The sequence below is a fragment of the Brienomyrus brachyistius genome, chromosome 18 (assembly GCF_023856365.1).
Source record: "Brienomyrus brachyistius isolate T26 chromosome 18, BBRACH_0.4, whole genome shotgun sequence".
Lineage (NCBI taxonomy): Eukaryota > Metazoa > Chordata > Actinopteri > Osteoglossiformes > Mormyridae > Brienomyrus > Brienomyrus brachyistius.
The window spans coordinates 8,377,962-8,438,909 of NC_064550.1; the positions used below are offsets into that span (position 1 = coordinate 8,377,962).

The 60,948-nt window shown below is 43.9% G+C and overlaps 2 protein-coding genes across 2 annotated transcripts; one reads left to right on the forward strand and one right to left on the reverse strand.

The window, feature by feature from the left end:
* Positions 1-2,083: 2,083 nt before the first annotated feature.
* LOC125713061 (V-set and immunoglobulin domain-containing protein 10-like 2) lies at positions 2,084-14,514 on the forward strand. The gene is made up of 12 exons (XM_048983843.1): positions 2,084-2,200; positions 3,426-3,779; positions 4,305-4,580; positions 4,773-5,048; positions 6,105-6,368; positions 8,002-8,262; positions 9,196-9,486; positions 10,191-10,502; positions 13,056-13,178; positions 13,536-13,560; positions 13,764-13,870; positions 14,266-14,514. Exons 1-12 carry the CDS (start codon positions 2,131-2,133, stop codon positions 14,370-14,372), a joined length of 2,466 nt encoding a protein of 821 aa, XP_048839800.1. The 5' UTR covers positions 2,084-2,130; the 3' UTR covers positions 14,373-14,514.
* A 3,268-nt stretch (positions 14,515-17,782) lies between these two features.
* Positions 17,783-55,115, reverse strand: LOC125713243 (cell adhesion molecule-related/down-regulated by oncogenes-like). Its single transcript, XM_048984224.1, has 20 exons — positions 54,842-55,115; positions 39,550-39,670; positions 38,714-38,989; positions 37,963-38,109; positions 37,584-37,727; positions 36,971-37,261; positions 36,605-36,874; positions 34,782-35,120; positions 33,027-33,304; positions 31,731-31,905; positions 30,948-31,064; positions 29,541-29,747; positions 29,163-29,344; positions 28,413-28,518; positions 27,491-27,613; positions 25,696-25,887; positions 21,426-21,721; positions 21,257-21,336; positions 19,865-20,127; positions 17,783-19,014 (listed from the first exon to the last, which is right to left on the reverse strand). Exons 2-20 carry the CDS (start codon positions 39,617-39,619, stop codon positions 18,878-18,880), a joined length of 3,693 nt encoding a protein of 1,230 aa, XP_048840181.1. The 5' UTR covers positions 39,620-39,670; positions 54,842-55,115; the 3' UTR covers positions 17,783-18,877.
* Positions 55,116-60,948: the final 5,833 nt, after the last annotated feature.

The following is a 60,948-nucleotide window of genomic DNA, read 5'->3' on the forward strand; positions in this document are numbered from 1 at the left end:
GTCAGGGGTCGGCAGGGATTCGCATTGGGAAGGGGGTGTGGCTTGGAGGCACTGTCAGGGCCAAGTGGGGGTTTGCATTGGGAAGGGGGTGTGGCTAGGAGGCACTGTCAGGGGCCAGCTGGGATTCACATTGGGAAGGGGGTGTAGCTTGGAGGCACTGTCAGGGGCCGGCGGGGGTTTGCATTGGGAAGGGGGTGTGGCTAGGAGGCACTGTCAGGGGACGGCTGGGATTCGCATTGGGAAGGGGGCGTGGCTTGGAGGCACTGCCAGGGGCCGGCGGGGATTCGCATTGGGAAGGGGGCGTGGCTTGGAGGCACTGTCAGGGGCCGGGAGGGATTCGCATTCGGAAGGGGGTGTGGCTTGGAGGCACTGTCAGGGGCCGGCGGGGGGTTGCATTGGGAAGGGGGTGTGGCTAGGAGGCACTGTCAGGGGCCGGCTGGGATTCGCATTTGGAAGGGGGTGTGGCTAGAAGGCACTATCAGGGGCCGGCGGGAATTCGGATTGGGAAGGGGCGTGGCTTGGAGGCACTATCAGGGGCCGGTGGGGATTCACATTGGGAAGGGGGCGCGGCTTGGAGGCACTGTGAGGGGCCGGCGGGGATTCGCATTAGGAAGGGGGCGTGGCTTGGAGGCACTGTGAGGGGCCGGCGGGGATTCGCATTGGGAAGGGGGTGTGGCTAGGAGGCACTGTAAGGGGCCGGCGGGGATTCGCATTGGGAAGGGGGTGTGGCTTGGAGGCACTGTGAGGGGCCGGCGGGGATTCGCATTGGGAAGGGGGCGTGGCTTGGAGGCACTGTGAGGGGCTGGCGGGGGTTTGCATTGGCTGGGTCTATGGAGCAATGTTCACTCTGAATCCAAAGGGAAAGGAAAAGCCTTGTCTGATTGGAAGTGAAAGGTACATGATTAGTCTCTTTCCTCATGGGTGAATTGGCCTCTTTTCCTCATTTCTTAACAAGGTCCTTATATTTTACCAGGTTAGACACTAGAGTTATTAAATTTGAATATGCTATTGGGCGTTGCCTGGACATACTAATTTGAGAATTTAGTGGTGAAATGGACACCTGCCCGATATGGTTGCAATCATTATCCAAAACACAGAATACGCCGTGCTCTATGTAGCTGTTACGAGGGCAGGACTAGACAGCTGACATACCAGGAAAATGGAAATAAATGCAGAAAGGAACACGTCACGATAGGTGGAATTTACGTGCCACAGTGAAAGAGCTAATGTGTACAGACCAGCTCCTGGGCTGTATAAGCAGGAAGTAAGCGATAGCATCACTGATTGTATTTCTCCAACCTGATATGACTCAGCGTGGCGGAAGGCAATGAAAGACAAAAACAGCATGTTGTGAGCTTGTCTGTTTTAGTTTATTGTCGTTTGCAGTCATTTCCTATTAGATTGACCAAGATATATACAATTGTATGAACATCAATTGCCTGGTAGAGTTTGATATGCCGCTGCTAGTGGACAGCCTTTTGGTTTTCGGGCTGGATTGGATCAACGGGCTATATTTTCCAGATCTTAGCATGTGTCCGAAGTATAATACAAAATGAATACATCGAAAAATATAAAAATTAACAAAATGTGGCAATTTTCCTCAAAAAAATACAAGCAAATATCAGCTATCAAAACACAGAGTTGAGATTTTCACATCCAATATGAACCACATACTAAGGAAATATTTAGCAATTGTTTTAGAAACAAAGCGTAATGGTCCGTGTTGTTTTTCATGTGCACCAGTGATGCTTATTGCGATAGTATACCTTCAATCGCCTAACTGTACGGCAACGCGGGATGCGACACCTATACCTCTCCGCTCAATAATGGACGAAGCTGAAATATCAGCCTGACACTCAATACTTCTCTATGGTTTACCGCCTCATGCCAGCACAGTGACTGAGAAGTGGCCATATCAATAATTCAGGGCAAATCAGTTTAGAGAATTTTCGCCCCCCTTACTCCGTTCATTTCTGTGCCTAAGAAGAACATGTGGACCTACGTCTGGGATCTGAGATGCTTTTGTGCCGTTAGGAAATGTTCTCGCTGGGTCCTGCACCTGTGACCCCTTAAAAGCATTTCTTTTCTATTTCTCTGGTATAGCCAAGCGCCTCAGAGAATCATGGCATCATGGGGTATGGACTAGCTGGCCTGACTTACGTTTGCCTGATATTTTCTCTACGCTCCAGCACCTCGCAAGGTAAGGGGTTCCAGACAGAGTTGCCAAGTTTGTTCAGCTGGCTGGAGTGAGATTTTCAATTCGAGACAAGTAACAGTTTTATTACCTTGTAAATAGTCCATAGGGTTTGCAAACTGCCCCAATGCTTTTGACGTAGCTAATTTTAGGTTTATAATGGAATAATACAGATTTGCATTTCTTGCATGGACATGAGAGTCTAAAAGCGTGAGTGTCATGCCAGATGCATGAGAGTCTACAACCCTGTCAAGAGAAGGAATAGTGTTTCATAACTGCAGTGTTTGAGAGTTTTCTGTACGCAATCTTATTGGATCCCCTGTTGAGAAAAAAACAGTTAAAAACCAGTTTATGCTAGTAGCTGGTTCTAGCTGGTTTTAGCTGGTCTGATATGTGGGTGGGTCAACAGTTGGTCATGCTGATACAACCAGCTAAACTAGGTAGAGCGACAAGCTAAACCATCAAACCATCAAGCAAAAACACACCTTTAGCTGGTCAACTATCTTAAATTGGTCAACCAGGTGAACCAGCTTAAGCCAATCAAGATGCTTTTTCAGTAGGATGGACATGATTTGTTTGAAAGGTAAGGTATGTCCTTACATGCAGAAGTCATCATAGCTTAGCTGGGATGGTCAGGAATATGGGGCTGTGAATTAACTACCAGCGGAGGACGAACTTGGGATCACTGCATCTATTTAAGAACCAAAGGAATTATTACCTCATAAAAGGCAACATGTTTGAGGGGTGAAGTAATTTTACTCGTCTGTGGTGCAGTGAGTCCAGATTTGATGTTCAGTATGGGAGAACGGTATCCTACGGCTGAGACTCAGTGTAATATCATCTTAGATATATTTTCATTACTGGAGGGCAGTGAAGTGACTGTGAGGTGCAGGTGTGTTTCCTGTATAAAAATCCAGCCTGTAAATGACCAAAATAACACATTGTTTGTTTTCGGTAAACCAGGGGCATTTTCACCTTCTCTTTTCATATTAAACATGATATTTTGACTAATTAACAACAGTAGTTAAAATTAATCAACACCAAAGAAACAAGGCAAAATTGAACTTGTCTTAGTATTTTATACCTGCTTCGTCGTTGCTAGTTTTTACAATGGCAAACACGTCAATGACTATGATCATTCCGCCTGGCTTTGCTGAGCTTTCTGACTGTGTCAGTGCAATTAAAAACGGAAAGTGTGTCGCCTAATGCCTACATCCACTCACACACGTAGGTCTGGATATCCTGGACCCTGGGGAGGTGGTCTACATACATATCCAGACCAAAGGTGTGGTGGGTCGCTCTGTGATCCTGGAGTGCGGCCCCACGCTGCCTGATGTGTATATCTGGGGTTTTACCGTGCCGGGCACTGAGAACATCCGCGCTGTGGTCTACAATTTCGGCCAGGGCCCAAGATTGCAGTCACTGGCCAGAAGTCTGGGTGACTTGAACGTGATCTCGAACACAGCCTCTCTGTTCATCGACAAGCTGCCCCTGGCTGCTCACGGCCTGTATACCTGCCAGGCCCTATATGACACTCCCCAGGGGGCCAAGCTCATCTACTATTACGTCCAGCTGGCTGTCCTCGGTGAGAGAAACCTGCATTATCTATTCTCTGTCACAAAGTACTTATTTTCTTTCATTCCTTCTTTTTATGGTCTAAACCCTAAAATAACTCAGAATTTCAGCATCTTTTGCATTGATATAGGCAGGGATCGATAAGACAGGTATGCAAGGATGAATTCGCTGGATCAAGGTTAAAATGTGCTTTGTTGTCATAACAGGGCAAATGTGCACAAAATAAATCCGTATTTGTTACGACACAAAATTACACTGCACTTTAACCTTTATAGTGCAAATATGTGTTTGTGTTCCAAATGTCGATCCCTTGATAGAGCTGAGAGAGAGTTGCAATATATATTCTTAGCAGTCAGGATATGGAAATTATTCCTTTTTTCATTCTTTATATTTTTGTACAGCTGGATATTTACTCAAGCTGCTGTAGCTGCACCTGTTGCCACGCTCACTGTTGCCACGCTCTCTGTTGCCATGGTCATGATTTGAATTCGTTGTTTCTTCTGTTATGCCGTCAACTCCTCCTTCTCTTCCCCAGTGCCAGTGTCCAAGCCATACGTTATAGTCAGTGACAGTTCTCCGGTAGAGGGTACTCCCGTGTGGATGCGGTGTGGCCTAGAGAACGGCACCAGCCCTATCCGCTACATATGGGAACGAGAGAATCGAGATGGCGCACTTGCAAATCTGGCTGAGGGCAGCGTCAACCTGCTCAACATCACCAGCGTCAGTCGCAACCACACGGGCTGGTACCGGTGTCTGGCTTCCAACGAGGTCAACCAGCAGCGCAGCGACCGCATCTGGCTCGACATCATCTGTCAGTGATGACCTTTTTTTTTTTTTATCACTGCTTTGAATCTTCAGTGTCTCTGATACCTTGAATCCTCTTGCTAACGTGTCAGGTTCTTGAGGCACCATGCCTTTGAGAACGTCTACACGCAGGCAGGCCTGAAACGCAGAAGCAGAGCTGCTCAAGCTGAGGAGTGTTTCTTTCTTTCCTCTGCTGCAGACGGCCCTGACCTGCCTCGTATAGACATCACGCCCTACTCCGTGACTGAGCGGGGCTATTCGGCCCTTGAGAGGGAAACCGTGTCCTTGATGTGCCAGGCTTCCTCCAACCCGCCCAGCCAATACGTCTGGTTTTACAACAACTCGCAGGTGTTCACTGGCCAGCAATTCACCATTACCAAGATTCTGAGGATGCACACTGGCCACTACTCCTGCCTGGCCCAGAACACGTACCTCAATACCCGATCCAAGACAACCATCACCCTCACCGTCTACTGTGAGTCCCTGACAGCTTTACTTACCATTTAGTCTCTGATCTGCTCGCCTCTAAATCCATGGCTGATCAGCCACAAATCTGTCATCCTTCACTTGCTATCGTCTCATTTCCCCGTTACGTTCCTTCTTCCCTATACCTATCAATATAACCTATTTCTTTCTAGAAACTAAGCTTTCCTGGGCCTACAATTTCCTTCACGCGTACCGTAACCCACAAGCACCCATACGTGCACAGAAACACACACACAGTCACCACAAAGGTCTCTTTCCGCTGTCGCCGGATATGGGATGAGCAGAAAAATGTCATCCTCTCACCCGGGGAGCCTCCAGGGACCAGGTGATGGAACTAAACGTCATTTCTGAGACTGAAAGGTATACAGCCGCTAAGACTATCCCTCCGTCATGTCAATCGTTGACAGGATGAGGGGCCTGCTCTTGTCGTGTTGCTAACTAACGATTGTCCACTTTATGCTTTTGCGGTTTCACTAATTTGACTTTTACTTCCTAGCGCTGGTTATGAGGACTCAATTTCGGCTGTTCCCTCCCTGTCAAAAGATTCTGGACCAATTCTTGACCATTGCGAACACAGATATATGTACATCTTTTCTGAAATATTGTTTTTTTTTTAGCTACATCTGTCTTTTCTTTGGAATGTGAAGATGCACATGTTCTATCAATTTCTTTATAAATTATTTATGAATTTATGTTTGTATATTTCCAGAAGATAGCAGAACGTTATGGGAAAACTATCAGTCCATTCCATAACTTTAGGTTTAAGGATACAAGTTGATTCACTTCGGAATGTGCTCAGAATGTAATATCATCTGGTCGTCAATAATTAACTGAGCTCTGGGCATCTCCTAGGCTGAAGTGTTCCCACTGGCATCTCATCTTCATTAATGGAAAGTGTTGTTCAGGTGGTTTGGAGTAAAAATTTCAAGAATCCCCTATATATTACAAAAAGCCTCAGTAAGACGTATTCATTCCACGCAGAAATGCAGATACTCGCGAGCCGAGACTGTGAACTCTCTGTTACACTATGATCCTGTCCCTACAGATCCACCAGATGGAAATCCCACTTGCACAATTCTTCCCACCAACAACTACACAGACCTGGCCCTCTGGTGCTCTTGGGAGGGGGGCTACCCACCAGCTTCCCTTTACTGGACCCCCACTCTTGTCAGTGACAGTGAGCAGGGATATTCCCTAAGCAATGCCTCGCTGATACAGCCTGGTCCCAGCACTACAAATAACTCCATCTTCACTTGTCATGGCTCCCACGTAGCGCTGGACGCCCCCTACAGGTGCAGCATATCTACATGTGAGTGAATGCTATTTCTTGGCAACAAAGAAAAAACACGTGAAAGGCACTTTGTGCCATGAAGTTTTCACTTACGATTTATTTTTTACACTTTTAAGTATTCCAGGATTTTTATCTGTCACATGCAAAGTATGCACATATCAGCCATAACATTAAAACCACTGATGGGCGACGTGAATGACATCAAGCATCTCGTTACAATGGCACATGTTAAGGGCGCCGTTATATATTAGGCAAGAGAACAGTCAGTTGTTGAAGTTGATGTGTCGTAAGCAGGGAAAATGGACAAGTGTAGGGATCTGAGTGACTTTGATGAGGGCCAAAATTGGGATGGTCAGATGAGTGGGTCAGAGCATCTCCACAACAGCAGGTCTTGCTGGGTGATCCTGGTATGCAGTGGTCAGTATCTACCAAAGTTGGTCCAAGGAAGGTCAACCGGTGAACCGATGATGAGGTCATGGGCGCCTAAGGCTCATTAATGCACGTGAAGAGCGAAGGCTAACTCATCTGGTTCAATTCCGTAGAAGAGCTACTGTAGCACAGATTGCTGAAAAGGTTAATGCTGGCTATGATGGAAAGGTATCAGAACACCCAGTGCATGGCAACCTGCTGTGTATGAGGCTGCATAGTCGCAGACCAGTCAGAGTGCCCATGCTGACCCCTGTCCACTGCCAAAGCACCTACAATGGGCAGGTGAGCATCAGAACTGGACCATGGAGCAATGGAAGAAGGTGGCCTGGTCTGATGAGTCACGTTTTCTGTCACATCATGTGAATGTGTATCTGGGGAAGAGATGGTACTAGGATGTACTTCGGGAAGAAGACAACGGGCAATGTTCTGCTGGGAGACCTTGGGTCCTCGTATCCATGTGGATGTTACTTTGACATGTGCCACCTACCGAACATGGCTGCAGTTCACCTCTTCGCGGTATTCTCTGATGGCAGTAACATCTTTCAGCAGGATAACACACTCTGCCATGCTACAAAAATGCTTCAGAAATGGTTTGGGGGAATATGAAAAAGAGTTCAAGGTGTTGACCTGTCCTCGGATCATCGAGCATCTGTGGGCTGTGCTGGACAAAGAGTTAGATCCATGGAGGCCCCACCTCACGTCTTACAGGACTAAAAGGATGCGCTGTTTGGGGTCAGACATCACAGGACACCTTCAGAGGTCTTGAGGAGTCCATGCCGCAATGGTTCAGAGCTGCTTTGGTGGCAGGAGGGAGACGCACACAATATTAGGCAGGAGGTTTTAATGTTATGGCTGACTGGTGTATTGTCAGACTATAACTTGCAGTGAAATGAAAGGTGATCGTAATAAAAAAAAAAATCATAATATCAATAACTGAATAAAACAGTGGGAAAGTAACATTATAATAAATATGAAAATAAGGAAAAAAATACAAACGAAATGGCTGAAATATAGCGCATAGTGCATATATAAGGAGCGAGCATTGAAATATAGCTGTCATTAAACTGTGTATTGCATTGGACTCAGTATCTCTGCTAATATATATTTCTTTTTTTAACTGTTATATCAGGATATAACTTTCGTTATTTATTGAAACACCCCAATATCCACTCCTATGTGGGAATATCCCTCATGCTCAGATTTACCCCCCCCTTGCTCTCAGATTTACCCCTCGGTAAGCCCCGCTGTTTTGCTTACGCCACACGAAACAACGAGTACCTGATGCTCTCCTGCTCCTGGGAAGGGGGCTTCCCCCGCCCGCTCATGTGGTGGGTCTCCAACAATGGCGACACGTACGGCAGCTCAGAGGAGGAAGCCAACATCCTGGTGCTGAGGTCCAGCTCTGCCCTCAGCGGCAAAGGCTTTACGTGTCACGCCGCGCACCCACTCTCCGCTGCCAGCGAACGGTGCGTCCTGAGGCTGGGTAAGCATGCAGAGGAACCTGCTGTACGGGGCTTCTGGGTGAAAGAACAGGGCCACTCTGGCTGGGGCCTCAAGGAGCATCTAAGAAGGTGGCATCTTCTGGTCCCATATTGGACCTGGAGGGAATCTCTTTTAGTTTATTTTTTTATTGATGTACCTAGATAATACATAGCCAAACATAATATCTTGAACGTAAATATTTTACCATACTCCTTAGAATTATTATTATTATTATTATTGTCATCAAATTTCCCAGCTGACTTCACTGCTAAACATATAAACTATTCATGATTTCAAAATCAATACGTTAAATCAACTCTGCAATTTGTCGCCTGTGACAATCGAGCAAAATCTGTGTTTAATGATGAGAAGTCCACTATGTTCTGTGCAGGATTAGTATAAAACGATATGTACTGTTTAAAGCCAAAATAATTACCAGCTCAGACTCAGTACATGCACGGTTGTGTGGATCCTGGTTTATTTCCAGTTCCTTCCCTTGATGTAATTATACATCTGAGGCCTTATACCACAAGGCAGAGGAACGCCCTAGACAGGATACGAGTGTGGCACACACACACGCGCACACGCACACAGACACATATCTTTGTGGGGACTGTCCATTCATTTATATGGGAAAAACCCTAATCGCAACTATGGCAACCTTAACCCCTACCCAGCCCTAACCTGAACCATAAGTAAGCAAACAAAATACAAGTGTTTTGGTGTTTTTAGTTTTTGCAGCACAGATTTTCCTAAAATTGAATTTCCCCTTGCAGGGAATGAAAAAATGTCCCCACTACGTCAAAATAACAGTTTTTAAAATCATATTTAATCAATCTCAGTTATGTAGAGAAAAACCCCACAGAACAATAGGCCTAAACATGACCAGTTTTGACCAGTGCTGACATGCTCGCGGCACCGTCGTTCCCCGCAGAGGCCCCTGTGCTGGTGACACATCGCAGCCTGGTGTCCGTCTACGAAGGCAGTGACGTCCAGCTGACCTGCGTCCTCAAGGCCACCTACCCGGCCACGGGGATCACATGGTACAACAACAGGAAGAAGCTGGTATTGGACACCCCCAGCAAGTACCTGTTATACCACGAGTCGGCGTGGTCCAACCTGACCGTGCGCGAGGCAGACAGCGAAGAAGACAGCGGGCAGTACTGGTGCTCAGCCACCAACGCAGTAGGGGGCGCCGAGGTTCCTATCACGCTCCTCGTGAAGCGTAAGTTCTGGCTACATATGAAACGCTAATGACGTAAAACGACCGGGGGCTACGATTTTAGTGCCAGGCCAGTTATATTGCCCTTCAAGGCTTTGACGGGGTGTGAAAAACAGAACAATTTAATCAGCGTCAGTGTTCACAGTTTTTAATCAGAGCTGCTGCACAGCATAGTATTTTTGTAGAATAGAATTATTTTTTCCTCCCATTTATTTGTCTCAGGTATTTGTGGTTAAATCGGTGAGTTTTATCTGAGGTCAAGGTAAGTGTTTTTCTTTTTTCAGTTGTTTTTTTTTATTATTCCTTTTCACTGTAATTAGCATCACTGGAGATTAAGCAGCTAAAACTACCTTGGACCCCTGAAACTATTTCGAATGATTTTCTAATGGAAAATTAGAGTTATTTGTTTAGCTAATTGTTAATTGTCATATTTGTGGGTATTTGCATTTTGCATGCAAACTTTCATTGAAACCCTGGGGCAAAGTAGACATTAAATTCTGAAAATCCTAAGTGACATTCCGTTTGGTGCACAAATAAAATCAATCCCTGCCTTCACTTCCTTGGAAATTGTTCTACAGTTTTTACAGTGGTAAATGCTATGTTATTCTCATAACAACTCCTCATGCAGCAATGCTATGCTGAAGTGCTTTACATCAGCCTGTCCTCAGTATCACACTCACTTGCTATTTCCTCATTATCTGGCTCAGGGTATCCCATCCCGCCTAACGTGACCATCAGCAAGATTATGTACAACAGCCGGAAACGCATGGAAGTAGATGTGGAGTGGGCCATTCGAGGAGCGGGTGACCTTACTGGGTTCATCGTGGAGCAGCAGCGACCCCAAATGCCGGCGCTCAAGACGAACAGCACCATGAGCTGGCTGCGGGTGGTCACGGGAATCGAGCCGGACGCTCGCCAGTACAAGCTGGTCGGGTTGGAACCCGCTGTCACGTACACATTCCGCATCATGGCCGTCAATCGTCGCACTCTGGGATACCCCTCAGAGGGCAGGACCCCAGGTGAGACAAAGGTGCTTGTATGGTCCTGGTGGGGTGAGAAAAAAGTATTGGTGTGGTGCGGGTGGAGTGAGACGAAGGTGCTGGAGTGGTACGGGTGGAGTGAGACGAAGGTGCTGGAGTGGTGCGGGTGGAGTGAGACGAAGATGATAATAATAGCAGTGTTTCTTAAACCGGTCCTGGGGAACCCCTGGACAGGGAGGAAAAACGTGGAGTCACTGGCAGGGAACTAGGGAGGAGCAAAAACGTGGACCACCTGGGGGCCCCCAAGGACCAGGTTGGGAAGCACTGTGTTATAGGACATAATGGCCTAGAGCTCTGATGGTAAAATATGAGTTTCTTTCATATGTGATGCTGTGACTGTAAAGAAAGGGGGTTACGATCTTCCACATATTCCACATATTCTAGTCAGAGTCACCAGGAGTCACAGGAAGCATTGGGCACAAGGCTGAACAACACACCCATCACCGAGCCATGGGTACAATGGGCAATCTGAGACATCAGGTAGCTTAACTACAGGAAACACTGCGCACAGAGCTGGGCAAAACACCCATTACTGAGCCATGGTACAATGGGCAATCTGAGACATCAGGTAGCTTAACTACAGGAAGCACAGGGCTGGGCAACACACCCATCACCGAGCCATGGTACAATGGGCAATCTGAGACATCAGGTAGCTTAACTACAGGAAGCACTGGGCACAGGGCAGGGCAACAAACCCATCACTGAGCCATGGATAGAATGGGCAATCTAAGACATCAGGTAACTTAACTACAGGAAGCTCTGGGCATAGGACTGGGCAACACACTCATCACCGTGTTATGGGTACAATGGGCAAACTGAGACGTCAGGTAGCTACACCCCTTAGACTGCAGAAGGAAACTGGAGTGCTTGGAGGACACCCACACGACACAGGGAGCACAAGCACACTCCGCCCACAGAGCAGAGGCAGCATTGAAATCTCCAACCCTGGAGGTATGAGGCAGCAGATCCCCCCCCCCCCCCCCCAAAAAAACAAAAAAAAACAAAAGCCACACCCTTTTTCCAACACTTCTTCAGGCGTGCAAAACCGCACATTAACAGGCCATCAGAATTTCTCTGCACATACGGACAGGCCCTAATCAAGTGTGATTAGATGGGGAGACTCAGTATAACTCAGCCTCTAGAATGAGGAATGTGTTGTCAAATGTAAAAAGGTCTTTGATGTGTTTTTGTTATAAAACGGACAGATGGTTTCATCCTTTTATAGTACCACTATGAACGCTTTGTGCTCTTTCTGCTTCAGGGTTTTTATAGATTGAGCAATAGTGCAAGTTTATTATATTGTAAAAAAAAATACAGATTTTTTTATCTATAGCCTTTACATACTTCTACAATGCAATACTGAGATGCAAAATACACATAATATATTCTAATAATATATATATCTATATATATTCTATGAAAATAATTTTATGAAGAATCACAAATAGAAAACACCCAAAAACTAGTGCTAAACTTGATCAGGACATTTCATATTTTTCTATCTAACATTGGGGTGGGCAATCTTATCCACAAAGGGCCGGTGCGGGTTTTTGCTGCAACTCACTAATTAGGTCACTAATTAGAGGACTGATTGGCTGAAGAGTCCTCCCACCTGGGTGTGAACAGCTAACCTAAACGTTATCCCAAAAACCTGCACACACACCAGCCCTTTGCGGATAAGACTGGCCACCCCTGATCTAACTTAACCTTCCCATCATTAAGGAAATGGGTTAGTTAATTCTCTTGGAAAATAGGTGAAAGAAATTAGGTTCTTATTTATCACCTGTGTGATTCATAGGACTTTCTGTGTGAGTGAATAAAAATCCCGGAATTGTCAATAACTGAACTTCTAACCAAAATTTCCTTTTGTTTTGCATTCCATTCAGGTGAAAGGGTTGGTGACGGTTTCACCGTCTCCTCCAACAGTCACACAACTCCACAACACCACATCTCAGTCGTCTTCTCTGTTTGGCCCCTTTGATGTGATCTCTCTGTCTTCTGGTGTCTTACTTGACCTTTCACCTCTTGTGTTAATAGCTTTGGAATAAGCCTTTGCCTTTGAAGGACAGTATATTCAGAATGACTCTTCAGCTTATGAGCAAACAAATTCATTGTGGTAACAAAGCATTGTTCTCTTCACACCAGAGAGAACTTGTGCGTGTGCCTGCAGAAATGCACATTGTTCACATGTCAATTACCAAAAATGACATATCACCAAAAGACAGCGTAGCTAAGACCTTTAAAATTATAGACCCCTTTGAATGGATTCATCGCCTGCAGAGAATCACCTTTAATGTAAAGACCAACAGCACAGTACCTTCGCATTCAAAGAACCAATAAATCATGCCTTTGACACTAGGACAAGGAAAGAATGAAAAACAGCATCGTGTCCTAATAATTACATAGCAGTACAAAGCCAGAAAACTTTATGGAATAACATGTTACATTTGGATAAGGTAACCATGAACCCAGAAAGCTGTCCTCACTGCCGTTTGATTGAAGCGATTGCTGAGCCGACTGTTCTTTTTCCAGCGGACCCTCCGTTCAATGCTTACCCAGCTGTCATCGGGGCTGCAGTTGGCGGGATGATCGTCGCCACCATAGGCACCATGCTGCTCTTCATGTTCATCGTAAGGAACCGCAACAGAAACCCGCGTAAGTGCTACAGGAGCATGTCTGAGCTCTGAATCACATACACATGAGATATTCATGTTTCTTTGTTATTAGTAAATTATCACTATGGTAAAATTAAAGCAGGCCTTTTATGTATTTCCTGTTCGACATTTCTGCCTGAGTGGTCGAACAGAGCTGCCGTTTACTTTTTATTTATAACTTAAAACTAGTTTCGCTTTGCCTGGGTCTTGAGTACACAATGTGTTCTTCTGCTCTGAGTAAATCACACTTAAACGTGGAGTAGTTGTATAGTACATCTTACATAACTAACTCAAGTGAAATATTAATTTGCTCACAAAAAAATTAAACACTAATACTGTGTTATGTGTGTCTATCCAGGACTTCATGATTTTTTCTTTGGAATGTAAGTATACTGTAACAAACTGACAGAAAATTAACATCTTGCATAAGTACATACAATCTCACGCCCCGCATTAAATTCTGCTTAAATATTGGGCTTCTTGTTCTTACTTCCATTTTGGCCGATAGACTAATTTATTTATGGAGACGGGCTTAAGACTGAAACGTAGAGAATTCATTCCTGCACGTAAATATGCCCGTCTGCAGGCAACGCAGTCAATCCCAGGAGAACATCAACTACCCAGAAGATGAAGTGGTCAGCAGGTCGCAAAGCGAGGGCCACATTGAGGAGGGAGCCCCCTCCCCTAGCCCAGGTGGGCCTCTGTCATCCTCCGAAAGGCCTCACGAGTTTTTTAGGATGTTCTCCACATCCCTTTTTTTATTCCTGTCTTTTCACTTCCTCTCATTATATGTAAATGATTCATTGGCTAAGCATGTTCTACCAAAATCAAGGGTCCCACTACTTTCTGTCCTATTACCTACATACTGAATCAGTTCTAGATTAAAAAACTAGATTAAATGTTATGCAAGAGTACTCCCTGTCCTTAGACATATAACATTGTCTCCAGTGTTATTATTATTACTTTGTTTGTTTATTTGTTTGTTTAAACTCAAGCTCAAGCTGTATGAGCCTGAAGATCATTAGTCTTTCAGCTCATTATCATGTTCCCGTTATGCTTCATTCGATACGTCCGATTCTTTTTCCAAGGGCCAGCTGTGGTGTCAGGAAGTCCTATGTCTGCAGAAGACCTTCCGCCCACAGGAGACAATGAGGACCCCGTCAATGTCACCATAACCGTAATGGCTTCTAGCTGAAGAAACAATACGTTTCTAACAAAGACACAGACATGGACAAAATAGTCATGGATTTTTTTTTCATATTTTGTTGTGCGTAGCTGTTGAGTCCTCCTACATTCCACACACCCATAAAATATATTGGTCAAAAATAGAAATATCCATCCATTTTCCAAACCGCTTATCCTACTGGGTCGTGGGGGATCCGGAGCCTATCCCAGAAGCAATGGGCACGAGGCAGGGAACAACCCAGGATGGGGGGCCAGCCCATCACAGGGCATACTCACACACCAATCACTCACACATGCACACCTCCGGGCAATTTAGTAAATCCAATCAGCCTCAGCATGTTTTTGGACTGTGGGGGGAAACCGGAGTACCCGGAGGAAACCCCACGACGACATGGGGAGAACATGCAAACTCCAAACACATGTGAACCAGGCGGAGACTCGAACCCGGGTCCCAGAGGTGTGAGGCAACAGTGCTAACCACTGCACCACCATGCCGCCCCATACAGTGCTAACCACTGCACCACCATGCCGCCCCATACAGTGCTAACCACTGCACCACCATGCCGCCCCAAAAACAGAAACATTTATATTGTAAATAAATCATGAACAGAATTTTGTCCAACATTTTTAAGTTGCTATGTAATTTTCTGTAAAATAATTTATCCAAAATGTGTACCTTGCAGTCTTTTATTAAAACTAAAAACAAAAAAAGATTATTTTGCATGGTTTTCACTGCTCAGAACTCAAAGACAGATGCACTTGTGTCTAGAAAAGTGGTTTTAGCGCATTGTTGCATGTGTGACACACAGCCTGCAAAAGAGCACTATCCCATTTAAGATTAGCCTTGCAAAATTAGCCCGTATCTCCTGTATTTTCTGGGATAAGTTTTAGATTACTGTAACCGTGCTCAGATAAATGGCTAATGAAAAAATTAGAAATGGATACTGGTAACAGAGAGCCTGAATAAAACAGGATGCCAGAATTGCATGAGAAGAGCTTTGTGAATTTCACCAGTTCTTATTTACTAGTTTATTCGTATATTGAACTACTTGCTTTCGGTTTATGATACATGATGTGTGCCTATTGCTTATGGGTTTATACTTTTGATATTCTCCTTTATCTTCAGCTAAGAAAATATGACTTCATGTTCTTATTCGCACTGGAGAAAGACGAGTCACACAGAGAGCCTGGTGTTAACAGGCCGCCTCAGGTATAGAGCAGAAGAATTCATGATGTACAATATCTGCCCTTGTTTCACGGGGCCACTTAATGACAGGGTGAGACAGGGGTGGAGGTATAAAGGCGGACTGGAACCAGTCCGGGATGATAGACAAGGCAGGGAAAGAATCACATCTTTTAGGGTCATTTCAGGATTTATCTTGCCGTGATATCAGCAGGGCTGACCTCTGTCAGCATCTCCACCCCTCCCTTAAAATGTGTTTTTTTTTTTTTCACTTCCTATTCGGCCGTCTGGTTTTCCCTTTCATTTGCTAATCCGAGGACACTGTCACCTGATCCATTTTAATACACAAAGGTCTTCTATGATTCAGGTAATCCCCCTCTCTCGCAGTGAGGGATGACGGCTGGACACGACACAGATGTATCTCTAGCCACGTATAACCACCTTCCCATGAAGCATCGGATGCTGCTTCATCACAAGACCTACGGACATTTCTGTGAGGAATCTCACATATCGGACAAGCCATGGGGGGGGGCAAGTGTCTTACTTACTGAGGACCTGAGTACCTTTATTTTGTAAAGGTACTTTTGTACAGCAGTGTTCTCTGGGTCCCACAGACAGTCCACGGTTTTGCTCCCTCCCAGCTCCCTACCACACAGTCCACGTTTTTGCTCCCTCCCAGCTCCCTACCACACAGTCCATGTTTTTTCTCCCTCCCAGCTCCCTACCACACAGTCCACGTTTTTGCTCCCTCCCAGCTCCCTACCACACAGTCCACGTTTTTGCTCCCTCCCAGCTCCCTACCACACAGTCCATGTTTTTTCTCCCTCCCAGCTCCCTACCACACAGTCCATGTTTTTTCTCCCTCCCAGCTCCCTACCACACAGTCCACGTTTTTGGTCCCTCCCAGCTCCCTACCACACAGTCCACGTTTTTGCTCCCTCCCAGCTCCCTACCACACAGTCCATGTTTTTTCTCCCTCCCAGCTCCCTACCACACAGTCCACGTTTTTGCTCCCTCCCAGCTCCCTACCACACAGTCCACGTTTTTGCTCCCTCCCAGCTCCCTACCACACAGTCCATGTTTTTTCTCCCTCCCAGCTCCCTACCACACAGTCCACGTTTTTGCTCCCTCCCAGCTCCCTACCACACAGTCCACGGTTTTGCTCCCTCCCAGCTCCCTGTCAGACAGTCCACATTTTTGCTCCCTCCCAGCTCCCTGCCAGACAGTCCACATTTTTGCTCCCTCCCAGCTCCTGGTTGCAAAAACATGAACTCTCTGTGGGTCCCCAAGGACTGGATCGGAGAAAGACGTTACAGGCAAATCAAACAGGTCAGGTGTAAGGAATGTGACTTTTTCCATGCTGAGGCAGGGCTAGTGAATAAAGCTTTCCAATAGAAGAACAGGTGATGATGTCGGTGCCAGAATCGAATAGCCGGGACGGCGGCCAGGGCAAGCAGAATGCCAAGCGAGTCGAGGCCTGAAGACAGGATGACAGCTGCAGATCGGACGAAGGACGGGCACCACACGTCAAATCACACAGCGGCTCCGCCACAGTGCCCAGACCTCGGTCACTCCTTAATCTTCATAATCCAATAAAGTCCATTAACTGCATTCATGGCAGTGACTGCATGAGTGAGGTAAGAAAGGCGGCATTGAGAAAATCTGGATTCCAGCCTGATAAAGGGGTTGTATCTAACGACAAAACACTGTCTGAATTGTGTGTTGAACACCTGGTCGCGCACAATAAAGTCTGCTAATATGAAAAAGAACAATGTATCGATTGTCATGCAAGCCGCCAGGATAGAGCTCCGTTCATTTCCTTTCGCATTACCGGTCATCTACTGAACCAATCAGAATGAAACTGCATCGTGTGCAAAAAAAGCAAAAACGTCACTAAGTATTTGTGCAAAGAACATGGGAATCGCCGAGAAGAGATTCTGCATGATTACCAGAATTGGGAATATATTTACACTGGCAACAGCACTGGGGTGATCTATGTGCTGGACACTTTTCATGAATTTCCAAACCTTAAAAACAATCATATGTGTAAATGTGGTATTGCAATAGCTCTAGATAGACAAAAGTGCAACAGGTTTGATTCCAAACTACACTTCTACAATTTATAACTAGAAGATGATCTGTAACTTTGCATCTCTCTCTCCACATTAGATCATCTTATTTCATGTAGCATAAATAAGTGATTTATTAAGAAGTTTAACACAAGTCATTAGGCAACGTTGCTTTACATATTTTAATATATGATAACTTTGTATATCCTTTAAAGTAGTGATTCTGAACAATCAGGTGTATCATTTAAAAAAACCTTTGAAATGTATGAATTTATCATTACTGACATTCCAATCCCTGGCACATGACACATTCTCACAGCTTGAAAAGCACATTGTAAACTGAACAAGACTGACCAAAGCTTTTTTCTTTTGCCTGCGTAAAAACCCATCGAAGAACATCCAAGACGGATCCCAGCAATTAATGTTCAGCATATGGAACCACACCACTGTGGTATAACACAACAGCACAGCCGTTGGTATGGACACAGTTCTGTGGGGGCATCTTGAAATTGTAATAACTTAGTAAAACACAGACCTGTGTATTATCTCGATGAGTGTCATACAGATTGGTGCGGCCTCTGCATCCTGCCAGCTAATGTACTCGTGATCTAGGACTAGGATTGTTACAAAAAAAAAATCTTAACAGATATTACTGGCAGTGAAGAAAAAAAGTATGGTCACTTTGTCATTTTCCAAACAACGTTTTGGTAGCTGTGATTTAGGTCTGGTTCATGCACTGCAGCAGAAAAAGAAGAAGAAAGTACAGCACAAGTCTATCTTATTTTCCATAATTTCTCTTTATATTATATAAAAAAAAAACTTTTTACACATTGAAAGGCTAATCTCCACATTGTGTGGAAAGCACAGCAAAGGCACAGAACAAAATAAAAAGCTTAAATAATATAAAAGAAAAACTTTTCTTAAAACAGATACATTCATATGAAATATTTTACTACTACGAAAAATAAATAAGTTTTATACAGAGATTTTGTTGTGTTCTCTCTTCCCAATCATGGGTTGTACTTGGAGTCTCTAACTCACATCTCTTTTTTTCTTTAAATCCCTCGTCCGAGATCCGACCACAGTCTGCGCTGTGTCCTTGTTGCCATGGAAATTATTGTCTATGACATCACAGAAGCTGCTCTGTGTTTCCCCTGTGTTGGCTGCTCCTTGTTTTTCTCCGGTCCCATTTCTCTGAGTGCAAGTGCTGCCTCTTTGTGTGTATATCCATAGTGCGGACTACAGAGGGGGTGGGCTGTGCGTTCAGGTCTCTTGCAAGGCCGGTTTCATTATATCCCCCGATCTCCAGCCTGCCTTCTCCTTACAGTCAAGTTCAGGTAGGTCCAGGCTATCCCAGCACAATTCAGACTCTTCTGTGTTTCTGCACTGCAACTCATCACCTGCAATACAAGTGCAAGTAATAACCATCCATTAACAGAGGAATCCATCCAGTAATATTCATATATGCTGATTATATGAACTTAAAACATATTTTTATACATTCAGTGGGTTTACAAAGACTGTCTTGTATAATGTCTAACCAGCTAAATATCTAACAGCTATGCTTTGAGAAACTAAGTTAAAATCCAAAGACGGAATTCAGGCTGAAATGTCTCGAGTTTCAGTATCACAGCGGAAAGTTTCACTACCAACAGGGACCTTTTATTTATTAAAAATATGTGACTTTAGACTTTGCATTCTTTCAGGATTCAGGATTCAAGATTTTTGTCACATGCTTGCATGTAAGGGTGTCCTGATCAACTTGTCCCTGGGTCAACAAGGGAGCGGCTTGTGTTTCACTTCTTTATCCAATCAGAGCCTTTATCGTATGACATCATCACATCCGTCCATTTTTCTTCTCACTTTCAAACTCAAGGCTTCCAGTCATTGAGCAGTTGGCTCAGTGGGCTAAGCCTGTGTCTGTGATTGGAAGGTTGCTGTTTCACGCCTTGTTATTATTGTTACTATCATCATCATGAAATAAAGACACACCCTTCCATTGCTCTGCCCAGCCTTTGCAAGTAAGCATGTTGCTATGCTTTGTATCTATGACAAAATGCATGAACAATAAAACAGGCACTCTACAAACCAGAAAACACTGGTTTATTTAATGCGGTGATGTCAAAAATGAAGGATATGGTTAGTTAAAGAAGTGAAACGCAAGTCCTTCCTTTGTTGGCGCAGGGACACGTCAAACTTGGCAAAATCAGGACGTGCTTGAATATAAAGTTGCACCTGCAGTGAACCCACCTTTATCTTCTGACAGGCAGTGTTGATGTTCTCCTGCCTGACAGCAAGAGAGCTGCAAAGAGGGTGGCGCCCCCGTCTCCTCCCAATCCCCCCCAGAGAGGTCGCACTCCTCTGCTGGGCAATGTGCGCCATTAGGGGAGTGACAACCTTGGGTCACGTGACCCAGGGGTATCATTTCCAGCCCTTCGGCCTGGTGGGCCACCCGCTGCTGCTTCAAGGGAATTGATCCATTTGTGAAACTGGCATTTGTTTTAGAGTAACATCTGAAAAAAAATTAATCACAGAAAATATTTTATATTTCACATTTTTTGCAATTAAACGGAATAAACCTATGCAAAACTGAATCAAAACAACGGAAAAAAAATACTATTACAAGAATAACGTAAATGATTCATTAACCAACTTTACTTACAGCACAGACCAAACACAGATTATAGGCAGAGGAGTTTTTAGATAAATCTTTTGTCAATATTCTCATGAAATGGATTTTTTTATTGGCACATTTACATATAATGAATGTTTTATGTGAAAACGGCGACTTCAAAGAAGCTGACCATAAGTCTTCTATTAAACTGAATTTAGTGGTACACATACACACAAACACAGGTTTGTAATTATATCTTTGTGGGGACTCTCCATTCATTTCTATGGGCAAAACTCTAATCCCAACATGACGACCTTAACCCCTACGCAGCCCTAAACTTAACCATAAATAACCAGACTAAATATGAGACTTATGGCTTTTGTAGTTTTAATTGCATTCACAGATCTTTTGACCTGAAAAATGGTCCATACGACGTCGAAAAACCGGTTTTTATCACGTTGTGGGGGACATTTGGTTCCCACAATGTAATATAAACCAAATACACACACACACACACACACACACACACACAAACAAATCAACGGAAATATTTTCATTCATTAAAAAAGCACTAGGAAGCCTGTCACCAGTTTGCCCAGTGAAACGTGTTTATCCCCTAGTCCCACCCAGTAACTACTGGCTGTTCCTCAAGGTAAATAAACAAGGGCTTTACAGATTCCCCAGGCTGGGTGCACACAGCATAAACTGTTCATGAAGTACATAAACAAGCCTGGCGTCCTTGCAGCAGGGAGAAGAAGGCAGGGGTGTGAAGAGGAAATACAGGGCAATGTGAAACTTAAATGAATCAGGGAGCATTTCTGGAAAATGGCTGAATGAATGCTGAGTGGACTATCAAGCAGGATGTCGATTCGTGCGAGTCTGCATACGTTATACAGACGAGAAGTTTTAAGACGACAAAAAGACCTAATCCTACTCTACAGTTTCACTGCATGCAGAGCAAAAATAACAGTTTCCTACATAAAATATTCTGCGGCTAAAAGCACGGGGAAGAGGTTTCCCTCTCATACCTGTTGTTATTGCAGAAATTCTGGCAGCTCATGCAGTCCGTGGGGTCAGACTGGGGCACCACGGTGTATAATCCGCCCCCCTGCAAAGCAAAAGAGGCTCCATGGTTGGGAGGGCAGCCTGGGCTTCACAGAAATCAGACTTAAGTGGGAGTGACAGACATGTACTCACATCCTGTGGGTGGCCGCCCGGGCCCTCGTACTCCAGAGCCCCAAGGTGCGGGGGGCCTTTGTGGCTGTGAGGGTGGGGGCGCGCAGGGGCATAGAGCCCAGCGGTGCCATTGAGCAGCGCCAAGCCGTTTGGCAGCTTATGGTGAAGGTGGGGGCATCCGGGAGGCGGGATATAACCTTGGTGGGCGTATCCCCCGCGCAGGCCGCCATTGACGCTCCCATTGATGTGGGCAGTGTAGTCCAGCACATGTCCGTTGATCTCGGCGGCCGGATAGAGGTATCCGGGGGGGTCGAATTCTGGGAATGGGGAAGAGAAAATTCAGACTGATGTCCTCAGTTTCTGCACTCGGTGTGATGTGAGGTAGCATGGTGGTTCGAGACAGAGACCATATTAATGTATTCAGAGGAAGTAACACGGTAATCGTTTTGGAGGGAATTACTCATCAGTTTCCGAACACAGACCTGAGCAGTGAGTTACATGGGGCCTTGGTGTCTGTCCCAGGCAACACAGGGAAAAATAGTGGTTACAACCTGGCCAGGACGCCAGCCAGTCACAGGGCACAATACTGGGTACAGCCTGGACAGGATGCCAGGCCATCATAGGACACAAGACTGGGTACAGCCTGGACAGGATGCCAGGCCAAAATAGGGCACAAGACTGGGTACAGCCTGGACAGGATGCCAGCTAATCACAGGGCACAAGACTGGGTACAGCCTGGACAGGACGCCAGCTAATCACAGGGCACAAGACTGGGTTCAGCCTGGACAGGATGCCAGGCCATCATAGGGCACAAGACTGGGTACAGCCTGGACAGGATGCCAGGCCATCATAGGGCACAAGACTGGGTTCAGCCTGGACAGGATGCCAGGCCATCATAGGGCACAAGACTGGGTACAGCCTGGACAGGATGCCAGGCCATCATAGGGCACAAGACTGGGTACAGCCTGGACAGGATGCCAGGCCATCGTAGGGCACAAGACTGGGTACAGCCTGGACAGGATGCCAGGCCATCGTAGGGCACAAGACTGGGTACAGCCTGGACAGGATGCCAGGCCATCATAGGGCACAAGACTGGGTACAGCCTGGACAGGATGCCAGGCCATCATAGGGCACAACACTGGGTAAAGCCTGGACAGGATGCCAGGCCATCATAGGGCACAAGACTGGGTACAGCCTGGACAGGATGCCAGGCCATCATAGGGCACATGCATAATGATTATGGGAAGGAACCTGCACAACAAGGCAAACATGTAAAGGCAGCAGTCTGAGGCAGCACTGACACATCAAGCCATGTGGATGGATAAAAAATAATAATAATCACATCAATCACCAAACATGTTTATGTTCTACTGCATATAATCAAGTAAAGTATACAGTGAACATTATGGATCCAAAGCTCCTTTGAAGTTTAATTTACCAACTTCCCACAAATCTACTGCAGAAGTTCTCAGAAGAGAAACATGATCTTACGCCTTGAATCGTGACACTGCCTAGGAGGTGTTCTGCTGGAAAATTACAAAGCGCCGTTCTGGGCCGTACGATGGTGGTAATGTGTGGGATGTTTAACCTTAAAATAAATGTTATTCAGTAAGGTGCTGACCTACAACATAACAAATTTCATAAAATTCTGTAACTGCTTTTCAGAATAGCAACATTTAAATGGAAAAAAAAACAATACCTGCCTTTTTTTCCACACAGGCAGAAATTACTTTTCTTGCATTTCTACATCAGCATCTGGTTATAACAAGGGTTATGAAAAAGACACTGCATCACACACCTACAATGTGTTTCTGTACCAGTCGTGTGATACAGGGGACTCCATAAGACACACTGCCCAATTCGCGACATAACAGCCAGCACCGTTACCCATTAATCCAGCATCTCGGTCTGTAGTGTTACGTACCCCACTGTGCTTAAGTTAACTGATAGACATCCACTAAAATACAAAGCTCTGTTAGGCATAGCAATGACCTCCATCCTATTTAAGTACGGATACGGAATGGTGTCTCTCATTTAGCAATGAGAGCCATGTGCTGCAGGTAAGCAGGCACTTGTTAATGAGTGACTGAACTGTACCGTTGTTTACTGTTTTGTAGAATTTTAGTCACCTGACTTAGGTTAGATTCTTTGGGAAGAGCCAAATAAAGCAGTAACGGAAATACAATTCAGTCAAAACTAATTGACTATTTGTAAGGGATATGGTGAGCTCCTTAAACACCACTATCAATTATACAAGAAAAGCCAGGTTTTCATTACAATCATCCTGTAATCTGCTGATGCTGGTCAGGCTGAAGCTTTTACCAGCCCAGTCCTTGGGGACCCCCAGATGGCCCACATTTTTGCTCCCTCCCAACTCCCGAAAGCGTGGACTGTCTGGGGGGGGGGTGCCTGAGGACCAGGATGAGAAACTCTGGCAGAGGGTACAAGACTGCAGTACATCCTGAAGAGGGCGCCAACCCATCTCAGGACGCATACGCAGACCTACTATCACAGTTATACTCTGTGGGCAATTCCAAGACACCTGGCAACCTAACTGCATGTCTTTGGACTGCAGGAGGAAACTGAAGCCCCTGGAAGAAGCCGACATGACACAAGGGGAAGCATGCAAACCCCACACACCCAGAGCGGGGGCGGGACTCAAGCCCCAGAGCAGGGCGGAGCAAGACAGCAGGGCTGCCACCGTGCCACGGAGCGCCAGGTCTCATTGCTATGAGTGGAAAAGTACAAAATATTAATGATGATAATTCAAATGTCATCAGAATGCTGACAACCCTTCTGCATCGCAACTTTCCCTGCTACAGTTTTGATATATTGCGGTGTCCATATAAAAAAATATATTTTTTGGGAGGTTTTTAAAAGGCACATACAACACATGAAGACCAGTAGACGACACACAAAAAGTTCAGTAACTCATATATGCATAAAACATACGTACAGCGCTGGTTTGGAGGACGGTAAGCGTGTTTACGGCAGTCTCTCGCGTCATATCTCACAGTGATATTTGTATCTCACACTTCTCATATCTTTCGTGCAATTTTAGTTTCCTAAGCTGTACTAAAATCCAAAACATTTCACATTCGCATGCACGCGTCGCTCGGCAAGAAGATCATAAACATTTTCTGTGTTTTTTTTCCTGATTGGGGAGGACCTGTGTTCAAGACATCTAATTACTTGGGAGGTTAGATGGCAAGGAGAAGAAGGTGGGGAGAGGGTCTTTCATCATCGTCTGAAGGCGACAACTATCAGTAGGTCCTGCTGGATACTTTTAATCAGAAATTAAACAGAGACGAGAATCCCTAGCGATTCCTACAGCTGTTGTTGAGACAAAACTGCCATGTATATACCAGCAATTGCACCTTTTTTAGGCCATTGAGGCTTACTTATTTAGCTCATCTTACTCGCAAAGCTGGCCTCAAGGTACCGCCGACTTGCATACATCAAAAAAAAATCCCATTTGGCGAACCACAGCTGGATCAAAACCTGTTAATACAGGATGTGAGACAGACTTCCATTTCTATCGTCTCTCTTCATCTGTCAAAAAAAAAGCATTTCACAGCAGTTTTTTGTTTTCACGTCAAAGGCACCATGACTAAACCTTTCACACAGGCCTGTGGCTTGTTAAGACACTGATAAGAGCCGATTCAAAAGCACAAACTGGGACTTAAAACAACAGCGCTGAGAATAGAAATGGAGGAAGAGACCATACCCAACTTTTATATACGATAATCTTAAAAACAAACTCTATAATATTTACACAAACAGTAATTATTATTATTACTAAGCAGCAGAAACCTTAAATTAATCCCACATGGCAACTCTGACCTTAATAAAACAAAGATACAAAGATTTAATCACATTAAACAAGATTAAATAAGATTTCCTGGGGATAGAATACAGCCTTCCTTACGCACAGAATACAAAATTAAGCCTACGTATATAAACAGGAAATATACAAATGAGGTCATCACTTATTGTTTTAGATGGCAAACAATGGGATGGAATTTTTCCACAGTTTCTATTTCTAAAAGTGGTCGTTAACAGCAGTGTTTCTTGGTGACCTCCAGACAGCCCACGTTTATTGGGAGGGAGCAAAAAAATAGAGAGATGGGAGGGAGCGAAAAAGTGGACCATCTGAGGGTCCCTGAGGACTGGGTGTGGAAACACTGCTTCAAAATGCCTTAGGTATGAAATATAACTAAAAGCACATACTTAAAAGTATTCGACTTCATTGTCATTACCCACGGGCCCCGTCCTGCCCCCCGCGACTCACTCTGCAGACTGCCCTGCTGCCGGTTCCTCCACAGACACATGGCGATGAAGACCAACAGGATGAGCACCATCACTCCCAGCACGCTGCCCACGATCAGGTAGAGCAGGCCCCCGGGAGGGGTCTGGGGGTCCAGGGAATAGGGCCCCGGTGGCGTGACAGGGTTCACGGGCACCATGCCCGGGGCAGGTCGTGCTACGAGACAGCAAACGTCACAAGAGCTTAGTCCCACTGGCTGCCCTTTAAAGCGAATCCGCATGCCTGCCTGTCATACAGCAGAGATTAACAGTGCATTCTTCCCAATAAAATTTAAACAGCATGGTCTGATTTGAATATATCATTATTGCCGTAGTTTGATGTAAATTTATACAGGTGGGCGGAGTTTGGGGGAGGGGACTTTCTCCCCTAGTCGCCTGAGTCGATTGATTGGCAAGGCCAGCATTGCACATGTTGCTGCCCTATACGTCAGTGGTCCGGGTGACCCACCACACTACAGCCCTAATTTACTACACCTGATACAAGCACTTCAGTAGTACTTCAGTATCAGAGCCTCCTTAGCTTCAAGATAGCTGGCTGTAATACTGAGATGATACTGAAGGGCATGATTATCTGTATTAAGTGAGTTAAATTAGGGCTGTACCTAAGCTCTGCAAGGTGGCAGGTCTCCAGGAGCACTGGCCCTTAGATAAAATAGCAGGTTATGGGGCCCTCAGACATGTACTGTAAGTTAACACCTAAAGTAAACAGGATGCAGCTTTCAGGCTCAGAAACTCCTACTAAATTATATATATGTGTGTGTGTGTGTGTGTGTGTGTGTGTGTGTGTGTGTGTGGAGGGGGGGGGGGTTGCATAGATCATATTTGGAGACCAAAATGTCCCCAAAGTGCAGTAAAACCTGAAACTTCCTTACTTTTGGGGGACACTTCTTCAGGTCCCCATCTGGATAACCTTGATTTTATAAAAATATGTGAATGCCATCAAAAAAGTGCAAAAAGTATTGTGTTTGGGTTGGTTGCTTATGGTTAAGGTTAGGGCTGCCTAGGGGTTAAGGGTGTCGTGATTGGGATTAGCGGTTTTCCCATAGGTTTTCCCATAGAAATTAATGGATGGTCCTCATTTAGATGGGAATACCAACTTGTGTGTGTGTATGTGTGGATTAGGTTTGTGGAGACAAGATGTCCCCCACAATGCAATAAAAACCTGTTTTTTCAAACGTTGTGGGGACCATTTTTCAGGTCCCCACAGAGATCTATGACTGCAATCAAAAAAGTAAAATTCTCATATTTTGTTTGGTTACTTATGGTTAAGGTTAGGGCTGGGTAGGGGTTAAGTCCGTCATGTTGGGATTGGAGTTTTCCCAATAGAAATGAATGGAGAGTTCCCACGAAGATATAATTACAAACCTGTGGATGTGTGTGTGGGTGTGTGTGTGTGTGTGTGCAAAGATAACCTACAGAGCTATTCATATTTAAACAAACTTACTTCTGGTTAATCTAAAGAGCTAACACCCAAGGCCCACTGTAACAGTGCAATAACCTCTCCCATGCAAACCAATGCAAACCTAACATGTCCTCATGTAACTGAAGTGTAAATTTCCAAAATTCATTCTGTCCACGGGATGCATTTTTGAGGAAATTTCTGTGACTTAGTGAGTTTTGTTGGAACACACGCGGATGGAGTGAGCTGATGAGGAAGCCTGACTTTAGGTCATTGGCGGTCTCGTCTCAAAACAACAAAAAATGGACTGAGTGGGTTTTGGAAATTTGCGCTTCGCTTGACAGTGTACGTTTCAGCTCACCTTTGGTCTCACAGATCATGACATTGCTATATTCACTCTCGCCCCCGTCATTGAAACACTGCATCTTGATGTCGTACGACGTCTCCGGCTGCAACTGTCCAATCAGGTGCGATTGTTTGAGTCCTATGTGGCCAGCATAAATACAACAATAACTCATTACGTGCATTCCCTGTTGCTTTTCACCAAAAAACACAACATGGAATAACTAAACAAAGGTTCTTTGTGAACAGCATGACCCTGAGCACAGCAAACGTAAACCGTTCGTATTTTACTGCGTTCGAGATGGATAAATTTAATTTACTATGAGAAACTTGCATTTAAAGCACAAACGCTTATTTGTGCCCTATGCCTTGTAATAAAATTAAGCCCCTCCTGAAACCCCGGGCTATATATGCAACCACCCCACCCGGCACTCACATAACACAACGCAGACTGCAACCTTCCTAAAAAAAATTGGCAGGAAGCCTTTGAAAGGTCCGTGCTAGTGCCTAGGAGCAAGCCTAGAGAGAGGGGTTAAGAAGTCAGGGCCATAGGGGTGGGGGTGGGGGGAGGGAGGGTCGGCCTTTTGGCTGTAAACATTCCTGATGGCAATCTGAGCTCTTTTGGCTCTCGGGTGTAAGGTTTCAGTTTTGGGCCATTAGTGAGACAGACCCATTTATTCAAGACACATTTTACGCTGCCTCATTACCCAGCCGCGGTGCTGCCTGCACATCAATGGCTGCAGTGACCTACACCCCCCCCCCCCCACCACTAGGAGTGGGGATCTGTTCCCTTTTTGGGAATAACCCAGTGCGGCCCCCACTTTGTGCCCAGTATCCCGTTTTTTTTCTTTTTCTTTTTAATGACTGAGTTGTACCAGCAACGCAAACTTCCTCCAGCTGCTGTTTGCCGTTCATTTTGGGGAAGTCGCTGTGAAACTCACCCTCGACGACGTCCCGCTTATAGTCGCTGTCGTTGTCACTGTCCGTGGGCCTGTAGTATATGTAGAAGCCCTGAATGGGCGTGTTGTTGTTGCTTGACGGCGTGTACTGCAGGACACAGGGTTAGATCAGGTCGTGAGTCAGAACGCAGGCCATGTCAGCCAGTTCCGTATCACTCCCCAGCATTTAACCTGAATGCGAGCAACAGCATGACAGGAACTCTGTCAATGTCGACGACGCTCAAAAGGCTGGAGAAGAAAAGTACTCCGAGCAGATGCAAATGCAGGTTTACGGATGCTGAGAGCAAAGATTGAGATTAGATAAACCCAAAGCCGGAGAGGGGGAAAAAAAAACGGACGATTTCAATCAACTTTTCCATTACACACTATAGTTTTCCTCTCTCTTATCGGCTGTACAGACCTGCTCCCCAGCCTTGTTACATGCATGCCAACCCAAAAGGCTTGCTAATCACCCTCAGTGCTGGGCTCAGTTCTTTAATGGCGTAATTCGTATCCTTTGCCAGTAGCAGATAAGCAATTGTACAATGGCTTGGTCTAATGATTATAACCATTGAACAACTTAAAAGACTGATCGCTTGCTATCAACGGCATGCTTGCCAGATAAAAGGTTTCCCAACCTGAGAGATTAAGTGCTTTCTTAGGTCAGTACCCTGCCGTGAATTCCCCTGCTTACCTTCCGCTCCCCCCACCCCCCCCAACGTCCCACACGTTAGACACCACTGATGCACTTACGGTCCAACGCAGCCTGATCTGCGTTTCACTGATGGCTTCCGTGGAGGATATATGCGGGCCAGCCACGGGTCGATTGGAGACGGGCGGACTGACTGAGGACACCTGATACTGCCGAGAGGGGGAGCTGTGCAGACTGTCGCCGTACATGTTCACGGCAATGACACGGAACCGGTACGTGGAGCCTGCAACAGCACAGATAGCTATAATGGACCGATGTGCTGATGTCATACGATGAAGACTGGCTATTGGTTAAAGAAGTGAAACCCCTTGCTTGGTGACCCAGGGAAGCGTCGACCTCGTCAAAATCAAGACATCCTAAATCCCTGCATACCCACAAGCGTGCATCTGTCGAGGATGCGGGCGTCGACGACATCTCACCTGGCTCCAAATTCCTCACTTCCACGGACAGCTTGAGGGGCGAGATGTTGTCCGCTGCCGTCACCCATTCCGTGCTGCGTCCCTGACGCCGATACTCCACGCGGAAGGCGGTGATGGGAGAGCCGCCATTGGCCCGCGGAATCCATGTGACATACACGGAACTCTCCGTCGCCATGGACACGGTGGGACGATCCGGAGCTTCAGGTACTGAGGATGAAACGATCACGTCAGGAACTTCCCACCAACCAGCAGGACTTTATACATCCAATACATATATTCTTTTCGACTCCCAGTCAAAACTATTGAGTAACTAGAGTAAGAGGACGATAAGAGCATTATTCAGACCACTCGCGTCATGAAAATTGGTGCACGATAGAAAACGGTGCTTGTATCAGGTGTATTAAATTAGCGCTGCAGCTAAACTATAATCATTGGTATATATTTTTGAAGGGCGATAACATATTCCCAATTGTGACCCCCCCGGTAACTAATCTATAATGTATATGCTCACCTTTTACTAACAGGTAAAACCTAACAAATACATGATGTTTTACAAATGGTATCTTTGCTAAAGCTGTAAAAAAAGGATACACCCGCATCCATTTCCCATTATCCAGAACATCACACACACACACCAAAAAAGACGGCATCACAAAGACAACAAAAAGCATGTACTGTCCAAGCATGCCGAGAAGGAATGTGTACTTACTCTCCTGGCTCTAAGCCACAGAAAGAAAGGCAGCGAAAGTGTGAGAAGAGAAAGGTAGGTTAGTGGACAGACTTGTGCACTAAAAAGAAAAAACAATCAATCATTCAGACTGACCATGGTACACGCAAGGACACAGACAGACGGAAATCGCATGCAGGAACTGTCAAAATGTCTGCGGACAATTATGCACTCACAAAAATACCCAGAAACCACTTTGTTGCCCTATCCAGTGCAACACAGTGAGGCATTAATTTTGTGCGATATCTCAAGCGAAACTCCAGAGGCAGAGAATTCCACCAAGTCGGAGAAACAAAACAGACACTGTCCAAACATTTCGAAGTGTACCACCCATTCCACAGCAGCTGGCAGCGAGCGATGTGGATTGGGCAGGGAAGGAGCAGTGGTTGGCTGTGCGGGGGGGGGGGGTGAGACAGGAATGCTCTTCTTGTTCTTTCACATTATTAACAGATTGTCAGGCTCTGTTCACTTAGTTTTGTTTAATAATACACATAAACTGTATATGCACGTACACAGTTGTGGAGGGAAAATGAACTCTCTAAACATTAAAATGCGCTCACAAAGAGCCTGAGAGACTCCATTGTTCGCCGAAAAACTGATTCACCTCCTGTAATTTTACGCTGTAACCTTATGCAGATGAAGGAAGAGGCACCTAAGCAGATTACAGCAGAGTCTCTCACCTCTGTCATGCATCACTACCCCGAAGTGAGTCTTCGAGTTCTCGTGCCTGGGCGTCTCGTCCGATTGGGACAGTTCCGGAACCTTGGAGGGCTTCTTATTGGACACGGTGCTCCTTTCTGTGGGAAGGAGATGCCAACTCAGTTACCATTTGTAGGAACTTAACCACCACAGGCATTTCAACCTTCTCCAGAAAAAGCCCGGTTTGACAGATAGCCACAAAATATGAGTCTGGTTTTAAAAAGGCCACTGGCATGTCGAGTGTAAGGCCATTTAGGTTTTAGCATCTGTTGTGGGATGAATTAACTTGTGTTAGGCTGGGTATCACCAAGCCAACAACAAAAAACTATGTGACGGCTGACTTGCAGCCAAATCAGAGAGCTCTCCTTGCCCTACTAGCCGTGACTGACCCAACATGCTCAATTAGCCAAAACCGCTCCAACGGGGACCATCTTATTTTAACTTATTAGCTATTATTCTCCCTTTCCCCTCTCCCTTATGTGTTACATTTGTCTTGTTTACGGTCTCTGCACATTATGTATAGATCCTGCACTGTGGTTCCATGATCCAGGGGAACTTTTTGTTCATGCCACTGTATGCTGTGGATTGTATATAGATAGTATGACAATATGGACCCACTTGACTTGACTTGACTAGACAATCGTGTCCGACTTTGCCACACACTGACTCATTGACAGCCCGACAGATTTAGACAGACCAAATCCGGCTTGGTGTGTTCCAGACCTTGGGGGGGGGGGGGGGGGTATTCTTAGTGTCAGACAGACCTTTTCCGGTGCGGAACGTGAGCATGGCCGGTTGCCCATCTCCGGCGCTGCTCCGGGCCACCATCAGGACCTCGTAGAGGCTCGAGGGCTCCAACTCAGAGAGCCGCAGGGTTTTCTCGCTGCCAGGAACCCGCACCGTGTGCCAGTCTCCCACCACGTTTCCCAGGTCATCCAGCTGCAGCACAGAACGCACACAGAAGCGACGCCCTTAGCACGTAAACCCACCGACACACATCCACGTGCGACAGAGAGAAATCACAAAGGAGAAGCTATTTCTCGCGGGGTGATTTCCGGAATACGCACCATTTCCTTTCATGCCCGGGCAAAGGATCGAGGCAGCAGCATGTGACAAAATAGATAAGACAGATCCACATTTCCCGATATGAACAATGAGAAGGCAAACATAAATAATAATAACGGATTTGTCAACGTTAGGGCTACTGCATTACGTAGACGTGCATCTTACCCTCTGCCCTGAGCTAGCTACCAATTTGTAGCAATAAAATCATTTAAATACTTAACTTGCAATACCCTCCCCCCCAACATAATACACTGATCCAATTTCCAGTGAGCTCCAGGATAACTCTATAAAAAACATAGATATCTGCCCATTATTTGGCCATTCTCAATCAGACACTGTCACAAAACATTATAATACTCGAAACATGAGCCTTTTGACACTGGAACATTTACAAAACATTTTAGAATGTGAACTTATCACTGAGGTCGGGTGAAGTACTGAGATGCAATTTCTCCCACTGCATTATTCATTTGCTTAGCCAAGCATCTTACAAAGAGCAGCTTACACTGTTTACATGTGCTCTTTAAACACTTTATACACAGTCGGACAACCGAAACTTAACAGGAGCAATTAAGATATAGTGGGTTTTTTTTGTTGTTTGTTTTTTTTCCCACAAGCTTAAAATAAATACGCCAGATTTAAGATTTTTTTTTTTAAAAGCTTTTGGGTGTACTGCTCTCTCTATAACACATGCAGCTCCTAAAAGCAACTTTAATATTCACCCAAGCTAATTGTGTTTTATAGCAGGCAGTATTGTGTAGTAATGGTCAGTAATGTATACTAGCAGGCAATTGTGTACACTTGTAACTCACAGGGTATTCCACTAGCCAGTGGTGTACATTAATACCCAGTAGTGAACAATGCTCGCCAGTAGTGTACTCTAGTAGCCGGTAGTGTATGATGCTGATCAGCAGTGCACACTTGCTGGTATAATATGAGTCACTAGTGTACACTTGCAACCAGCAGTGACTCAGTTATGTGAATGTGAGTCTTACCTTGCGATACTTCACAAAGTAGGCATTGATGGGACTGCCCCAGTCCCGGCCAGCCCTCCACTCCAGGTCATACACGTTGGGTTTGTGTGTCTGTGGGGAGCTGGTGATGATGGGTGCTTCTGGAGTGGGAAGATCGCTCGTCTTTTCTGTGGGTTTATCCTGGCTGTGTGCGGCCTCTTCTCCGGGTAAGTACTGCTCCTCGCCTCCATCATTCTGTACTGAGTCCAGGGAGTGTGTACTGTCCATAACAGCACTTACTGTGCTGCTCTGAACTGGAACTGTCAATGAAACACAGACAGGACGTCCAATCAGATACCAAAATCTCCACAAAGTATTGACGAGTCACCCTGGATGGGATGCTCGTCCATCACAGGGTACGAGGCAGGGGACACCCTGGATGGGATGCTCGTCCATCACAGGGTACGAGGCAGGGGATATTTTATTGTATCTATCTGTGCATTTTTTAATCCACTCAGAACAGAACAGAAATTGAAGCAGATGCATTTAATTTGCTCTGTATGTGTCTCTCTGCACTATATCCAGAAAATAAGACACTAAACTGGGTTATGTGCATTAATAGCTAAGAGGAGTCAAATCAAGGTCTTATTATGAGGTAAGAAACCTTGAGTGCAAAGCAAAATAATAACAATTAACCTTCCATCTCGATAAAAGAGCACCACTTTCTTGACTCTGAAAGCACAATGTTTAGCCTGGTGAGAATGTCAGAAAGCAGCACATCATTCCACACTCAGGAGTCTGGGCCGTGGTTTAGCCTGTTGTGCTGTGTGGTTTATTCAGGCAGAAAAACAGCCCATAAGCTCTGGTAATATAAAACGAGTGTAGGGAGCTGAGCCAGCTGCAAGGCATTCCACACACTGGCCATTAAAATACCACCGGGAGCAGGACCCCAGCGCACTCTCCCAGGCCGCACACCTGACTCCCCTGTCCTTCCTTTTACCTCCCGCCCTTCGCGTGATTCTCTAAGGTACTGGCTAACCGAGCTACGTACTCCTGAACTTTACAAAAGCGACGATTTCCAGCATAAAAGCAGCTAGACTTCACCATTGAAACACAAGATGTACACAACTTTGTAAATCAGGGCTATTCAAATCTGGACCTCGATTCCAAATCCAGACCGTGTTTTCACTGCTCCCAAGTACATAGTTTAATAATTACTGATTGTGATTGGCTAGAGGCTTCACACCTGGCTCACAGGCAAAGGAAGGCTGGAAAATCAGGAGTACTCCGGCCTTGGGGACTGTGATTTGAATAACCTTGGTTTAAATGATCTTCATGTTGGTGTAAAAAATGTTGGTGTGTCAGCTCAGACATTCCAAAACCTCTCTAAGTTATCCCAGTATTTGCAGCAAAAATGTAATACCTCATCAAGTTATTTAACCGATTAAGTTAATTAATGTGGTGAGCTGTTTGTAAAATTTAACAAATTTGTGCAATGACTGGGGTGCTCCTGAGGAGAGGTTTGGGAACCGAAACAGTGTTCATCTAGGCAGCCAACAGCGAACAGAATAAATCCTTATTAGTTTGTATTGTGTTACTGTTAATATGCATATGTTACACTGTGTATTTTATCTGAGCAAATATACAATTACAACCATGATAAATAGCCTTAAAAATTTTCTGTGTCTACCTAAGAATGTTGCACATTATTGTACATTGCAGCAGACATGAACGAATGATTGACTGAATGAATGAATGAATGAATGAATGAGGAGTGTATTCATTTGATCAGCCTACCGACAGTGAGGAAGGCCTCAGCCTGCACCGTGCCCAGCCTGTTGGAGGCCTCGCAGATGTACTTTCCGGCATGTGCTCGGCTGATTGCCTGGATGTAGAGCGAGCTGCTTCCCGGGCGGGACATGGTGAGGTGGGGAAGGCCGTCCCCGGGAGCTCTGCCAGGGCCCTGTGGGGGCTGCAGGAGGCGGGCAGGGTGCGTGGCAATCGGGCCTTCGGAGCTGTACCAGCGAATCGCCGGGAGGGGCTGCCCGCTGGCGTTACAGGACAGGAAGACGTCGTCGCCCTCCTGAAAAGCCCCGCTCAGCGGTGGGGTGAGTATGACCGGTTTGGAGCTTGAACCTATTGAGGGAAAACAGACAGAGTTACTGCAGAATAATACATCAGTACATAGAAGCCAAACGTGCCTGAATAATTGGAGGGGAAAAGAACAGAAAATCCTCAGACAGCATTATAGATTTTGGAATCTGAATTTAACACAGGCTGACTGACCGAATCGATTAATAATTTCTGATATGATGAGGTCCAGGTACATCTGTTTAGACTGATGCGGCAACAAATAACATAAGACTGCATACACTGCATGCAGCTGAGTGTCCTGTCTTCCATCTTACACGCGCCTCCTTACATTCCCCTGTCTAAGTGGCTGTCGCTGACATAACACAGAAATGACATCATATGATAAACTAACATGCTGTGCTGCCATTCAAGTCAAATCACAGCCCACCAGTGAGCAAAGAAAAACTTTTCATAACCTCAACCACTTTCTGATTCACTGCGTAAACATGCCGAGATTTGCTGAGGGATACTATGCAAAGCAGATGCATTAATCCCCTTTCATACATCTCCTTCAACGGGTAATAACATGTTATGATTTTAAAACACAGTAATTACACAGCAATGCTGATATACTGAATAAATTCTGTAGTGAGGGGTGCTTTGAGTGAAAAATAAGGTTGTTGGTTATGACACCATAAATAGCGAAGATCTGGTAAAAGAATCTAAACAGCAGGTGTGGAAAGTTCAGGTCCAAGATGTATAAATCCTGACTAAGGTTTTGTTCCACCCAAGTAGATGAGCATAAAGAGTGACAGTCACAGTGTCCTCAGCTGGTTGGTTGAAACAAAACCTTGGTCTGGATTTGTACTTCCTGGACGTAAACTTTCCACTTCTGTGTGCCCATATGCTAATGGATAATTAATTATGACCTCATGCGTAGTCAAACAGATCTAAACAGGCTAGCATGCAGCACATCCCTTTGTTAAATCTGCCTGCTTCTCAGAGACTACGGAGAGCGACAACAATACAATCAGATTCTCTTTTCCACAGTTGACCACAAACACAATTTAGTGAATTCTCTGAAAATAACTTCTCATAATTTACACATGAAGTTTCCAATAATTATTTTCAGGAGAATTTTATAAGATGGACACACACAACATGCATCTCACGTGGCATTAAGATCACGCGTGTTCTTTTCTAATACATGTATGCCGGTTGATATTTTTTTTGCACTTGGATTATTAAGGTTTGATATTCATAAGGTAGGTTCTGTTTTCAGTTTTTATGCACCAAAATTATGTAACTCTTAAACAGTGGCCCGTAAAAAACAATTTAACTTTAAATTACACCATTTGTTTTACTGTAGTAGTTTCTGTTTAATTTAACTTTAATGTTAATGTGTAATTTTCAGCCTGTATTTTTCTGCAGTCCAACATGTTTTGCATAAATGGATCTTTCCTGTTCCTTTACGGAATGAAATCGGGTACGAGAGGTGCAACACAGCCACAATGTAACCGTGTATCACAGTGCATCACAGTGCATACCTGTCAGTACGGTGAGAGAGCCAGCTGACTGGGCAGAGCCAATCCCGTTGTCCAGAAGGCACTGGTACACGCCCTGATCCTCCGGCGTCACAGAGGCAATGCGGAGGGACGACCCGGAGACCCGAAAGCGGGCCGAGGGGACGATGGGGTCCGAGTTAAACAGCCAAGTGATGTTGGGAGCCGGGTCCCCCTGTGCCATGCAGACGAAGCGCACGGCGGAAGCAGAGGGCACCGATTGGCTGGTCAAACCTTGCAGCACCGATGCAGGCTCTGCGGAAAAAGGGGGCGGCGTCAAAAAAACAGAGCAAAGTACAGGTGCGGGGTTAAAACTACAAAACCCGGACAGTCACAGCACAGGTCGCTCACCAAGCACGCGGACAGTGTAGTTCGCGCTGAGCTCCTCCCCATCCTCTGTCCGGTACAAACACCGGTAGCTCCCCGCATCGCCCTTCTTCGCAGCCACCAGCACCAAGTTGTTGCGTAACAGTCTGTGGTTTTCCCCGCCGAGCAGTTCCTGTCCATCCTTAGACCAGCGGACATGTGTGAGGGGGCCTCCTGACAGGACGCACTCCAAAGTGAGCGACTGCGAGCGGAGGACAGAAACGATCTGCGGGGCTGCAGGAAACACAATATGCGCGGAGGAGGGCCCCTCTGCACCTACACGAGGGGGAGAGCGGCAGCCCGGATTAGCCTCATGCATGCATATGAATTGCTCCTTGTGTTTTTTTTTTTACTAGCTAGGACTTCATACAGCAGAGAATTCGCACAGCTGAGATAACTATTATACTCTCAATAGGGCAAATATTTTGGGTCACAGATTGAAGAGCACTGCATAAAATCACACAGAATAATGAATAACTACAACTAAATTAAAGCAAACGAGAGTTTTGAAGAAGCACATAATGGAAGGTCATTGGCATCAAACTGGGACCCTCTCACTGTGGGGGATATAGCTGATGGGTCAAATGTACAGACTCACGTGTGACGGTCAGTTTGGTGCCGTGGGTTTCTGTCCTGGTCTCCTGAGTTATGGGGTTGTATGCAGCACATTTATAATTCGTCTGATGCTCAGGGGTGACAGAAGTAATCTGAAGGTTCCCAGATGGAAGAATTAAATATTCCTCTAAAAAATAAAAGAAAAGATCAAATAAATATCAAGCTGAAATATTATTCCAGGTCTGTGGAGTTAGGTGACTGACAAAAATCCTAACAGACAGAACTGCAGGCAGTAAATATTTGCAAATTCAGAATCTTCAAATACATATTGCCATCTGTACGCAGCTGTAATTTTGCACTCTATGACAGTAAGTTGGAACTGTTACTGTTAGGGTCGTGCATCTGTGCAGTTATGCGCATACCTGTGGACTGCTGTAGCCACTGCCCTCGAACCCGAAACCGGGGCATGGCGGGAGGGTCACTGTGCGGCAGCAGGCAGGTGATGACGGCCGCACTCCCTTCCTCTACAGATAGGGTGCGCTTCTGGGACTCGGCAAACTCAGAGATACCTGTGCAGACAATCTATGTCAGTTTCTGGGTGCCAAGTTTAAAAGGCTCAATTACTGCAAATAGTCCAATTAGAGGAGATTAAAAACAGAAATCATCCAGAAGATTACTGATCAGAGACCTAAAAGAGCCTCCTGGAAAGGCACTTTATAATTGCTGATAATTGTTATAATTGGTTTGCCCAAAGTCAATTCCCTGTATGTAATAAAAGCAATAAATTACATATGATGATTCTGGTTAGTGCCCAAATAAAATCTACCCATTTCTTTGCAGTTCAGCTTCCACACCAGCTCGGATGATTTGTTTTATACACAATTAGCTACTAGTTACATTGAATATTCTTTCTTTCTTTATTTGTCTTTTCCTTTCTTTCTCTTACTCTTTCTTTCTTTTTCATTCATTCTTTCTCCTCTCTCTCTGTTTCCTTTTCCTTGGCCAAATAAATTTAGCAGAAATGTATCTAATGAAACAGACCTTGCCGAAAAGGCTGTGGGGTCACGCCCCAGGAATAGAGCCTCACCCTGTACCCTCCTGAAAACACTTCATTACATAAAAGGTTATGAAATGGGGCAAACGTGCCCGTCCGCCACGTGGATGTGCGCGTACCCGCGAGAGCGACGCGAGCCAGCCGGCTGGCGATGGCTGCCCGCCCCGAACGTGCCACGCACTGGTACACCCCCGCCTGGCTCAGCTCCAGAGAGGGCAGTGTCAGCGTGCCCGTTCGGAGGCGCACCCCCTCCGCCAACTGGGGGTCGAGGGGCCGCCCCCCAAATCGCCAGGACACCTGTGCCGTGGGGGGGTGGGCCGAACACCGCAGGTTGACCACGCCCCCCCATCGCTGCAGAGAGGAGAGGGGCTCCGAGCGGAAGGACAAGGGAACAGCTGTGGGGTAGAAGACAAAAAAATCATATGACGGCTAAGGGCGACTTACAAACACATTACCGTCCCACATCTCCGGCAAACAGCGTGAACGTACACATTACTTAACGACCAGGAGCACCACCGCCCCATGGTGCTTTATTACACTGCGCAGTGTAAAATCAGGGCATCATTAGTGTGTGTAGAGTCCTTATCACTAAGGAGTATCTTTCCCCATACACACTGCAGACATCCTTATAAATCTTTTATCTTGTAAAAGCCCAGTCTTCTCAGTCAACACCTGTATGGATATGATGCACGCCTTATCAGATTAAAGAATAAATGTTACCACTAAAAAGCAGTATCAGATGACAACATGCCAAAAGTCTCATATTTTGTTTGGTTACTTATGGTTAAGGTTAGGGCTGCGTAGGGGTTAAGGTCGTCATGTTAGGATTAGAGTTTTCCCCATAGAAATGAATGGAGAGTCCCCACAAAGACATAATTACAAACCTGTGTGTCTGTGTGTGAGTGTGTTTCACCCCCTGTGCCCGACAATAAGAGCCACTTCCCATCCTACTCACATGAACAGCCGACAGGCCCAGTCCAGCTGAGGAACAGGACGATGGAGAGGATCCTCAAACCGTCAGCCATGACTCGCTCAGAAATGCGCAGCCTACACACGCACCCTCTGCTGGAACACTCCTGCAACGGCGGGAGAGAAACCCTGTCTCAGCCAAGTGCAGCGACTCATCACGCGCCGCAAGGGCACAAGTGTCCCAAAGGCACGTTTACCTACTCAAGACTTCAAAAAAAAAAAGCTTCCAGTCTTCGCAGTGTGATTTTGTCACCATGGAATCCACTATTAAATGTATTACAAAAAAACCCTCAAACCAACAGCATAATATCCTTAATCTCTGAATAGACAATTTCCTGCCGACTCTCCACTCCATAAAAACAATGGCATTCCTACACGCTGGAATGCGTGCCATTCTTCTGCCCCAGTCTCTACCTCTCAGTTCCCCTCCAGAGGGGCAGTTGCAGGCAGGGCATCCCCGCTCTTAATATCACTCTCATATCACAGTGTGGTGGTTCCTCAGTGACTCAGTGCAGCCTGAAGCGTAGCTGTGCAGATGCTCCGGGGTGACAGACAGAAAGGGGGGCACGACGCTTAATTAGAAACATTCCTGTTCTTCTTTTGAACTCCCCCCAACAGCCCCCGCAAGCACAAACACACATCGCCCGCCCCCTTTTCTTTCTGGGCCAATAATCCATTCCGGCTTTGATCGGCGGTTCCTGGTTGGTGACCACGGCTTGAACCGGAGCCCCATCCCGACAATGGCCGCCCAGCTGGGACATTCACAGACACGTTCAGACTCAACTGGGGCACAGCCCTGTCCTGCTGCCGGGGGAGGGGTGTGTCCTTTGTCAAATTAAAGACATGATGTCTGGGATGGGGTTAGTAGAGCTGAACGGGCTTGAGATTCTCCCAGGCAAGGGTGGGTCCTGCAAAGTGGCCTAAGAGGACCTTGGTGACCCTGCCCCTGTCGACAGGCATCTTTCAACGCGTCGCGAGGCCCTCCACAGAGATGACATAGCTTTGGCAGCTATTTGAGTAGAGAATTCATATTTCCAATCCGATTCTTTAGGATTCCTTCTGATTACTTCATTCATAATACAACAGAAGGTGCGAGAACTTCTCTCGACTCTGAGTGGCTTCTACGAACACCCACACGCCCCAAGGGCACCCAAAGCTACGGCATTCCAGACCTCTGCCTGGTACTGCCCTCTCCCTCCCCAGAGGCCACACACCAGCACCCCAGTATACCTGAGAGCTGATGGGGGAGGGGGGTGGCTTTCAGGACTCAATCTGAGACACTAGGTTACAAAGCAAAGAATGTCCAAGATGAAAAGCTGGTTTAGTTGTTTCTATATTTTGTGGCCTATATATCCATCTGCATGTAAATATCAGTACGAAAAGAGGACAATCGACTCCAGATCACTGCTACCGAGCATCTTACCGGCTTCATTTTCAGTTCAAAATATGCGTCTGACATGTGGGATCTGTGCCCTTTGACATTCTGTCCATGGGCAGCATGTTATATATATCCAGAGGATTAGCCCGCTGATGTTATTGCTAGTTTAGCTAACATTTGCCATGACCCCCACCCCAACTTCAGCTTCAGATCTCCTCTAACTCACCACTAACCTATGACTTGGCTTCATTAACATTTATTCATTTATTGGTCACTTTTAAAAAAAAAAAGGGCTACCATTCCTGGGACTTGAACCTACAACCTCTACATGGTTAATGCAATGCTCTACTTTTTTTTATATGTATATACTTCTTTAATATTTATGCCCTTCATGTTCACAGTTATTTTTTTTATGTGCTGTGGATATATTTTCCTTTACGAAACAGCAAGTGAGAAATACTATAAAAATTACTATAAATATATACATATTCCTGTTAAAATTTAAATGAATGCAGTTCCTTTATATTTTTCTGGATTTTTAGGAAATATATATTTAAAAAATATTTTTATATTGAAGGAATTATTCAATGCATATTATTTTTAGCATTTTAAGTCATTTTGGGTGATGCTCTCTCTCAAATGAAAATATGCAAATATCCCTTACAGGTCATTTAATTAACACAGCAGGACTGGCCTGGCTTAGCCGTGGAAAGCCCTGGAATCAGGTAAGAAAGCCCAGAGGGCGATGTCACCTACATCGCACAGGTCCTGACAGGCTCCACACTGCCCTTATCTCGACAATGGAAATCTTCCGCCCCACAAAAAATAATATATAACAACAACTGCGAAATAAACGCAGAGCGAAGCATCGCGTGACGTCCGCGGCGACAGAAAGGAAGAGCCTCCTTTAATCGAAGCCCCACTAATATCTGCAAGGCCGAGTATCTGCGACATTCCCCCGTCCGCTGACTGCGCAGAGATGCCCATCACTGAGAGAGCCCCAGCTTATCCCAAATCTCAATCTCGCAAAAAAAGGAAACAGAAGACATCCTCCGTCGATCTTATCTGCTCGTTTTATTCATCCGTTCTTCCACATCCGCCATCCTGGCCCTGCAGTGAGGAAACGGTTGATGTACAAGTGGGTTTTATCTAATATTGTCTTTGTGCTGAGGCTGCTGCAGCTGCTGCCTGAAATGGCATCGGAGCAGATACTGCAGCACGCTAAGGCCCCGGTATGTACCAATCAGATCAGGGATGCCTTACAATAATTAAGATGTCCTCTGAACAGGCATGAATGGGAGAACAAAAATTTACCATAAGGCCTTTTAATGGGATGCAAGCAAGATGGGAGACTATGATCGCAATGTTATCAGACACCACTTCATGCAGCTGCATTGAAGGACTTCTGTGTCCTTGAACAGAGGCTGCAGGGGGGAAAAAAATCCCTTACTGTAACCGCATTTGTTGTGGAGTTAGGAGCAGCCAAATGGGAGCATTTTTATTAAATGAGACCTAAATAATCTCTAGAATTTTTGGATGGGGTGACTATGTGGGGGAAACAGTTAGGATGGAGTGACATCAGATTAAGATGTGTTTCAAAACGAGCCAGCTGCCCTGCAATTCCAGAAGTTACCCACCTTCGTAGATTTCCATTTGTTAGAAGTTTTACCATCATTTTTTATATAAATATACACTTATATTAAACTTATACTGGACATGTGGCATGATAGAGAGATCAACGGATACATCAATACTACAGAAATATATTATGCTCTGCCACAAGGACAATAGTAAGAAGGTTCAAGGGCGAAAAGGGTGAAGAAAATCAAACTGCTCAGGTGGATGTCTGCAAAGTAAAAGTGTCGAAGCATGATGGGAAAAAATGTGGGGAGAAGAGCCCCGTACCCCTACTCTCATTCAGCATCTTCAGCATCTGTCGGTCTAACGCGTAACACAAGACGTCGCCGTCGATGCTCACTGCATAAACAAACACGGATGAACGGCGTCATCGATCTCGCTAAGGCGTGGAAGTGATTCATGGGGGTGCCCCCCCCCCCCCCCCGGCTCTCAAAATAGGGATGGGCTTGAGCACCTGTGGCTCCCTAAGTCACCCCCCTACTTTTGGAATATTTGCTGTCCTCCTTGTCTGATCGCCAGATCGCCTTCCTATTCAAGGCGAGCAGACTTCACACGGATAATAGGAATGTAACAATGCATCAAAGAGCAGAGGGGACACAGATGCAAATAGACTCCAGCTGGTTGCCTGTCTCAGGGAGGGCTTGACATATACATACAGGGATCATGCTGCATTCCGAAACAGCGAAAAGCTCTCGAGTAGGCAGGAGACGCCCTTAACGGCACTAAACTCCATCACAAGCAAATAAATGGTAGCAAAGTTTTCAGATATTACAAAAATAAACAAAGAATATACTGCAGGTTGCATGTAGACTGACATAAGCCGGACAAAAGCCAGGACAGTGACAGTGCTAATGTACAGTAATACAGGGTGAATTTATGGGAAGGGGGGGTTATGTGACAAAGAAAGAGGCGAGGAGGGGGGCACAGGAGAGGGCAATAGGAGGAGATCACATGAGGATGGCGGCCTAATCTGATCTGCGTGGCGGGCTGCACAGAGGGGCCCCACTGCGGTTTCACTTGTCAGAACTTGCAACCTGTCCACACACGTCGCGGATCTCGCTGACAAAGGATACGCCGCAGAGACATTCCTATGAGTCTCCAGCGAAAACAAGGAGGAGGAGCTAAACTCTCGCCCCGAGGTAAATAGGCAACTGCAATTCCATTCACTTCCATCTTGCCACTGCCAACGATGAGCTTCTCACTTGCTGATCCATCAATCCCGAATTGAATAAAACTGGAGTCACGGGCAGACCTCACATCTACGACTCGCAAAGAAGACCACGGAGACAACGGCTTCCACTGTTAAAAGTGATAGCCGGGCCTGATGCGATTCTGTTTTTAGGTCTGTGGCCAAAGCAGACAGGCTAACGATGGGAAAAGAGTCGTCAGTTCTTTGGGTCGTTAACGTCTGATTCGCAGAAGCAGGAGGGAGGATTTTTAATGATGCAAGAATCACCACATTGTTTGATAGAAGCTCGAGAAATCTGAATGAAACAGAGGCTGAGGGAACAGACAGACAAATACTATCACTACTGTTTACCAAGGACACACATAACTCCGCCCCCAAGCTTCTTTGCTTTGCAAGTGCCAAGGCTGACACCACGGAGACGGGGCAAAGTCCAACCCCAGCCAATGAGCTGTAACAGGGCGCAGAAGCTCCGCAGTTAATGTGCAAGAGCTGGAATGAGGTTTGGTGACTGGAAAAAGAAAAAACAAAAGAATATTCCTAGAAATTATGATGGTCATGACTATGAGGTTGAAATTCTGGGACGTTCCCAAAATGCTCAGAGTCATACTGGAGATACTGGAAACCACAGATGGGGCTCTTAATGGCATCAAAGACGCCCCCCCAAAAAAGGAAAAGCACAGAGCAGATAAGAGGACCAATTCATATTGCTACCAAATGTCATTTCATCTGGCCCTGGTACATATGTGCTGAATATATACTTTTTTTTTGCAATTAATTAGTCACAATCTGCTTTTTCTGTGGAAAAACAGCCAAAAGAATGTGACGAAAAACAATTTAATTGAGGAGAAAGACCTGAATTTTTAGGGTTTCGGGATGAATATATTATCCTCTCTGTCAATCTTCTGCCCAATTCGCTCTTTGTTCAGCAAATCCAATGTGTGGGAGACACCAGACAAAGCATGATGAAAAGTGGGCCCCCCCCCTCCCCACCCAGACTTATTTTTCGTTTCCATATTGAATGTTATCAGACTTCCAAAGAAAATGGAATTGTAGACAAAAATGGAAACTGAGAAAATACAATGAATAAAATGTTAATATTTCAGAAGGTTACACAGCAGCCAAAGGCACTGGGGGGGGCAGTATCAGCTCCTTTATACTGAATAAGTTTGAATCAAAGTTTGGTTGAATGGTTGTAACTAAACGCTTCCCATAGTTATCAATCAGCCTCGCAGAAGGACTTAATGGCGTTTCTGCCACACTGTCACACGCAGATGTGCGTCATTTAGTGACAAATAGGGCCTTACATGCCTGAACAAACTGATTCGGATCCTGACACAACGTAAGTTTTGCGTGACTGTTCTGCTGCCAGGCCCAGCTGCAAGGTAGAACCTGACCCTCCCACAAATCGTCATCGAGTTATTTATTAGGTGCCTTCCCACCAAAGCTCGGGTACCTGCTTCCTAGCTTTGATTCCTTGGCCAGAACTGTGACCTTCATGCTAAATAAGTACGGCACGCGCCAAAAAATGAATATTCAAATGTAAATTTCATGTGCGAAGAAACTATACTGTTTTTTTTTTTTTTTTTTTTGCGGAATTATTTTATCATGTTCCGGCAAACGTCATGAGCCTCTGTGATAAACGGTATCATTTTATCAGCATCCCAATGTTCTTTCATTAATTAAATCATAACGGTTGATGTATTTCATTCAGTTACTGTATTTGCTTATGGTTTGTACTTGAGTACTAACTGAGTTACTAAGGTACTTGGTAAAGTGTCACCGATGATTAAAATTTCCTCTGTATATTCGCCTTGCGAATTTCAGTGCCTGTTTGCGTTTCTCTTGTTTGTCCCATTTTACCCAGTATCGCAGACCACTGACTTCAGCTCAGTTAAGAGAGGCTTGTTCCAACATATTTTGTCAATCTGTGAATAATTTTACACTTTTGATGAGAATTCTGTAAGAATGACCATTGCGCGGAAGATTCACAGTTCTAACAAACATTTTTCTTAGACTCCGAACCGACTTAAGCATAAACTCCTCGTTTATTGCGATAATTGTGTTCGAAAAGATTTCCAGAACCTTCTGTGCTGTTAACATCACTGTGGCAGTAAAAGCCAAAGTTAGTCTATTTTAAATAGAACAAGATTGGTCCACATCAGACATTATTTACTGAAGTATTCAAAAAACACGTTTTTGGTACAAATAAAGAGGCGGGGGCACTGAAAGTCGCATGCATGAAAGTCGCATGCATGAAAGTCGCATGCATGAAAGTCGCATGCATGAAAGTCACATGCATCTTTGCTGCAATGTCTCTGATTATTCTGCACAGAAAGTCTTATTGCACCAACAAACTCTGCACCTCACAGAGCAACAGCAGCCAGGGCTTCCTGGAGTCTATCACTGTACATCTCCACGGCAACCTTACTGGAAAAGCAGACAACTGGCACTGCTTTCTCTCCCCGTGAACAGATATTTGGCTTCATTCCAGAGTTTGAAGATGGATTGGGCCGAGGCTGACCCCTCGGAGTCAACTCAACAAATCATCGGTCCGCAGAAACACAGCGACATCAAATGGTTTATTTCCAAGCACCTTCACTACAAACTGGAAGAAGGCAATTACTACAAATCTAGATTATGCTAGATAATGCAAATCTAGATAAGACAGTAAACCAGAGATTTAAAAGTTAATGACAATATATATCTATAATAGCTGGTGTTTTATATAAATTGGCAATTTTACAGTAAAATAAAATGTAATGCTACATTTTGTTAAACTGGTTTCAAAATATATCATAAAATATACCCTCACAGGTCAAAGTTAATTATATCCAGAAAAAACGGCATAAATACAAATAATCACCCCCACCCCCCACCCCCTTTCCATTCATCCATCTTCCAAACACTTACCTTGAAGGGGGTCATGGTTAGAGCCTATTACTGTACATTCAGCACAGGTCACAAGGACAAGAGAGTATGACAGGGCAAACACACACACACACACTCATACAATGTGACAAATTTAGAACTTGCACCATGTCGCTTTATGTTCTCCCTGCATTCATGAATAACAAAGATTTTGCAGACCTGAAACTAAAGGAAAGCTCATTCCGCCACAGTATTTTAAATTTCTGATCTGGAACTGTCAATGGACTTGATGGTGAGGGACACTGGGACCCCTGAAAGAGTGTCCCTAATAGGATTTGCCATTATTTGTGCAACACCCAAAGTCAAAACGAAAATAGCTGTAGAAGAATATCCTACACCAGGGGTGGCCAACCTTATCCGCAAAGGGCCGGTGCGTTTGCGGCTTTTTGGGGTAACCTTTAGGTCAGCTGTTCACACCCAGGTGTGAGGACTCTTCAGCCAATCAGTCCTCTAATTAGTAATCAGTGAAAGGCGGCACATAGAGTGGCCCTTTCAAGATAAGATTGGCCACCCCTGTCCTACACTATACAAAATTACTAGACATATACAAAAAAAATCAGCAAACGATAGCAAACTAGCTACAATATGAATCTATATATTTATGTGGCTCTAGTGACATAACGTGTATGACTTTGCACTACATCTACCTTTCATAAACCATGGGTGAATAAGGCCATGTAACAATTCAACGGTCCAATCATCATTCCAAGTGCTCAAACTGAATCATAACAGTAACAAATCTCCATGTGCTGTGTATACAGTGATGGAAACAGTGCAGGTTGGCAGTAAATTTCATATAGGACACCTCACAGTTGGTGGCACCATCTTGAACACCGGTCCCTGACTGTAACGTAATTCATTTACTCCCACTACCGGGAACTCAGACAAATGTGCGCTTCAAACAAAATCACTTTCTACCACCTTTCATATACTTTCAAATGCATATACTTTCATATACTTTCAAAAACTACAGGGAGCCTCCTGTCAGTAATTACACTACATTTTTAAATTCCTTTTACTGCATACACATTTTAGAAAATTCCATTGCATATCCTCAGAACAAGACTGTCTTAGATGAAAGAGTAAAACTCTACACAATGCTACAGTTTTATTGGAAATTTATTCCAGAAGTAAAACTAAATACTAAAATGTCAATAAGGTGAAAGCAGAGAATCTATTCTAACCTAAGGTAAAGAGCATGAACATATTAATTTTCTAATATGCCCTAAAAACTTATGCATACATTTTATACAAAGTCGTTGCTGAAGAGAATTACAATAACTTTCCAATACAGAGCCCTCCAAATAAGTTTCCAATCCTCGGATTTCCAAAAATCCATGCAGTCTAGACTTTCGTAAAATGGTTCCCAGGAATTATGAGAGTAATAACTATTGACCATACATCATACTTCAAGAAATCAGCCACAAAATCACATTTTATTAATTACACCTCTGCTTTATTATTTAAAACTACTTATTATTATAAATATTTCAATAATATAACGTCAAAACAGTAACGAGATATCAACTTTATGTAAAAGGTACATCTACAATGGGGTTTCCCAATTCCAGTCGTGGAGGGCAGGAATCCAACACAGTCTGCAAATTTCCCAGTTCAAAACACCTACTAAACCCGGTAGTTGGTGGATAAAGATGCTTCTGTGCAGGGAAATCAGCAAACTGCGTTGGATTCTGGCCCTCCAGGACTTGACTTGGGAAACCCTGCTCTACAATAATGCACTTCAGTGACACTGAAGACATCTCACTTAGTTTTAAGGTTTCTCCAAGGCTTGGGAGTTTGAGTTCAGAGTTTATCCTTTAGTCTTCCTCAGGGTGAGGCGGTATCGTTTGATTAATAGACAGTCTAAATGTAGAAAGCGAGAAAATATCTCATCAGCATTAGTTTAGCAAAAACAGGAAAATGACTTGTTTAGGTAGAGGAAAGTCATCAATCCCCGGTAACATCCTGGGGAGTTGCAGTCATACTTTCTCTGTTTTCATATTCTTATTTCAACCTTAAGGGCCCGAATACACACGGCCACACAAGCCAAAACAAATCACGAGTGGAATTTTAGCTGCCTCTTTGTTCTTTTCTCGTCTGCTTCCACATTTACACTGAAGCAGGAACGCGTCTTTATTTACTGAGAACCACAGGTTAATATTTAAAGGAACCAGCCACTCAAAGATTTCTTTTCAGCATGACACGCGTCAGCCGGGTGAGCCCTACATTAACAGAAAACAAAATAAAAGCCAGACTTAGCGCTAAAAGTAGCTGTAAACACGAAGGTGTCAAGCTTCCCTGGCTATTCAAAATGTTTGAAGGAGAGTATTTCCGTATCGATCACGCCATAGCTCAAGGGGGAAAAAACTGCTTCTTAGTTGTTTGTTGGAATAAATTAATTCAGTCTGCTGATTTCCACTGAACTATTCCAACCTTGCATAGCCATCAGGCTCCATGAGTAACTTGTTGAAAGGTTCTGTACACGCGTTTTCCCTGAAAATAACGGCTGGAGCAGAAATTAAAAAGACCCCCCCCCCCCACCCCGCAATGCCAACATCTGTATTTGCTTGCATTTACTGTTTAGTAGCCATAGTTTATTTTTATTCTGAAATACAGTTTGAAATACAAGACTAACAAATTTCACCTGCACAACTATTTACACCCAATATACACAATTGTCTAAATAGAGGGGAGGATCATCTTACACAGCCTTATAAAATGTAATTACTGGCATGGCAGAATTCGTTTACACTTTAATCCAAACTTCATCCAGTATATCTGAACATTAAATAAGATAAGTATTAATTGTTCATTTCTGTTCTGAAACAGCTTAAACTGGGAACTTTAAGATTCAAAACCTAATAGTGCAATCAAAATATATTTGGATTATAGTGATCATGTGTAGCACCTTGTGTAAGGCTTTCTGTTCATCTTTGACGGAAGACAATGGGGGGAGATTAAAAAGGTAGAAAATGCACTATATATAAAAGGCATCCTGTGAAATGAGGCAGGCATTGAGGTGGGGGCTCTAGTCCCGCTGTGTGTGTGTGTGTGTGTGTGTGTGTGTGTGTGTGTGTGTGTGTGCGTGCCCTGCGACAAACTGGCATCCCACCCAGGAGGTACCATAGCACGTTGCCCTACGCTGTCTGAAATGGGCACCAGCCCACAGCCAGAATAAGCCATTTGAAGACTGGCTGATAGAAAAGAAGAAAAAAATGAATGGCAGATAACTAATATTTCATCTCCTTCCCTCTTTTCTCTGCACATAAAGATAATCAGAATCAGAAAACTTTATTGATCCCGGAGGAAATCGCTTTTGCGATGACTGCCATAACACACAACACAGAGACAAGATCAATATAAAATAAAATAAAATAGTCTAGATAAAATCTAAATAGAAATCTGTAGAACGAAAACAACCACAATATGAATAACTGTTTTCCATAAAGACTGTCAGAAACACATCGGCATCTTCATAGTTACGAGGGCAGCGGGACTTTCGTTTATCTCAGTCCTGCTCGGCATCGTTAAATAAAGAAGTCGCTATACAGTTCGATAAAAAAAACTGTCAAATGTATAAGAAAGTTACTGGGATAGATAACTGTATCGCTTTCTTTCTGAAATGACTGAATAAACACTAAACAAGGTATAAGCGGTGTCTGATAATCCAAAGGTTAGTTAGGCATACTAACTATACTAGTTAGGCATATGTTAATGTTTCATGAAAGGTGGGAATACTTTGTAATCTGAAAACCGAAAGCGTGCTAAAGCTAAGATTTTAAAAATATAGTTGTTACATAATGAAAATGTTGATATGCCTAAATTATGTAAAGCTTCTCGAGGTCCCTCACGTGTCGATTTCACAATCACAGGTGACACAGATAGATTTGAAATTAACGTGACTGATAAGATGATGGTTTACTTTTGACGTACCTTAGATTGCACAGAGTACAAGCATAAGCACCTGTGAACTGCTGATAGCCCACAGCTAAGCCGCACCTGTTCTCCTATCCCTCCCCAAATGAAACTAAACATTGTGCTGATATACGTTTTTAAATCAATCCCTGCAATACGTTTCTCAATGCAGACAAATTGCTCAAAAGTCATACAAAAAACACTCTGTCAATGTAAAAGAAAACAGAGGATTTCAACCAGATTTAATTAATTGTGAGACCATGTTTACTGCACTGTAGGCGCCCAACAGACAGACACTGCAGTAAGATAACGAGAGGAAGAGTGGAATGGGAGGAAGAATGGAATGAGAAGAAGAGTGGAATGAGAAGAAGAGTGGAATGAGAAGAAGAGTGGTATGACAGGAAGAGTAGAATGGGAGAAAGAATGGAATGAGAAGAAGAGCAGAATGAGAGGAAGAGCGGAATGGGGGAAGAGCAGAATGAGAAGAAGAGTGGAATGGAAGGAAGAGCAGAATGAGAGGAAGAGTGGAATGGAAGGAAGAGCAGAATGAGAGGAAGAGCAGAATGGGGGGAAGAGCAGAATGAGAAGATACCCAGTAGTCTAATACTCTAATAATGGAATGAAAAACAATTTCTTATTCTCTTCACTAGAGATAGGAGATGGAACCCGGTTCCACAGCAATGCATTACTGGGATGAACTCGCACTGCTACATCTGAGGCGTTAAGTGTCCCTCAACCCACTCGGTTTGTCCATGTATAAAAAGTACTAATTTAATGGAGACTTAATGACAAACTTTGCTCTCAGCTCCAGGCCCAAAATACACACAAGCAGCATCACCGAAGACCCCTCACACCCTGCCTACCACTTGCTTTAGCTTCTCCCTTTTGGGATGAGATTCTGGTCTCAAGAAAAACCTCAAGGCTTCAAAACTTTATGAGACAAAAACACAAAAACATCTCCTGTCCCCAAACATTGGCCCCCTGAAAAACTGACAGCTCACATCCACTATGACAAAAATATAACATTATGTAACACATCATGTACTTTATACTTGCCTATTTATAAATAACTTATTTGCGATTTGATGTTTATTGTCAAACGTTCATTCTCAAAAGGTTATCACTGAACTCCGCTGTTTCTTATACGTCACTGCAGACACTCCAATGCCAACTTATACAGCCAATAAACCTCCGTCTGATTCCAAAAAACACATTTGCAAAAAGTGATCAGAAGCAACAAGAAAATCAAAACAAAAACATTAAAAGACTGAAATGCTCTCAAGAGAAACGATGAAATCAAAACTGAGAAAAGTAAGCTTAATATTTCTGACAGTCTAACCACTGAGCTGTATATCACAGCGCTTCCACTTCATGAAACACTTACAGCCCTAAGCAGTACAAATCAGATGGTTTAAAATCTCAAAAGTATGGCAGTATACTACAGTTCTGTACATTGTAATGTTCTTTTTGCGGGATGGCCAGACAACTTCATGAACTAATCTGCTAAACCACACCCCGGTATGATCTGAAGAGCTTTCGTCTACTGGTTTGACTGCAGATGGGATTCATGCACTCCGCAGTACGAGGTCCACTGTCCATTTCAAACATTATTTTTATGCGCGTCGTGATCATTGGTAATGATGGCTCATATTAACAAAGCTAAATGAATAATCAGAGCACTCTCAAGAAACACCTTGTATTTACCATCAAGATAAAAAAAAAAACCATCTGCTTATATTTGCAATGAAGGCTCTGGAATACTTTAACGCAACGAAGCCAAGTCTGGTTTAATAATTAACACATACAAATTGTACTCATATTCGCAATCTGATAAGACTGAGTTTCCACCATTACTAATTTTGAAGTCCAATAAGGATTCTTAGTCCAAGAACAACACAATTATTCCAAAAAGGACACTGACAAATAAGGTCGTATGGCATTAATCTTGAAAACCAACATTATGTTCCTGCCAAACACAGAGATGCTCAGTTTTGTATTCATGAATCCACACATAAACAAAACAAAAATAGAACCTAAAGGTCTCGCTATTTCTACTTCAAAAATGCCTTCAAAAGTTTCCATAATTCCACCTCTGCCTTTTATTATGCGGTACAAAGGATCACTATGTGCACACATATCAATGCTGAAACACACGTCCAAAGTGGCCCACTTACCACATACCTTTTTAACAGGCACAGATGCTTATCATTAGCCCATACAACCTAATTGACTAAACATTATTTCTAAATATTCAGCAGTGGCCAGTCACCGGCCAGTAAAACTCCAGGACCATTAATGATTTATTAATGTCTTAACATTTTGAAAAACGTTTAACTTTCTCAAAGAGATGCAATTATATTAATGCAACTCTTATACTCAAATCAAAATTATAACCTGTATACAAATTCTGAGAAATCTTAAAAGAAATGTTACTAATCTTTTGGGAACAAGAAATATAGATTAATACATCTAGATCACAGTTTCTTACAATCTATAGCAGTGTTTTAGATTGCATGCACTAACCATATTCTCAGTGGCAAATTTATTGCTAAAACTAATAATGAAAATTGCGCAAAGCCTCTGACAATATAAGTTCTGTTATTTAGGATATTGCCTAGGTCTACCAAGGGGTGAGATATCATACCACGTGACCGCATCTGTTTATTTGGTTATTTATGTGGGCTTTCGTCATGTAAACAAATAATTACAGTGGTAGCTGTTCATGATCAGTCTGAGGCTGAATCCTTTTAGAGCAATTCCCTGGCACGCCAAATAAATGTGTTTGTGGATTCTACTTAAACACTGGGTTTAGTATATTCATATTAACTCCAAACAATAATAAATAAAATGCATTTAGATCCATGGTAAGACAGACAGCAAAGACAAATGTTTACCAAGCATAAATAACTTTGCGATGCTAATGTTTAGAAAATACCATACAAACTTCATCATTATTCAGAGCGGTTATTTATTTATTTTTGTACTACGAAAATACTCAGCCTGTGTTATTGCAATCATTATTATGACTGCAATATTGACAAATCAAAGATCAACAAGTGGAAGACATCAATTGCCTTTTTATCCTTGCTGAAGCAATAGCAGAAATGACAACAGAAATACGAGATAAAACTAAATTGTGGAATCAAATAAGAAATCCGGGTTTAAAATGTTTCCTATCATACAGTTTATTGAAAAAATATATAAAGAGATAAGACAACATTGTAAAATACTAGTCCATTTGGTCTTGCGCTTTCACGATTCATGAGGTAAAATGATCATTCCCTGGCTCGTTATATTTTTATATTACAAACATATTCCTCACTCTCTCCAAAACGTGTGGCTGCAGAAACGCAGTTGTTAAACGTACACCACCACCATTCTTAACATATGGCGTTACACTAGCTAACGCCCAATTCTCTAAGTGTGTAAGTGCAGTCATATCTGCAGAGGTTATTCCTGGGTGCGCTCTATTTCCAAACATATTGAAGGACTGCCGTAGCTGGATGCGCGGTTTTGACAAACCTCCGGATGGCTTCCTGACAGGCGTTACACTGGTCTCCCACCACAAACCAACTACTTTCTAAATTTTATTACAGTTGCATGTACAGAGATAACTTGCTTTGTGATGAATGCAGTACTTATTTTAAGTCATCATTACGCTGTTTTTTTAAGTTTAAAGTTCTAAAATACTAAATATTCCACACAGCCCAACGGTGCTGCCATGTTTTCAATAAAAATTTTGCTGCATGAATAACTTATTGCATTTTATCAAGTCGAAGAATAAGTACATCGCATCTCTTAAACGGTAATATATATTGAAACCATTGATTCTATTAAAAATGCTATACAGACTCCCAGTCTAACCAATAAACTAACAGTGTAAGAACCTAAGGTAACATTGGAGGGGAAAACATTTCTCGCTAAACAAACGTGAAGGCAACGGGCCCCTACATGAGCGTGTACCAAACTTCTTCTAGAAGAACCACCTAAACAGAAGAATATCCTACACTGTACAAAATGACACTACACACACACAACTTCTGCTAAAGGCACGCCAATAAACCATTTCCATAATTGTGCCGAGGTGTTTAGTTTCAATGAAATCGAGGAAAAAACGGCAAGCTTATCATTTCTGTTTGGGGACATTTTTCCAGCATCTTTTACCGCTATATCCCAACAAATGGACATTTGCTGCATGCCTACGAGGCACCTTCTTCATCCATCACTTACCTCTCACTAGATGGGTCGGATTGCAGCCAGTGGGAGGATTTGAGGGGAAAAAACATCGTGACGGTAAAAAATCCGAACGGGTCCGTCCATTAGATACAGGCTTGAAAGTCAAAGAGAAATCAGAGTTATAAAGTAAGAAAGTAGCTGTGAAAATGGGTTTTCTGCGCGCCTGTAAGCGACTGGTGAAGCGGGAATCGGCTGAGGGGAGACTACGCTGCAAGAAACTTTGTCGCATGTGGCAGTATTATAGCTAGCAAACTGGGAGATCGCTGCCTGCCCCCTGCCTCCCTCCCCCGCCTCACTTCGCCTGCTCGCTCGCTCTCTCTCTCTCTCTCTCTCTCTCTCTCTCTCTCTCTCTCTCACACACACACACACACACACACACACGCTCGCGCTCCAAAGTGTCTGTAAAATAAAAGAAGCGGCGCCTGTCAAATTTCACGTTTTTTTCCATAGAGTCTCCCAGATAACTCGGAGAGCTGAAGGTCCAACAAAACAAAAAATCCGCAAAGCGCACACTTCCCCTAACTTATTGTTCAATAAAAGACCATGCAAATATCCAGCGTTATAAAAATATGTATTCCTAATTAACTTTGTGATAAACCATACCGAGGCACGCAGAAGGTCCTCATAACCTTTATCTCGGAACTACAGCATTTATTGTATACGGTTTCCTGTTTCATACAGCTGACTTTAGTAAGTTATACAACAACGTGTTATGTTTCTCTTTATTGTTGTAAGGACCTGAAAAATCACATCCCCTGTGAACATTCTAGTAACTAAATAGCAACATTGCCACAACCTATTCGGACAATCAAATTGCTGTATCTGGACAGTCGTATCAGCTGTGAATAAGTCCCACTAGAAATTTCTGAAACATTAACGTATAATAATCTAAAAACTATTATTGTGAATCATTATAAGATTACTGCAGGAATAATCCTGATTGGAAAATATAATATTTGTAAATTGAAAGGCAATATAATTATGACGTAGTTGTTTGGATTTTATTTTTTTATTATTAATTTTTAAATAACGACCCAATCGCCTTCAAATTTGTATGCAACACAATTCGATCTCCCACCGAAATAGTTTTCCTGCCCAAAATCACAATGCTTCAACTGCATGTGAATGAATGGCAAACTGCACTCACTGGCCAGTGAATTAGGTACCCTGCTTCTTAATGCAAACAGCCTGCTCGTCGGTCATGGCTGCAGCTGAATACTTACGGCACACAGAGAGGAATAAGAATTGAATCAAGCATTAGGGCAGCTAAGGTGGCTGATCTAAGCAAATATGTATGTTGTGCGATTATTGGTTGCGGACGTTGCGGCACCAGTATCTGCGCAGCGGCCGCCCTCGTGGGATTTTCGCACAGTTCTTTGGATAAAAGCACTTCGTTAATGAGTGGGGTCAGCGGAGAATGGCCAGACTCCTTAAAGCTAATAGGAAGGCCACGAGGGCAAAAATAACAGCTCGGTACAATAGAAGTGTGCAGGCTTCTCTAAATGCACAACTCATTTACCTCCGGAGCACTACTAAATGCAAATGTGGGTCCTACCCGGTACGAGCTAAGCGTACCTAATAAATTGGCCACTAAGTGCATGTTGTTTTTGTGCTTATTTGTGGAATGGACTGTAAATAAAAACAAGTTCCCAGATTTTAGTTGCAGATGGCTTGTCAGATTTGGCACTCATTATGTGCAAAAACATGATCAGGGGTGTGTGGATAAATAGGTATTGTGATCATGCACCCCCTGTAATAATTTGCTCTGCATTGTCACAACACAAGTATTGTATTTGGAGAAAAGAGCCACTTTGGTCCCTAGAAAGTGGAGGTGGAGTGTTCTTCTGGAGAGAGCTTGGCAATGCCAAGTTAATCCAAGAATACTGTAAATGCCTTTTTCCTAAAAGGGAACTTGTGAAGCACACTGCCTGCCTTCCCAGTATGCTCTGCTTTCAAATAACTACAGGAAGGACTGGACCGGAGCACTAAACCTTTACTTCATCCACAAATCAAATTGAGAAACGCAGTCCAGATGTTCGTATCTCATTAAAGGCCCTAAATCCACAGAGGTTCATATTTTGCTTTTTGGATCTTTTGAAGGAATTAAAATGTTCTTTGAATGTAAGGAGTTGCATGTACAAAGCAGTGGGTTCCTTAATCGAGATTCATCTGATTTTTTTTGTCTTTTGCCATTCCTAATATACATTTGTGGTTAAAAATCCATAGAGAGTAAGGTGGGAGAATAATCAGTGGTTGTGGAAATGTTAATTTGGTAACACTACTTAAGGCCATGTCTTTAGTAATTTATAAACACATTCATAATGCATTATAATGCAATCATAAAGTATTATAAACATGGATATAAATATTTATTAAAAGGCATAACACACTACAACCATATTTATTATGCATTACGACTTATCCATAATGCTAATATGACTATTATAATGCATTATAAAGGTATCTATAGTACATTATACATGAGAGCTTCATGAGGTATTCATAATGCATAATGAAAATGGCTATAATGTGATATGTCTTTTTATAAATATTTATGGGCATGTTTATAATGGTTCATGAATGCATTATTATTTGTTATGAATGTGTTTATAAATAAGACTTTAAGTAAAGTGTTCCTCTTATTTTTTATGTTAGCTACTCTCATGTGAGACCAAATCACGTTCATTTTTTCTTTTCCTATTCCTTTATAATCCCATTCCTTCCATCTGGACATATTTTCCTCCTCCTTCCCAGTTTTTTTCTTTTTGCGAGCCTTCAGCTAGAACTGACTTATGAATCTTATTTTATTATCATTGTTATCACCATAGCTGTCACTACAGCTGTGTTTGCCTTTTAATGTGTACAGTGCTTAACAGAAGCAGGTGTCATGCGGGACACGGAGGGTTTGATGTGTCGCACTTTCGCAAAATATTTCCTTGTTTGTCTTCAAGACCCATATCGTCTTTGCTCATATTCCTGAGTGCTCTCAGTTCAGTCCTGCGCTTAAGTGCCACTCCTTTTCTGGGCAAAAGATCTGCAGCTCGACACAGGGGTGGGGTTGAGGGGTAGATGTCGGAAGGAGAGTGAATCTGACGTGCAGTGAGCGAGGTGGCGGGGCTGAGGGGAGTGGGCAATTGGACACAGTTGTGTGTGAAAGACCAGAGAGAGGCAGTCTACAGGGAGCAGAGCCTACACAAAGGGTGGGGGGGGGGTGAGGTTTGGTGTATGATGATGAAAAGTAGGCAGGAGGGTAGGGGGTTGGGGAATCAGCCAGTCCTGGGAACTGGAGGTACCAGACAGGCACTTCTCGTCCTGACAGCGTCCTGTCTCCAAATTCCTGGAAGCCACTCCTGGAAATCATGTCCCCTATAGCTATTACATCCAATATACCAGCACTGCGCCAACCTAATATCTATACGACCACTGGCCCTTGTTCTGAATTCAATAAAACATCAGGTATAGACCAGTGTCTTGGAAGGAGTGATGTGTTACGGTACATAAGGAATGGGGAGGGTGCCAGGGAGGGGAGAGATTCCTACCTCCAGTTAGTATATCATCATTCAGAAACAGAGCTGAAAAGAGCGGGAAGAAGGGCAGCATCTGGTTTGCGCATCATGATAGCCAGATTGTATTGTTCTTTGAGGCTGGGAATTTCATCAGTTCGGAACGACTCATTTATTCTCTAAATTCGCTGCACTGTACATTCAATTGTCTTTATCCACCTAGAGAACCTACTTCTAAAAGCGTAGTGAGGACCTCGCTTACTCTCCTGAGAGACGTGAAAGCTCTGCGGGAACCGTGCGCATCTGTTTACTCTCGCTTGCGTCTCACTCCATATAAATGTTCCAGTTCCACGCTTTCTAAGTTTAAAATATATTGGTATCCCTTTAATGCCTGTCAATCAACAAAAACCTCCGTTTAGCATTTCCGTACTTTGCAATATGTTGTATCAGAATTTTGTTTATAATAAAGATCATCTTGCACGTCGATATTTTGCACGGTTCACAGTCAGCGGGGCGGGAATGGTTGCTGACGAACGTTAGCCTTAGCATCGACACAAAACAGCTGCAGTGAAACTTGAGGAATGAAATGTGGCGAGAGCACCTTAATGAGAGGAATGGACATGAAATATCATTCCCAGGGATCTTTGCTTCCTTCAGTTGCGGGATCTCGGTGTTCTGTCCAATTGATTTATAACCCAGTGCCGGTCAAGCAGATTCCACAAGGTCACACACACGTGCTTGCAGTCATAGCCTCTCTTCACAGTAGGCACACTTAAAAATGTCATTTTTGACTGATTGAGTCGAAACTGAAACTAGGCACAGTATATACAACTCAGTACAAAAATGCAGCCTCATCTGTAAGTGTTCAGTCATGAGTGTTCAGATGTGAAAATGGTGCTTAATATGAAGAATATGTTCAAAGTTGAGCTTGTTTAAAGTTATCCAGCAGACGAAAATGTTTAACTACCAAACGAAAAAGTAATATTTGAAAAACATTCACAGAATTGTAAAATCATTTATGTTTAACGTGTTTTGTTATTTTTTTAATAATAGTGCACCACATGATTGATACATGTATAAGATACCGATTAACATCTTATGGAAAGATACAAATGGAGTGGAATAAAGGGGGGCTGGATGTTTATTGTGATTAACCAAACCTGAGAACTGTAAACTAGAGAAACAATAACAGAAAACAAGGTGAGAAACATAAACAGAAATGAATGCTATAAACGACAAGGACGTAACAGAAACAGGAAGCCGCATTTTCTCCCTTAAATTTTTTGCTTCTCCCCCTTCAGACCAGTTGACACTTTAAAAATCCAAGTCTAATTAGTTGTTATTAAGGGTGGCTTTTCATCATCAATCAGAGTTGGGCTGACAGCTTGAGATGGTGCAGTTACCACAGCCTTGCTGGGGTTTCGTTTCCTTACTGGTGTTCACTGTACTTGTGAAGTACTGTACAATGGTCTTGGGCCATCAAAGTTTTACATTTTAAAAGGTCTTCATGTTGGTGTTGAACTATAATTTTGTCTGTCAAAGTGTACCCCACCTAAGCAGATCGATTAATTACGATTAAAATTTAATAAATACATGGAATGGCTGAGGTGCCCCTGAGGAGAGGTTTGGGAACCAAGAGGTGTTCATGTAGCTGCCCAAACAGGATATCAGTAACTTTTTGAATAACAGAAGAAATTCTTGTTTATTTTTTATTGCGTTACAGTTAATTTGGATGTTCTAATGATACATTTTTACAGTTACTGTCCATATAATTAGGTGCAAACATTTTCTTTAACTGTCTCAGACTTTTGCACAGTACTATTCTTCTTAGCAAAATGCATGTTTCAGCAACAGACAAATACAAATAAATTAATTTAACAATGTTCTTTTTTTTCAGAAAGTTTTCTTTTAGCTCAGTGGTTTTAGCTAAATTCCACTGAATTATAAGGATAGTGATTTGCATTCAATTCACTTGCCCATTTATTTGACTCTGTCCAGGTCCCAAGCTAATCCTAATTATTCTTTTTTTTCGTCCAAATTTCAGCACTTTTGGGTTATTATAAGTACAGCACATTGGAATTATGGGAATGGCATGTTTACTGAATTTCTTGTTCTTTTTTGCCGCATTTTGGCAGTTGTAGTATTAGTTTGGTTGATATTGGTTTTAACATTTTTAATAAAAATTGAAGTGCATGCCAACTAGCCAATCCCGTGGCTTCTCATTTAGTCAAGGACAGGATATAATAGTCTTATTCCATTACTATGAACCTAAGTCTCTCATTAAATGACCCCCCCACCCCCACCCCCACACACACACACACACACACATGCACGCGCTTTCCAATCTGAATGTATTTGCCTATTCTCTTCTGAAGCTAGTGCCAACTTACGCAGACTACTGTGACACGTCATAAGGTGGAATGAAACCCAGCGTAAATACATGGCATTGAAGAGTGCACATATTATTATTTTTTGTTTAATTTACATGATGGCTCCAATCAGAGGAGGTCAGACAGCTGGAGCCCTGCGAGTCCTCTTTCCTGGAAGAGGAAGACGTTGAGAAATCCTGGGCAGGTGTGGGGGTCAGACAGAAACAGA

What these genes read in the sequence shown, in the direction of transcription:
- LOC125713243 (XM_048984224.1), bottom strand. Translation starts at nt 39,619, where the DNA reads ATGGCTGACGGTTTGAGGATCCTCTCCATCGTCCTGTTCCTCAGCTGG. An exon ending in GCAGCAGGGCAGTCTGCAGA is followed by an intron (nt 21,722 to 25,695) that starts GTGAGTCGCGGG and finishes CCCCATTCCCAG; the next exon opens with AATTCGACCCCCCCGGATAC. An exon ending in AATTTCTGCAATAACAACAG is followed by an intron (nt 20,128 to 21,256) that starts GTATGAGAGGGA and finishes ATTTTTTTTCAG; the next exon opens with ATGTTACTCTAAAACAAATG.
- LOC125713061 (XM_048983843.1), top strand. Translation starts at nt 2,131, where the DNA reads ATGGGGTATGGACTAGCTGGCCTGACTTACGTTTGCCTGATATTTTCT. An exon ending in TATCACGCTCCTCGTGAAGC is followed by an intron (nt 9,487 to 10,190) that starts GTAAGTTCTGGC and finishes TATCTGGCTCAG; the next exon opens with GGTATCCCATCCCGCCTAAC. An exon ending in CTCAGAGGGCAGGACCCCAG is followed by an intron (nt 10,503 to 13,055) that starts GTGAGACAAAGG and finishes TTCTTTTTCCAG; the next exon opens with CGGACCCTCCGTTCAATGCT.